This window comes from Lactuca serriola, chromosome 2 (genome assembly GCF_051521515.1).
Source record: "Lactuca serriola cultivar US96UC23 chromosome 2, Lser_US96UC23_V15, whole genome shotgun sequence".
Classification (NCBI taxonomy): domain Eukaryota; kingdom Viridiplantae; phylum Streptophyta; class Magnoliopsida; order Asterales; family Asteraceae; genus Lactuca; species Lactuca serriola.
The window spans coordinates 213,149,992-213,222,080 of NC_136409.1; the positions used below are offsets into that span (position 1 = coordinate 213,149,992).

A 72,089-nucleotide genomic window follows, 5' to 3' on the forward strand; every position below is an offset into this window, starting at 1 on the left:
ACTAGGAAAAAAAACACGATTACACAAATATCGACTAGACTACTCACGACTACTCGACTTCCTGGCTCCTACGTCCAAAATTCATTCGATGGGTGATGACTACTGTCGACATTCATTTACTCGTGACCTCACAATCCTTGGACCTTGACCGATTTCATTGTTGGATCGATCACAATCCTTGATCGATTTCAACAATAGTCAATCACTCAATCTCTTGAAGCGAGTATCGATCAACTTCTCTCTTCTTTCAATTTCTACTGTTTTGGTTAACAATTAACAAAATCCACTTCAAAGCCCCACACTACAATGAAGCAAGTAATTTTTACCAACTCATTTAGATATTTGAAATTGATATGTTTTTTTTGAAGTTATTGATTGACTTGGGTGAAATTGATTTGTTTTGTTGAAGTTATATTGTTTGCTTAGGTTATATTGCTATGTTTTTTTTTTGAATTGATTGTTTGATTAGGTGAAATTGATATGTTTTATTGAATTTATTGTTTGATTAGGTGAAAACAACTTGTTTTATTGAAGTCATTGTTTGATTAGGTGTAATTGTTATGTTTTTATTGAATTTATTGTTTGATTAGGTGAAAGCAACTTGTTTTATTGAAGTTATTGTTTGATTAGGTGTAATTGTTATGTTTTTATAGGTTAAACCAAGTGATTTTTTTTACCAAAAGACAAAGACCTAATCCTAATGAAAGTGGTGAAGAATGTTCAAAAATACCAATCACCAATCAATCAATCCCTTCCGTTTCTAATCCTAATGCAACTCCACAAACACCAATCACCAATCAATCAATCCCTTCCGTTTCTAATCCTAATGCAACTCCACAAACACCAATCACCAATCAATCAATCCCTTCCGTTTCTAATGTAACTCCACAAACACCATGCTCTAACCAACCTAATGATAATGTTGACTTGAAAGATCTTCCAAAGGACCCGACGGATAGGCCATTGATTACAAGTTACAAATCAAATATAAAGGATGATGTAAGAAGAGCATATTTGCTTCAAGGACCGTGTCAAGTAAGGGCATATAAGTTTCCTATAGGTGATAGATTTAGAAGATTCGTTCCTTTATGGTTTGATGACTTTGATTGGTTGGAATATAGTGTGAAAAATAATAGTGCATATTGTTTATATTGTTATTTGTGTGGGGACCTCATGGGACAAAAGGGAGGGAGAGATGCATTTGTTTCCCAGGGTTTTGATACTTGGAATAAAAAAGATGCATTTCAGACTCATGTGGGTGGTGTTGATAGTTTTCACAACAAAGCAAGGGAAAAATGTGAGTTTTTAATGAGGGAAAAACAAGCAATTAATGTAGTCTTGAGGAGGCAAACCGAAGCAGAGGACCATAAATATAAAGCTCGATTACGTGTTTCTTTTATTGTTGTTAGACTTTTATTGAAAACCGGTTTTTTTTTACCAAAAGACAAAGACCTAATCCTAATGAAAGTGGTGAAGAATGTTCAAAAATACCAATCACCAATCAATCAATCCCTTCCGTTTCTAATCCTAATGCAACTCCACAAACACCAATCACCAATCAATCAATCCCTTCCGTTTCTAATCCTAATGCAACTCCACAAACACCAATCACCAATCAATCAATCCCTTCCGTTTCTAATGTAACTCCACAAACACCATGCTCTAACCAACCTAATGATAATGTTGACTTGAAAGATCTTCCAAAGGACCCGACGGATAGGCCATTGATTACAAGTTACAAATCAAATATAAAGGATGATGTAAGAAGAGCATATTTGCTTCAAGGACCGTGTCAAGTAAGGGCATATAAGTTTCCTATAGGTGATAGATTTAGAAGATTCGTTCCTTTATGGTTTGATGACTTTGATTGGTTGGAATATAGTGTGAAAAATAATAGTGCATATTGTTTATATTGTTATTTGTGTGGGGACCTCATGGGACAAAAGGGAGGGAGAGATGCATTTGTTTCCCAGGGTTTTGATACTTGGAATAAAAAAGATGCATTTCAGACTCATGTGGGTGGTGTTGATAGTTTTCACAACAAAGCAAGGGAAAAATGTGAGTTTTTAATGAGGGAAAAACAAGCAATTAATGTAGTCTTGAGGAGGCAAACCGAAGCAGAGGACCATAAATATAAAGCTCGATTACGTGTTTCTTTTATTGTTGTTAGACTTTTATTGAAAACCGGTTTACCGTTTCATGGTCATGACGAGTCGGGTAACTCGGAAAATAAAGGGCTTTACATTGAAGTGTTAAAAGCCATTCGAGAGACTAGTGAAGATATTTTCAACAATACTTTTGAAAATGCTCCTAAAAACAATCAACTAATTTCCCCTAAAATTCAAAAAGAACTTGTGCAATGTTTTGCACAAGAAGTACTTTTGAGTATTCATGAAGAGATTGGTCAAGATGTTTTGCTTTACTAGTTGATGAATCTAGTGATGTTTCAAAAAAGAAACAAATGGCTATTGTTTTGCGTTATATCGATAGTCTTGGCTTTGTGAAACAAAGATTCACAGGACTAGTGCACGTGAAGGATACATCTTCTTTGACCCTCAAAAACGCCATAAATGAAGTACTTACAAGTAATAAGTTGAGTTTTAGTCAGGTAATTTATTCTTACTTTTTTGTTATTTCAATTTAATATATATATATATATATATATATATATATATATATATATATATATATTGTTTTAAATTTTAATAGATAAGAGGACAAGGTTACAATAGGGCTAGTAATATGCGAGGGGAATTCAATGGTTTGAAAGCTTTGATATTACAAGAGAGTGACACGACTTTTTATGTACATTGTTTTGCACATCAACTTCAATTAGTAGTTGTGGCTGTAGCAAAGAAGCATGATGGTGTTAGTGACTTTTTTGAGCACATTTCGTTGGTGGTTAATGTTGTTTGTGCCTCGTGTAAAAGAATAGACTTACTACGAGAGCAAGCAAGAGAAAGGGTGCAAAAAAGCTTGTGTAGTGGTGAACTTGAAACCGGAAGAGGGTTAAATCAAGAGACTACACTTGTTCGAGTGGGAGAAACAAGATAGGGTTCACATTTTAACACACTTACAAGTTTGATGAAGTTGTTTACGGATGTTCTTGTAATTTTAGATTTTGTGAAAGACGAGGGAGGGTCATTGGCAAACTGTCAACAAGCATCTGGAATCTTAACATATTTTAAATCATATGAGTTCGTGTTTTACTTACATATGATGTATGACATTTTACACCTCACGGGTACATTGTCAAAGCAACTTCAAAGAAAAGTTCTAGACATTTTGGAAGCGGCTTCGATGGTTAGAGGGACAATGTAGGCATTGCAATCTTTTAGAAACATAGGGTTTGCTAGCTTTTTGCCAAAAGTATCCTCTTTTTTGTCAAACACACGAAATTGATACTTTAGATATGGAAGAGTTGTATATTGGTGCGAGAAACCATAGGACTACAAAGATTAATAGGTTTCATTTTGAGGTTGAAATCTTCAACACGGTGGTAGATATGCAACTTACAGAATATCGGGATCGATTTAGTGAAACAAGCACCTAATTACTAGAATACATGGGTGCTTTGAGGCCTTGTGATTCATTTGCACAATTTGACAAATTAAAGTTATTGAAGTTGGGTAAGTTATACAAGTATGACTTTGATGATTCAGATATGATAAACCTCGAAGGACAACTTGAGATATTTTATCACTCTTGCATCAAAGATGAGCGCTTCACTAGTTTGAAAGGAATTTCCGACCTTTCTCGTTTGATGGTTAGTACGGGGAAGCATCGGTCTTATCCTTTGGTTTATAAGTTTTTAAAGTTGACTTTGATATTACCCGTAGCGACCGCAAGTGTAGAAAAATATTTTTCAAAGATGAAGCTCTTGAAGACCGACTTACGTAACAAAATTGACGATGAATTTTTGAACGACGCATTGCTTTGTATTGTCGAGACGGAAGCACTTGCAAAAGTTGAGAATGAAAAAGTAATGGAGCGGTTTCAAAAGATGTCTACACGAAGAGATAAATTTAAATTATAATAGATTTATGTTATATTATGTTTAACCAGAAAAAAAAATTGTATTAGATGTTTTATATTATGTTTGACCGGATTTTTTTTTAATGTTCTATATTATGTTTGACCGGAAATTTTTTTTGTGGTAACCCCTACTACTAATTTCTACGTTCGTCCTTGCTTGTACAGTGTACACCATCCGACCTAATAACCTATTAACTAATTTGCATCTTAACTGCTAATTTGGTTCTATCTGAGCGTCGTTGTATATATTATATATATAAAAATGATATTACTATATAAATAGAAAAATAAACGTTATTATAAAGATAAGTAATTAGCCTTCCATTGTTTAGTTTTTTCATGATTTGTTTAGTTGAGTATTCAAGGTTGTGGTCGACAGAGATATTCCTTAACTGTTTATCACTATTTAAGTAACATTAAATTAATGTTAAGGAAAGGCACATAGATCTAAATATGGCAATTTGCAATACAATTAAGATAATTAAAATTGATAAGCAATATATAATAAATAATTCATAACTTTACAAATAGTATAGTACAAACCCAGCAATTTTTTTCTCCACCTTTCTGTCGGTCGCTTAAAGAATTGTCCAAACAGTGAAGTTGAAGGTAGATTTTCACTGATAAACATGCAAGCAAACTGAAACTGTCATCTTAATAAATGTTCTTTATTTTAGTAATATCCATAAATAATACATAATATTTAAATGGATTAAATAAATATTTATATAATAGCTTTTTAGTTTTTATATTAATTTATAAAGTAAATCATTTTATTATATCATTTATGTAACAACCGCGATTACTATAGCTTAGTGACAATTGTTTGAGAATTAAACATTACCATAGGGGAGTCCTCTCATATTCGAATATCATATTTTCAGTGTTGGATGGTCTTGTTTTAATTTAAAGAATCTTAATAATTTGCTGTTAAGTAAACGGAATATAGATAATTTTGGATCAATGAAAGTTGTGAAACACTTTCAGATTAAAACATTTCGAAGGTACACTCAAAATCTCTAATCGGATGAAACTCACTGTTTTTCTAGAATGGAAAATGAAGAAGATGTTATGAAAAATGTATCCAAAATGAACCCGAAATTGATCATATAATAGAAACTAACTTCCAGTCCTAAAACTGTCATATGGTAGTTACAGGAAAACAACTTCCTGTCCAAAAAACGGTCATATTACCTGTCAAAACTAACATAAAACCAAGTCTATAAATAGACCCCAGTCAGGGGCTCTGGCCCTTGGACCCCGCTCCCAGGGGCGCTGCCCCCGGACCCCCGTTAGTTCAGGGGCTTTGACCCTAAATAGCAATATACTTTCAACAATGACAAAATCAAACAAATGTGCACTCCGCACCATACTAATTTGTTCGATAATTGTCAAAGTGACATTGATCAACAAATTAACCTCATTAAACTTAAATAATATTAGTGATATAAAATCACCAACATTTTCCACAATTTAGCAAAAAAAAGTTAAGATATTAGCCAAATAGTTATTGAAATCGCAGTCGGAGCATAATTGGCTGTGATGTTGTGTGTGTGTGTGTGTGTGTATATATATATATATATATATATATATATATATATATATATATATATATATATATATATAAATTGAAAATTGTTAGGAGAAATCACAAATGATTTAGGGCAAAAACCCATATGCTTTCAGAAAAAATATCGGTTTTACCTATGACGTCTTTTGAGGTTAATAAAGCACCGAGGTTTTGTTTAATGGATTCATTTATTACATCTATCAGGTTTAATTTACTCATTATTGTCGGTAACCCTCACCTAAGTTGGTAAGTTGGATCCTACGTGGCCTCATACATGGAAGTCAACGTGATATATAACCCTTTTATAACAATTTCATCATCGCAAAGCAATCGACATTTCTCTCCCACGAAAGAATGCAACATCCTCTTCAAAATAAGCTCGAATGGGATTTCACGAGGCAAAAACAAAGGAAAAATAAAATGCGGATGTGGTGATGTTTTCCATGTCCATGCTTCACGCACACCAGGCACTTCAGGATAGAAATTTTGGGAACAATGAATTTGATTTATTTCATCATCCTAAGTTTTTCATGTAATTAGGGTTGCATTAACCTTATCATGTAGGTACAAGGAGGTTGTGGGTTATCCAAATGGGTTGGCGATCAAGATACAAAAGACTCAAATGAGTTTATAGAGTAGAGACAGATGATGACATTGATGTAGATGGTTGTTGTTTTGTTTAGGGGTGTTCGTTTGGATGGATCGGTTTAATCCGATCCGATCAAGTGAATCCAAAATAATTTCGATTTTCAAAACGTAGATCCAAATAGTCCAAACTAAATTAAAATCCGATCTGATCCAACCAAATTATAATTCGGTTGGATCGGTTTTTTACAATTCGGTTTTCAAGAATCAAGACATTTCAACAAATATATAACTTTAGTATTAACTTACTCTATAATATAAACTAAAAAATATTGTTTAATTAGTTGTGAATTGAAACTTATAAATAATTATCAAGAAAAATATATTATATATTACTAATTTATAGACAATTTTTTTTTTGATAAGAAGTAGATATTAAAGTATTATAAATGATGAAAATTTTTAATATACTAAAAGAATAACTTAGTAAATTTGTAAATTATTATATATATATATATATATATATATATATATATATATATATATATATATATATATATATATATATATATATATAAGAAAAACAAAATAATAAATTGTAATTCGGTTTTTTTGGACTATTCGGTTTTATAATGTAAACCAAAACCAATCCGAAATCCAAAATAATAATTCGGTTTTGCTAAAAACCAATCCAAATATCCAAATATCCAAACCAAATAGTCCGATCAAAATTGTCCAATTTAACAATTCGGTTTTATCCAAATAGTGAACAGCCCTAGTTTTGTTAGTAGTTGTATTGTTCATGTTTGTTTCAGTAGTGTACAAGATTTCGTGGAATTTGGTTATTTTGATAGCGGTTGTTATGACAGTTTTCACACCTTCGGCCGACGGCGAAAACGTCAGACTATGTGACGTTGTGTTGATGGATCACAAATATTGAACATATATTGAACAATACAATACAATATATAACATAAATATCACTTCCATTATGGATTAACATTACATCAAAATATGTTTTATAGTGTTGGGAGTTTAAATACAAATGATGCTTTGATCATTAGGCATAACAATACACGATAAGAATAATAAGCTTACAGTGGTTCCATCGATCAACAATTGCTTCAGGGAGAAGAAGTTTTCATCTCTTGGTTTCTTAGAAATACATGTGGTTTTTAAAAATTCAACATAATGTTGGTGAACTCACATGTTTGAAATAACTTGAAAATACTTTTTATATATAACTATATTTAGCTATATAAGTATTATTAATTTCGATGTTGAGGTACCTTTAATTTATAAGTAGTATTCTACTATTTACAAGTACTATAATTTTCACACTTCATTTGTTGTTTGTAGTATAAATAATGTATATGTACTACTATTTCTTTTAGGCGTCCCCTATTAACTGTTGTAATCATTATGTTTATTACTTATCTTTTTGAAGGTGTTTCCCCTTTCAAAGGATTGTAATATATATATATATATATATATATATATATATATATATATATATATATATATATACTATTTTCTTGGGTGTTTCCCCTATTAGTTGTTCGTAGTATAATTAACATATAATTGTACATACAACTTATCCTCTTTAAATCTTCTAGAGAACGTTACAATGAATTCTTATAATCGAGCTATTGGCTAGGAATTTACCCCGCACGACACTTCGTCATAAAATTTAGACAGTTATCCATTTTGTGACTTGACTTCCATGATTGTAGCTAGCAACCGCAGGTGGGGGTGTCAACCTCGTATATATCTATACATAACTCGCTTGCTCACTTAAGATTAACGATTATAGGTCAGTTTTTTAGCTAAAAACTAATTAGCTAAGATAAGTGGATCGATCTCATTTAACACTTGTTTTGTTTATCTTTAAAGTATAAAAGAATTCCAATGTTGCGTTGTATGATTATAATTATAATTAAAATAGTTATTAGCAAAACCAAACAAGTAGAGTAACGGCGTATCATATAACTGTTATCTATTTGAAATGAACAGAATAACGACTTAATATAAATGCTATTCTTTTGAAATGAGCAGAGTAACGATATAATATACAAATTTTATCCATTTCAAATGGGCAGAGTAACAGATTAATAAATGAATATTACCCAATTAACACGGACAGAGTAACAACCTAATATACAATTTTTATCTATTTGAAACGGCCAAGGTAACGGCTTAATATATGAATGTTACCAAATTAAAACGGGCAGAGTAAACATAATATATATATATATATATATATATATATATATATATATATATATATATATATATATATATATATATATATATATATATATAATCCAATTGAGAGGGGCAGAGTACGACTCAATATATGAATATCATCATTTTAAACGGACAAAATACAAAGTAACGATAGTGTATAAATATATTTTTAAAATAACAATATTCATAATGCAACTATAATAACGATAAATAATGAATTATAAATTAACATGTATTCCCATCCTTAAATTGAGAAAAAAAAAATAAAAACGAGGTCGTGAACTCACTATTGTAGCGTGCTTTAAACGATACCCACTCTTGCCAAAAAGTAGTCAGAGGTTCGGGATTTATCGGGATCGAGAAAGGAAGTTCCAAAGAAAACAATAATAAAAATAGAAAAAATAAATAAATAAAAAAGGTAGGAGGAATCACATTTGACGGAATATGATCCGAGCGATTTAGAAATTATGGGCATTGCTATTTATAGGCGGCCAAATTGAAAGCGCGCAACGGCTAAGACAAAAGCATTTTGCGTTTTGGCGCGCTTGTAACACCCCAAATCACTAATAAAAAAAATCTTTTTTTAAGTATCAAATTCATACAATATTTGTTTCAAAATCAATCATAGTAAAATTTATCACAGTCATCATAGTAAAATAACAATCATCAATACGAAAAATTATCAAGGGATGTTGTGCAATCAAGCCAGACTTTTCCTTTTGGAATTGGAAGTACCTAAAAATGTTTAAACCACAAAACCATAAACACAAAGCTTAATGAATACAACATACCATCCATATCAGTGGGCCCATCCCTACGTATGTAGACACTATCATCCAACCAGTCTTACAATCACTCCAAGATTACAACCCATCCGTAACCTTTCTACTATGATCCAACCATGGTCTTCTATGCAACTTATAAAGATAAACAAGTGTTGTGATCCAACCACAATCTTTCATACAAATGATGTGACCCAACCATAGTCTTTCATACATGTCACTATACTCGGTTACAAAGGCACACTAGCCCACACCTAAATTCTCATAAGCGCTATAAACAAAAATTTCTAGACCCTCACCCTAGGAATCTCCTCGACACACTACCGTACTACTAGACGTCTCTTCCAATTCTGTTGATCACCTTGTATTTGCTATCCGTACATGATACATTGATACGATATCAAATAGACGGTCAAATGAATAAATCTACCCTAAGTATACAACCAAACAAGGAATAGGAAATCAGGCTAAATCAAACATTCTAGGGCTATACAATCCTAACCATATAAAACTATTGTGCATACATTTAGCAATTAATAACATCATTCAATTCCAAGCAACACATAACAACCAACCCCTAGGCTACAATGCATCACATATGTCAGACAAATTCTAACATGCAATTCCTAAGGGGAACCTATATATATGTATGTATGTATATATATATATATATATATATATATATATATATATATATATATATATATATATATAGTTCTAACTATTCATAGACATAAATAACAAGTATGGATATTCCAAAAATTAAGGTAAAATTTTCATATTTCCAAAACTAATCAAAACCATAAATATTTACAAAACATAGTTTCCAAAATGTCAAAATCACAAATTGTAACGCCCGGGTTTCAGGGCTAAGCATTTTTGTCAATGTAATAGTCTAGGTCAACTCTTGTAACTCTTTTTGAAGTAATAAAGATGAAATATTTGAGTATTATGGGAATTATATGTGTTTATTATTTAATTATAAATGTATAATTAATAAAGAATAAAAATGAGCGTCAAAATTAAAGTGTGAGATAATCCCGATATCTCTACATAAAGTTGTAGAATATGTCTCAAGGTTTCCGTGCATATAAGGAACGCCGAAATCCGAGTTATAACGAAGAAGTTATGACCCGTCGAAGTTTCACGACAGAACCGGCACGATACCGGGAAGCGTGAATAGTGAATTTATGATAGAGCGAGATTTAGCCTTAGTGATCTAAACGAAAGTCGTAGAATATGTTAAACTAAGAACATCGATAAAAAGAACGCCCAAATCTGACTTCGTATGAAGAAGTTATGAGATTTTAAACAGACCAATCCTGTCCCGGCTTGTTAAAAATATAACTTTAAAAATAAAGTCAAAATTAGCCGAGGAAGTCTAAACGAAAGTTGTAGAGTACGTCTTCACCTACACGTGGATATAAAGAACGTCAAAAACGGAGTTCGTATGAACGAGTTACAAATTATAATAGCATATTTACGTATTAAAATAAAGTATAAATCATGTATACGTACACATATATATACATATGTATATATCATTAGAAAGGTATCGACGATGCGGTCATTATAAGACTAATGTTGAGTTCTTTCGACATTAGTTTAGTACAACTATCATTAAATCCATTTATAATAGTATTATAGAGGGGTGTTTAGTTGTTTATATAACTAAAAGGTCATTAAGTAATTATGGAGGGTAGTTTTTGAAAATTCAATTAGTATAAATAAGAGCCTTGGGCTCTCATATTTCTTGCACCATTCTCTTGATTCAAGAGTATTTCTCTCCTTATCCCCCGAGCATTTCGGTCCCTCGTGATTCGACTTCTCTTTCTGTAGCTTAGTATAGTAAGGTGAGCGCTGAAGCGCAGCACGAATCTTTCTTAGAAAGATTCAGCGACGAAGTTCTGCCCCTGCAGAGCCCGACTCCTAGCTAAAACCCCCTTGTAAGTAAGTTATGCTTACCTTATTTTAATGTAGCTTATATTTAAAATTAGTATTGTTATTATGAACTTATAATAAATATTTGAGCTATTATTATAACTTATATATATAAGTGTCGTTATAATATTTTTTTTAACTACTCGCGGTACGGGGAATCTGGTTTAAAGGGCCGCATAGGGTTGTTGGATTTCAGAAGTGCTATATGCCAAAATGGTCCTGCCCTTCGGTGTTTTATGTCTGGCCCCTGTCTGTACATAGTGGTTGGAAAATATTGTTTAACGCTTATATAATAATAATAATACTAAGACTAATAGTTGGTCACGGTAAATATTAGACTAAAATTTAGCGATAATAATGCTAGGTTTCGTCGAAGGAAAATAGAATCGTTAGAAGCAAGCGCTGCCCGATTTTGGAATCATCACCTTAACAAGTGAGTGCATAGTTACTTTCAACTTACACATAGATATGAAGTATTTTATATAAATTACGTGCTATGTGTGCATATTATCTGAATACTTGCTATCTATGCTAGATGAACGTTGTTATACATGTTTTCAATGATTTAAACTGTATATGTATTTTATATCTACGAAAATGTTGGGGTAAAACATGGGTAGATGCAATAGGTGATGTGTGATAAAATGATGAGAGGCCTCGATGTTGATGTTGTTGATTCTGTCATCTAGCGGAGTATGGATGACGACCACGGACTCTTCTAGATAGTCCAGTGGAACACTAGCAGACTCGCAACCTGTAGGTGTTTGTGAACGATATGTTCACCGGTGTACTCCATCCCCCACATGGTTGCCTTTAGGACATTTATTGCTGAGGAATCCCCTTAGCAGTAGTGTCCGTCCCGATGATGATCCTTAGGCTAGGTCCCTTATGATAGGTGTTTAGGGACGTAAAGTGAGGATAACGGGAACGGGTAATCGGGTTATTGTTGATCGATGAAATTAATAAACTTATTTATTGTGGGTTGAAAACCCTATGTGCTCACCAGGCTCCCAAGCCTGACCCACTCAGTTTTATGTATTACAGGTAGTGACGCATGAGCATAGGTGTGATGTTTTGGACGAGGGATTACGGATATAGGCCTGTAGATATGAAATAATGTAGTAAGGCTTATATTGTACTGTTTATGCTTTTGATCTGTACGAACATGACATCCCGAGTCTTTTAATGAAATACATTTCTATGGAAATGCTTTTGATAAATCTTTATCATATTTTTGTTTTGGGACAAATTCCGCAACACTTTCATTTAAAATGTAACTCTGATTTTTAAACAAAGCATAAACAAACCGGTCTTTTCTGGCCGTGATTTTGGGGATGTCACACAAATCAGAGTATACTAAGAATAAATCACATAGAATCGAGAGGATATGCACGGTTAAGCTTTTGCCTTGCCCCGATCATCAGAAGTACCTGAAACATAAAACTTAAATTGTAAGCCAAAACTTAGTGATTTCCCCCAAAGTACCCCCAAAGTACCCCCAAAGTACCACATACGTAGGGTTGGGTCCACAACCTCCCGGTTGGATTACCCTGACCCACAAACTCCCGGTTGGATTGCCATACATGTTACATACTAGGTCCACAACCTCCCGGTTGGATTGCTACTCTGGCCCACAATCTCCCGATTGGATTACCTCAGGTTTGTTGTCTTACAACACAAAGCAGTACTGTAACGCCCGTAGATCTGGGCTAGTCAATTTAGAGACGATAAGCATCAAAAATGAATTTTTGATGGAAGATTATTTAGAAGGATTAATATTAACTAAGTTATAGTATATGTTACAAGGATTCCGTACATATAAAGAACGCCAAACTTCGAGTTATAACGAAGAAGTTATGACCTGTCGAAGTTTCGCGAAAGAACCGGCACGACGCAGCGCGACGTAAATAGTGAATTTATGTTAGATAGATATTTAGCCGAAACAATCTAAATGAGAATTGAAGATCTCATCGATAGTAGTGCAACGACGGAAAGACAGACGAAAATGGACGTCAGACGAATGAGTTATGAGTTTATAACGGAGTTTTCCCATCCCAGCCTACTAGAGATAATGTATAAGTAATATATTTATAATATATTAAAAATAAAGTCAAAACTAGCCAATGGAGTCTAAACGAGAGTTGTAGAGCATAATCTCACCTACGCGTTGATATAAAGAACGTCGAAAACGGAGTTCGTATGCGAAAGTTATGAATTTATGAAGTTCGGGGCGCGAAACCCCAAAACTGTCAGATACCACGACGTGGCAAGCAGTGCCACGACGTGGCCAGTCTTCTGACACCTCCGGGAGTCCCCCGGATGCAACTTGCGATGACGCATGTAGTGACGACCAAGCCCACGACGTGGAAAAAGGTGCCACGACGTGGCAAAGGCAGATTTTGCCCTATAAATAGATTTGAAGGGCCAGCCGAGTTTGGTTGCTCATTCTCTCATCTCTCACCCATATTACCTCGATTTATTTGCAAAGAAGTACCCCCGAAGCCCCGGTATCATCTCGAGACCCAAAGCGAGTCCCGACGCCCGAAGATCCCGAGAAGTGCAATTCCCGAGCCGAAGCTCTGCTCGCCAGGAGCCTAGTTTTTGTGAAGACCTTCCAGATCTACCGAAGAATACTACTTTTACAAACCGTAGTGCTGTCCGAGCATCATCTAATCAAGTGAGTGTATAGTCACTTTCATCTTACACATAGATATGAAGTATTTTATAAAATACGTGCTATGTGTATATATATTGTTGTTTATATGAGTGAGTGTATAGTCACTTTCATCTTACAAATAGATATGAAGTATTTTATAAAATACGTGCTATGTGTATATATATTGTTGTTTATATGAGTGAGTGTGTGATTACTTTCTTCTAACACATAAATATAAAGTATTAGCTATGAAATATGTGTTATGTGTTATATATTATTTGTCTATTTGGGATGAGCTTGAAATTGATGTTTTTATACGGGTGTTAGATGATTTAAACCATATATGTATTTTTTATATCTACAAATATGTTGGGTAGAACATGGGTAGATGAAATATAGTGGCGACTATGAAACTTAGTGCCTATTGAGTAAGCTTTGGTGACGATGCAACTTCGTGCCTATTTGATAAACCTTGGTGACGATGTGACTTTATGCCTATTTAAAACTGTCTACATATTCCACACTCCATCGTGTAATTTTTTTTTTCTTTTTAATTTGTTATTAATATTTTTTATATGATTAAAATATCTTTTTAAATATTTTATGATTTTAAAATACAAATAAAAGAACCTTTGGATTTGACTTTAAATCTTACACGGTGGAGTGTGGAGTGTAATATTGGAGACAGTTTTGGAGGTAATAAAAGCAAGCTATTGAAAGAAGCTGTGCAGATCATTCCCAGCTGCCACCCATAAGCCCTCTTTAATCCTCATCTCTTATCTACATGTGGGTGTGTTACTCCCTACCCCCACCCCTACCCCCACTCCACCCCACCCCACCCCACCCCACAAAAACCTCTGCAACTTGTAACCAGGTATATGTTTTCTGCCACCTAAAACTTCTCTTTTAGTGTCTCTCCTTTCTCCTCCCTCGACAATGTCCGAAAGGTATTCTCAATCTTGGCTTCCCCCTTTGTATAATTATTGATCTTCACTTGTTATGAACACCACAAACAATGATCCATTCAAAAAAATTCATTCTGTATAGCTTTTTATGTTCCCTTCATCTCCAATTTGTGATTTGTTCTTCAAATACTCGTCATGTCGACAGTTTCTTGATTAGTTGTGGGGAAGCTAAACCAGTTGAACTGGAAGACGGTAGGGTTTTTGAATCTGATTTAGGGAATAATACCCATGTCAATATTTCACCAATTTCTCACACCATTGTTTCTAATTCCGATATGGGTGTCCCCAAAATCCTGTCTTCTGCTAGGGTTTTCACTAGCAGTTCAATCTACACATTTAATACCCAGAAAATTGGTAGGCATTGGCTAAGATTGCACTTCTACCCTGTCGAGAACACCGAGTTTGACCTAAATTCCGCTGTTTTTTCTGTGGAAGCAAATGGGATCACATTGATTCATGAATTTTCATTCTTTAGAGGAAATCACAGTTTCCCTCTTTTTAAAGAATATCTTATTCAAATTACTAGCTCAAATTCAGGAAAATTAGTTCTGGGATTGTTGCCTTGGGATAACTCCATTGCTTTCATCAACGGAATCGAGATCCTTTCTGTTCCCAATAAGCAATTTAGCTCGAAAGTGATTCCGATTCCATTAGCGTTTGCTCAGGAGCTCCCAACTCATGTCGGTTTTGAGACAATTTATAGGCTTAACATGGGTGGTCCCAGTTTGTCACCCAAGAACGATTCTTTATGGAGGAAATGGGAATCAGATACACCTTTTCTCATCAATCCAGCCGCTGTTCGTAACGTTTCCATAAACCCTAGTTTGATTCAATACCACAATGGGGTTTCACACGAAATCGCTCCAAATTTTGTTTACGCCACTGCTCAAGAAATGGCGGATGCCAGAGTTAATAACCAGAGGTTCAATATCTCATGGCTATTTCAAGTCGAAGAAGGGTTTGGTTACTTCATAAGGTTTCATTTTTGTGATATCGTCGGGTCAAAATTACACGATTTGGTGTTCAATGTTTACATAAACAATCAATCCGCCATTGAATCTTTTGATGTTTCACGTCAAGCAAAAGGTCTATCTTCTGCATATTTCATTGATTTTTTCACCAATTTGTCAATCGGATCCGATAAGATCTTAGTTCAAATCGGTCCTTCTCATTTAGAAGGCTATCTACCAACTGCCCTTTTGAACGGATTAGAGATCATGAAAATGAGCAATCCGAGTGATAGTCTTGATGGAAGACTCGCTGATTATCTTGAATCAAACGACATTGACAAAAGCAAGAAAACGCGGATGACGATTGTGATCTATTCATGCTTAGGTGGCGGTTTTCTTCTCCTTCTACTTGTATTAACATCATTCGTGTTTCTCTTATGTATTCGCCACAAAAAGAAGCTGAAAAAGAAGGATTCAGTAACATGGTCGCCTCTACCAACATACGTTGGCAATTCAGGAACAAAATTCTCATCAAACACCTTCGGTTCCACCACAGCTTCACATAGTTTAGGTCAAATGATATCATTCTCAGAAGTCCGAGAAGCCACAAAGAATTTTGATAAGAAGTTGCTGTTAGGATCCGGTGGATTCGGGAAAGTCTACAAAGGGGTTCTTGAAAACGGGTTGGTGGTTGCGGTCAAACGGGGCAACCCGCGGTCTCAACAAGGTTTAATCGAATTCAAGACCGAAATCGAGATGCTATCGAAGCTTCGACACCGACATTTGGTGTCCTTAATCGGATACTGTGAAGAACTGAATGAAATGATTCTTGTTTACGAGTTTATGGCGGGTGGGCCCCTTAGAAGACATTTATACGGGTCAAACCTCCCTCCTTTGACTTGGAAACAACGGGTTGAAATATGCGTTGGTGCTGCAAAAGGGTTGCATTATCTTCATACGGGTGTAGCGGAAACGATCATACACCGGGATGTGAAAACAACCAACATTTTGTTGGATGAGAATCTTGAAGCTAAAGTTGCTGATTTTGGATTGTCTAAATTTGGTCCGAGTTTGAATCAAACGCATGTTAGTACAGCTGTGAAGGGTAGTTTCGGGTATTTGGATCCGGAATATTTTCGGAGGCAACAATTAACGGAAAAATCGGATGTTTATTCGTTTGGGGTGGTGATGTTGGAGGTTTTATGTGCAAGGCCAGCTATAAACCCTACTTTACCAAGAGAGCAAGTGAACATAGCAGAATGGGGTATGAACTGGCAAAAGAGAGGTGAATTGGAGAAGATTATGGATGAAAATTTAATGGGTAGTGTGAATCTTGAATCTTTAAGGAAGTTTGGTGAAACTGCTCAGAAATGTTTGAGTGAAAATGGGAATGAAAGGCCATCAATGGGGGATGTGTTGTGGAATTTGGAGTATGCTCTTCAGTTGCAGGAGGTTTGTAATGAAAGTGGTGGTGGCGATGGAATCTCCGACATTCCGGATCGGATTCCCGATGTTGAAAGAGTTGAGGAAATCGATGTCAGTGATCTGGAATCGAATGGCACCATGAGGGATTAAGCTTTTGGTTTGAACTTTGAAGTGAAGGTGATGATGGTGTAAGTATTATAGGCTTGATTGGTTATTATGTGTTATATAACGGTTTTGTATGTTGAGTTGTTATTCATATATAGTTAAAACGTTGTTATTCATATATAGTTAAAACTCATAAATTCTTTTCTTTTGTGAGTCGAATATAGATATATTACTTTAATTCAATCTGTGTGTTATCGGTTATATTTGATAATAATAAATGGAGATATTATTGCAATAAAGGGATAATCCAGGATGAATTTGTCATAGTCATGATTGAACATTAATCGAGCACAAAGAACACTTATTTGATGGGAATGACAGATTTGTTGGTGTTGGTGTTGATTATATCTATAATTCTCTCACTTTTACTCCATTGGACAGAAAAATAACACATACATTGGTTGTTTTGTTTATATAAAAGTGGAGGGATTGAAAAATCATCATTTTACTTATTATAAAACTCTACATTCCATGTCTCAAAATTATAGTTCATTTTTCTTTTTTCGTTTGTCCTAAAATAATAGTCTACTTCTAAAAATAAATAACGTTTTACCAAAATACTCCCTCATTATTACTTAACCAATTAAGCACTCTAATGAAACATTAAATGCAAAGTAAAGACAAAAGTGTCATTTTATTAAATAAAGTTAGTGTAATTAATGTTTTTGTTAATCTGTGTGTTTTTTGTCTGTGAACAATAATATTGGGACGGAGAGAGTATTAATTTTCCTACAATGCATTGAACTCAATAAACTTCAATGAAATATATATTTAATAGTTAAAATGTTTTATAGTTCAGTGACCATTGAACTTTATATCATTTGAATGACAACATGAAATCTCACAATAATAAAGTTTAATTATTGAATACCAACTAGGCATGTCACTTCATTCAACTTTTCCATTAAACTATACATTATGGATGCTCTTAGTAGCAACAACAATGTCATTATGCTTTTTAAAACGTGTTAACAAAAATGCAATAGTTTCACGCTTTGATAGACATACTAGTTGTACGACCCATGTAATACATGAGTTAATTTAAAAAGAAAAAGTTAACTATAAAAGTCAAAATATTTAAAAACTTTAAATTTATAAGAAAATTAATAAAATTATTATAATTGAAATGTTTTTTATCTTTTAAATTTAAACAAATAATTTAAATAAATAAACAAAAGAAACTAATAAGCTTTAATTTGGTAATTTTGAAATTAAAAGGTAAGTTTATTAATAAAATTGATATCTATTTATTATTATATTTATTGCAATTATTACATTAAAATATTATGTTGAATTTAATAAAATAGAAAAAAGCTCATAAAATGACATGTGGAAAAAATTTAATTCAAAATAACCACAAAGTAACATTTAACAAATTAGATGAGAATGCGATATGTGGCGAAAAAAAAAACTTCATTTATTAGAGTAGACTTTACAAAAAACCGATGAGCATTCGATAACTATCATATACAAATACTAGTGTTTACAAAGTCAAGAAACTATCAAAGAAAAGGATTCCAAAACAATCCCTTAATTGATATAATGGATGCATTTATTTTCATCAACATACAATATTCATATAATATTGTCTATTACAAAATGTGATAACATATATTTTGTTACGATCATATTACATGTACACAATTTTTTACTAATGAAATGCTTTTATAAGATTATATACTCAGTAAAACATTTAGTTTCAAAAAACTAAACGTATGTATTATTCAATTGGTCATATATCATAACAATTAAAATATTTACAAAAAAGGATTGATGGAATGAAATGATTTTAATGTTGTGGCTCAAAAAATAATCATAAAATAACCAAGAGCAAAATGTAACCTGCAAAAGTTTGAACTTTTAATTTTATGTGTGGAATTTTACATTCCACCCATTAAATTTCCAAAAACATATAATTTTCATATTTTATATTATTATAACATGTTTTTAATTCAATTTTACTTTTATTAATAAATTGCACTTTTAAGTATACGTGATATATTATTCTAAATCTTTATAGATAGTAAATGAGTAAACTACAGAAAAGTTAATATATATATATATATATATATATATATATATATATATATATATATATATATATATATTGACATTAGTTTTTTTTTTTTTTTTTTTTTTTTTTTTTTTTTTTTAATTTTTAAATTAAGATAATGAATTTTTCTAATTATTTTTATCTTTATAACTTTATCATTCGGTTGCGAATTGGCTTGATACATTTTGATGACGAGACATGTTGGCATGTTAGTATTTGGTAACATCTCGTTATGTGTGTCAAAATAAAAAAAACTAACATGTAGTAACTTTTACTATATCTAAAGTATAGTTATTTTTTTGCAATTATGTCTCATCATAAAAATAATTAAAATTCCAACAAAAGAAATCATCAATGTCACTTTTAATGTTAGGCAATATAAACATTGTCTAAACTAGGGTCTTTCTATATGTAGTTTGTTGATTGTGAACAATGGCTAACTAATCGTTATGTATAGGGATGAGCAACGGGCTAGATCCGGACCGGACCGGCCCGAAGACAGAAAACCTGAAGACCGAAAATCGTGAATTACGTTACCCTGCCGGCCATCGGTAATCCTTAAAGTGGTGGGCGTAGGCGCCACCACTGCTCCCCCAGTCAATCTCGGACAATCGGCTTTTTTTTTGGCTGGTCTAGTTGTAGTGAAAATAAATCAAGGCCTTCTTGGGGCAGTTCTTGCTCATGTGTCCTGCTTGACTACAACCGAAACAACCGGAGCCCACATATCGACAAGCTCCACCGTGTGGCTTGCCGCACTTGCCACATCATCCCCGACCCGGTTGGACTCTGCTGTGAACATCGGAGGTCTTAGGCTTCTTAGCCTGACCCACTGCTGTCTGAACCTTCTCTGGCTTCCACTTCGTCCGTAGCTCCAACTTAATTTCCCGCTCACGGTTTTTCTCAATCATATCATTCAGGGTCTTGCACCCTGAAAAACTCACGAACTCCCAGATATCATCCCTTACCATAGCATGATATCTCGGCTTCCTCATTTCCTCATCCGCGGCGTACTACAGAACTAGTAGTGCCCTCTCCCTGAACTTGGCGGTGGTCTCCGCAACAGTCTTTGTAGTCTAGTGAAGGTCTTGGAACTCCCTCACCAGCTGCTGCACCTCAATGGACGATGCAAACACTCGATCAAATCTCCACATAAACTCCTCCCATTTTATCACTGTCATACCCGTCATCCTTACTACCTCATGAGTAACCTCCTCCCACAGTCCCGCGCTCGGTCCCTCAACATACAGGACGTGAATCCCACCTTTGCCGCCTCAGGGCCTAAGCTCATGCACCGAGCATTCTCCATGTCAGGGATCTAGCAACAACTAGAGATGGGGTCCTTTGCCCTAAAGAACTTAGGCGATCCACACGCCTTGAACTCCGGAAATGAGAGAGTTCGAGTCCTAATCTGAACCACGACAATCTCGACTCGAAATGATCTGATTCGCTCCTCCATGATCTCCATAACCCCCTCCTGTCAATGATGTCGCACGTAACCTCGGCTGCAATAAGCTCGCGCAACCTCTCATCAATCGGCTCCGCACCGGAACCGTAACCTGAACCAGAACCTGATCCTAAACCTGAACCTCCAAGTGTAGCCATCACCATCTTCAAACTGAAAATACAACATGAAAATAATCGATAAGGAAATTCGAAGGGATTCCTCCCTACCGGATTCCTTATAGTTTTCCAAGTCTGCTCTTGTCTTTGGTACATGTCATGTGCTTTCGGTAGTACGGGACCAATACTACCTTCCACACCGACCTATAACTTCTTCAAGATCATACCTGATACCTCTACTTCACCCATCTATACTCAGAAACATAACTTATATAATGCAACACATAAATATCCCAAACTCATCTAGGATTTCTCAATCCTCACATAACCAGAAACCTCAATCAACACAGCTGGTTGCCTTATGCATGCAAGTTGTACACAAAATAGGATCGCATAGACTGTCGAATGAAGATTCTACCCTAAGTCCATATCCAAACAAGGAAAAGGAAATGAAGCCAAACCGATCATTCTAGGCTATAAAATCCTAAGCATATACAACTTTAAAAGCATACACATACCAATAAATGAGTCGATATCAATTCCAAGTAATCCATAACATCCAATATCCCTAGGTTATAAGGCATCACACAGATCAGACAATTCTATGATTCCTGATGGTATCCTTAGCCCTACTCTAACATGCAATTCACTTATCAATCATTGTAATAATTAAGTACAGATAACTTTGGGAAACATTTACTTTAGCTCGGCCGATCGCATGCATTACACTCTCCCCTGTTACTTAAGAAAACCTTTTTTAGAAAATTCAGTTCTTTTTTATTTTTAATTTTCATTCCCAAGTTTGATTTCTGACACACAAGATAGTGTGTCCGAATTCCTCAAACCAAGGCTTTGATACCAACTTGTAACACCCAAAAACTAAGAGAAAATTTTTCATTTTTAATAAAGGTTTACAATCATAAGTTTGATACCAAAATCCATTACATAATCATCATCATATAAAATCATCAAGGTGTCAGTAACAATGAATGCGAAAAATGGTGGAGAGTGAATGTTGCACCATCAAGTTGGGTCCTTCCCCTTAGAACCAGAAGTACCTGAAATCATAATACAAGCTGTAATCTAACGCTTAGTGAGTTTTGCCAAAATATCACATACCAATCATACAAATGGACCCGACCCTGGGGTTCATTCCAACCTAAAAAGCAAGTATGGGCCCCGCCTTGGGGCCTAGCCCCGTGGTATATTCCAACCCAAACATATCACAGTGGTCCCCGCCTTTAGGTATATTTCAACCCGTCATGCCATATTGGGCCCCACCTTGGGGTGTGTTTCAACCCGATCACAACATGTATCACACAACAACTAGCATACTACATAACCAGATAATAGGCCGGCCTTAGTGCCTTCGATCCATAATACCGAGAAAAGGCTCATCTCAGTCTATTGAAAAATAATAATTGCTCGGCTACCGATTTGGAAATCTCACACTACTATATATATATATATATATATATATATATATATAGGGAAAACTGCAATAAAGTCCCTACATATTGGCCTCATAATCGATTTAGTCCCTATATATTTTTTTTATTCAATTAAGTCCCAAATACCGGTAATCGTATTCAATTTAACCCTTTGACCCGGTCAACAGGTCATCTAACTTTCAAAAATTACATTTTTGGCCCAGATTTCAAAATTTATTACAAATTTGATCCAAAATTTACACTTTTGGCCCAAATTTTAAATTTTGTTACAAATTTGGTCCACACTTTACCTTTTTTGCCCAAATTTTAGAATTTTATTATGAATTCATCATAACTTTAGTTTTTTTACAACTTTTTTTCTCAAAGAATTGTTTGAAATATGTTTTTTCTTTATAACATCATATTTATACAAAAAAAAAAAACGTATTTTCACATAAAAATCTTATATTTTATATATAAAAACTTTCTTCAAAAACTTTTCTGTATATGAAATATTTCGTTATAAAAATAAGTATTTATTAAGTATATAAATATATAGAAATCCGTTTTTATAAAAAAATGTATACAAAAACGTATTTTGCAAAAAAAATGTATACAAACACCTATTTTATCTATATTTTTTTTATAAAATCATGTTTGTTTATATTTTTTTTTTATAAAAACGTGTTTGAATATTTTTTATATAATACGTGTTTGTATACATTTTATAAAATGTATACAAACACGATTTTATAAAATATATACAAACATGTATTATATAAAAACTTATTCAAACACGTTTTTATAAAATGTATACGAACATGTATTATATAAAAAATTATTCAAACACGTTTTTATAAAAAAATATAAACAAACACGATTTTATAAAAAAATATAGTTACACACCTATTTGTGTGCACACACATATATATATATAAAGGTGATAGGTGTTTGTATACATTTAAAAAAAAAACGAATTTATATATATTTATATACTAAATAAATACATATTTTTATAACTAGATATTTCATATACAAAAAAGTTTTAAAAAAAAAGTTTTTATATAGAAAATATAAGATTTTTATGTGAAAATACATTTTTTTTTGTATAAATATGATTTTATAAAGAAAAAACATATAAGAAACAATTTTTTGAAAAAAAAGTTGTAAAAAAAACTAAAATTAGGATGAATTCATAATAAAATTCTAAAATTTGGGCAAAAAAGGTAAAGTTTGGACCAAATTTGTAAAAAAATTGAAAATCTGGGCCAAAAGTGTAAATCTTGGACCAAATTTGTAATAAATTTTGAAATCTGGGCCAAAAATATAATTTTTGAAAGTTGGATGACCTGTTGACCGGGTCAAAGGGTTAAATTGAATACGATTATTGGTATTTGGGACTTAATTGAATAAAAAAATATATAGGAACTAAATCGATTATGAGACCAATATATAGGGACTTTATTGTAGTTTTTCCATATATATATATATATATATATATATATATATATATATATATATATATATATATATATATATATATATATATAACTCCCCTAATTAGAATTATGACACAATCACATCATGAGCCCAAAATCCCTAAGTTCAATTAATTTCGATACCTAAAATGCGATGTCACCAAATAATGAATACGCTGACATGCCACGTTATACCTGATGCCATAGCATAAAAATATATGTAAGACTTTTTTGCAATTTACCTGTAACAAATTAAAAAATAAACAATTATATTTGAATATTTATATTATTTGCTTTATGATATTTGGAAAGGTGTTCCCTATTTGATGATGTATCTTTATACGTTATCATACAATTGATAGAATGTATGTATTTATTTCTGCAATATACATTATTCATATGATATTGTATATTGTATATTACAGTAATGTAATGTATATATTTTGTTATTATTATTATTATATTAAACGCATACAATCTATTACTCATAAAATGCTATTTTAAGATTACAAATTTAGTGAAACATATGGTTTTATATAACTAAACGTATATATATTATTCAGTTGGTCCATACATCATTATAGTTAAAATATTTTCACGATGTTTTTGAAGGGCAAATAAAATGATTGATGGAATGAGATGATTTTCTAATTTTCTAGCTCAAAAAATAATCATTAGTTAGAAAGTAAATCAATTACAGTATTTTTTTTTATAAATACCGTAAAGTAACAAAGAGCTAAATTGTAGAAATAGAAATATAATTTTAATTACATCTGTATATAATATAATTTGTAACATCGTATCCAACTTTTTTTTATCAAATGATAAATTTTTCAAAATATAATATAATATAAAAAATAAAAAATTGAATGGTATAATTTATAAATAAATAAAAATATATTTTATGTTTTTACTTTTAACTCGACAAATAATTTCAATATAAAGAGTAAATTGGTCAATAAATGCGAAACCGTTACACAAAAACAAAAGAATATATGTTCAATGTTGGATATATATATTTATTTATTTATTTATTAAAAGGAATATCGACTTGAGGATAATAAATGATATTTATTTTGTAAAAAGAGTTGGATGTCTAATTTGTTAGAGCATTAAACTCTTAGTATGAGTCGGTCTTATAACACCACAAAATTGTTATTTTATATGTCACATCACACTATTAATATCATAAATAAAAATGATGATGGTGTTGAAATGTTATAACATGTTAAGAGGCAAAGAAAGAAAAAAATGGTGATTAGTTGATTTCTCCCATTGACGTATGTTGTCGTTACCATATCTTATAACATAACATTTTTTTTAACATGAAAGGGTGATGTTCTGCATGTCATAACTAGCTTAAAAGGTGTCATCTCATCCATAACATCGTTGTCCATACCTAATTCTCATATAAGTCGATGTTATAACACCATTTCACATGTCACCTCAACCTTAATACCATATAGGAAATGGTGTTCCTATGTTATAACATATTATACAATGGAGAGAGAGAGAGAGAGAGAGAGAGAGAGAGATTAAATATCCTCAAAGGCCCATAACAAACTAAAAAAAAAGACATTTATCTTTATTATAAGTTTTTATTTTTAAATAAAAATATATAGAATATATAACAAAAAAAATTAACCTATGCAACTGCCCACTTTGACACCCCCCCTCCCTAATGAGAGAGAGAAAAAAAAAACGATGATTGATTGATTTCTTCCATTAAGACATAATTACCATATTTTATACCATAACACCACTTGGGGGTGGTGTTCATGACATTATAACGTTGTTATGGTGTGCCAATTCAGCCATCACGGCTTGTAACGCGACCCATACCGCATGCTCTTTATATATATATATATATATATATATATATATATATATATATATATATATATATATATATATATATATATATATATATCCTTGGTTCATTATCTTTCTAAAAGTATCATTTGACAAAACTTAAAAAGATAATTCTTTTATTCAAAACAAAGTTATTAGTTTCAAATAATGATCAGGAATAGTTGAAAAATTAGAGAAAATCTTTAAAATGAGCGTAGTTCTCAACAAATGACATATGGTCCTTTCAGCAGAATAATTACATACATCATTGCAAAATCACTTACATATTGGAAAATGAATTTTTGAATGATCTACATCACAGATAAATTAAGATAGATTGGCCTTTTGGTATGTTTGTAATTTTTTGAAATAAGTTAAGATTCAAATGTTACTAAAAGATTTCATATATGTAAAACAGCCTAAACTCTAAAGTAAAAAAATAAAAATAAAATAAAACTAAATTACTTTATATTATATAAAGCAAAATATATAAGTTGGATTATTTCATTGTCCCCTCCTAATAAATGTTTCAATTTGCCAAATAGGAGTTACTAGGTAGCAAGATTGTCAGAATGCGGAAACACAATGTTTTTAGAACTTGATACTTGTATATATATAGATATTCGGTGTTGTTGAATTTCAAGTTTATTGTGTCAAAACAAAACACCATTGCATGCTCTCTCCAAATTCATTAACCAAAACCCATTTTTCCCTACTTTCTTCTTCGATTCCCACCCCCTTCGTCTTCACAGACCTGTTTTGACTTTCCCTTAAAAAAATCAACTTGTGTTCTTGACTTTTTCTGTTCTTGATACTTTAATGGGGCCCATCAGAAGGTCCAAATCAAAAAAGAAGGCTGAGCAGCCTACCACCTCTCTCGTCACTCCGCCGCTTCCTCAGCCTCAACTTTCCGATTGGTGGCATGATTTCTCCAAAAGGTTTCATGGTATGGTGTACCTTCATATGTTCGTGTTCTTGCGTGTGGTTTACCTGATGTTCTTGAAGTTTTTTGGTTTAATCGTATATAATCCTTATAATCTTTGTCGGTATGATTTAGTGTTTCTTTTTTATGTGTTTATCTGATTATTCTTGTTGATATGCGTAGAATGTGATTGAAGGGATTATCCATATGGTGTTTTTAGGGGATTTTCGTGTTTGTTGTGTTAAATATGCTTGATTTCTGGATGTTTTTACTTTTTTATGTCGAATCAGTCAATCTTTAAATCATGGTGTTGCTCCTTTGCTGCATAGAATACGCTTGAAGATTCTGCTATCTGTTGTTCAACATTAATTTATATGTTCTTCGTGTTTGTTTAACATTAAACTCTTCAATAAATTGTCAAAGTTCTAACCTATTAATTTTCAGAATCAAAATTCATCCAAATCATTTGTTTTATAAACCCCTAAATAATTTCAGTTCTACAATTTTTTTACAATGGTTTAATGTTACAGTGACAAATTTCCATCAACTTTGACTTAAAAAGCAATTCATTTGAATCTAAAAAGTCAAACATTGACTCTTTCACATAGATTTTAGGTGAATTTTGGAGGCTTTATAAACCAAATAAAAGATCAATTCTGGTGCACCAGAGCTCCATGTTGGCTAGGGTTTTGGTAGCATTTGTGCAAGTAAACTGCCTCAATGACTCAAAACCGTTGACCCCACTAGATTCGATAGTAGTCCCGGATCTTAAATTTCATAAAGATTTGTTTTTGAGTGTGTCAATAACGTTTCTTCGTGTCACATTAGCAAGAACTCATTAAGAACTTAACATCAATGATGATTCTCTAAGTAATTCTTAAGACTTCATCAATGCAAACCGTTAAAACTCATTAAGAACTTGCTTCAATGGTAGTATCATGCCATTTTTGGGTCCTTTATAATTACTAATTACTCAAAAGTTCAATGTTTCATGTTTTTAACCATAAAGTTTCCAACTTTATTCATTAACATTATCTTGAATCTTTGAAACCAAAGCTTAACTATTTACAACCGTTCTATAAAGCCACGATATGGTAAGATCTCCATTATGCAAAAAGAAATATGTATATGATCTTACCATTTTCTGCTATTATCATTAAAAGGTTCACATTTTCTTGATTTTCAGGGAGTTTATCCAAATCAACGGATTCACAAACCTTCGAATCCATGTTCAAGATGTCAATGAAAACGTTTGACTACATCTCCTCACTCGTTAAAGAAGACATAATTGCAAAAACTCCAAACTTCATGGACCTCAATGGCATCCCTTTGTGCCTATATGATGTGGTTGCTACAGCATTAAGACGTTTAGGATCCGGTGACTCTTTAGCCATAGTTGGAACTTCACTTAACCTAAACCAAACCACGGTTGCTCAGATAACCAAACTGTTTGTTGACACCTTGGAATTCCGGGGAATCTGCCACATTCGATGGCCGGAATCGGAATCCGAGATGGAGGCCGTGAAATCCAAACTGGAAAAGATCGCCGGACTCCCAAACTGTTGTGGTGCAATCGACACCTCCCATGTCATGATGTGTCTTTCGACTGCTGACCGGTCAACCCAATTATGGTGTGACCGCGAGAAAAACCAAACGGTTACATTCCAGGTAATCGCGGATGCCGACTTGCGATTCCGGGATCTTGTCGGTGGCTGGCCAGGGTGTATGACCGATGAGCGTATCCATAAAAAGTCAACTTTTTTTAAGTTTTGTAAAAATGGGGAGAGATTGAATGGGAAACGAAAGGTGTTTTCGGAAGGAAACGAGATTGAGGAGTATATAGTCGGGAATTCGGGATTCCGGTTGCTGCCATGGCTGATGACTCCATATCGAGGGAACAAGCTTTGTGATTCCGAAGTTAGATTTAATCAAATGGTGATGAAGACACAAATGGTGGCACAGAAGGCGTTAGGGAAGCTGAAACAGAATTGGAAGATTATTCAAGGAGTGATGTGGAGGCCTGATAAAGATAGACTACCGGTGATTATTCTTGCTTGTTGCATTCTGCATAATATACTTATTGATATGGAAGATGAAGTTCAAGAGAAGCTTGTGTTTTCACATCGTCATGATTTGGATTATCGTCCAGCTGTTTGTCATTCAGATGATGATAAGAAAGGTGTCGCTTTGAGGGAGAAGATTACTCTTCATTTGTCTGGAGGATCGAAGCCATAAATGTTGTGGTTGATATGAGTTTTTTTTTTTTTTTTTTTTTTTTTTTTTTTTTTTTTTTTCTGGTTTTTATATCTTTTCTTTTAAAATATAAACTACACATGAGATGAAAGTTTCATGAAACTGTGAAATCTTAAGACTTGCTTTCTATAGATTTTGTTTAAGCTCGAGGATTATGATAGAGTTATTACAGTTTGATTCTCGCTTAATATGACTCTATATCTTAAACTATTATACTTGCCACCTCGTTACCAAACAATCATTAGACTTGTCATAGGTAAAAATAAACATTTTGATGTTTGCAGTTTTTTAATAGAATATATAAGATGGTTGGCTTGTAATAAAGTGACGCATTTGTTCCTTGAAAATGCAAGATTTTAAAATCTGAAATTTGGTTTTCTATTTTCACGTATGATAGTTGTTTTGCATTGAAATGATAGGCGTAATGCTTCAAAACTATGTTCATTCTGACATATAATGGTACGATTTTGTATGAAACTAGAATACCTTGAGTCATTGATACAAAAAGAGTGTACCCAATCAGGCTTTATCCGTTGATGTTACCAAAATTGCTCTATTGTGTCTCGTGTTAACCTTGACCGAGAACCATCTTTCAAACCCAACGACACTCAAGAATTGGCTAAATTCATTGTTTCTTTTCCTTGATTGTATTTTCACATAAAACTTGAAAGTTGTTTTGCAATGAAAAACAAGAAAATCAGTTTAAAATTTTGTTCAATGTTATTGTTTTGCATGATACCAGGATACCTTACTTAGGTAATTGATAGGGAAAAAATAAGCATTCGACCTTTATTGGTTAACGTTACACCAAGTTACACCATTGTGTCTTATGGATCTAGAACGTATTATTTTTAAACAAGAATTGTCTCTTGAACTTGTTGACACTCAATAAATCATTAGAGTAACCCTAGGAAATTTGCTCTGTGAATTTTAGTTATGTTTGGGCACCTTTTAAAGCAACTTAATCGATGTTTTTGACCTCATTCAACATTTGCTAGCGTCTTGTAGATTATGGTCGGGTTGGATTGATTTTTTTTCTTTAAACCAACTTACTTTGTATATGGTAATGTAATCGTTTTATATTCAATAATGGGATTTCGTCAACGATGACCGGAGTTGTGGTTCTATATGTTTATGTCAGTTAATAAATATCTTAATTTGATAGTTTCTAGCTTCTATTAGTTCCGTAAATTCGTAAAATGTATAATAAAGCGACAATATTGTACAAAAATTACATATTATTAAAAATAAGTCAATATTATATCTTGTAGGTCGTATACATATAACTTGTAAGTTTCTATACATATGGAATTGATTAACCTCTCTTAGGTATGTGTAGAAGTGTAGGGAAATAATTGTTGTAAGCTTTTGCAATGTATAAAATCTTATAAAAGCTTCTAAAAAAGTTCTCAAAAGTTATTAAAGTAGCATTTGAATTAAAAATTGTTTTAAGGTTTGAAGTGAAAATTAGCAAAACCTTAGGGTCTCTTGTGTACTTTATCCCGACATGAAACCTACGAACAAAATTGCAAGGAAGGATCTGGCGATTTGCCACAGGTGCTCTGGAAAAAGTTCCGAGATTAGGGTTTAGGGTTTATAATCGGGGGAAATGGGAACTCGAGATTTTGATGTGAAGAAGCTCTTAAACGACAAGAAATTCTGGCTCGCTTCTTTTCTCATCGGTTGGGCTGCTGCTCTTCAGGTATCGATTTCAACCAACTCCCTCGATCGTATGAAACGCGGTGAATCGATGTTGTTTATTTTGAAGATGCTGTAAAATTGTAGTTATGGTTGTAGGGGCATATGATGTGGTTACAGAGGCAAGATTCCTTCAAGCAGAAGTTTGGAACCCTAGACGATCAAATCACTGACGATCGACAGGATTCAACTCACGCTTCATAACCAATTGGGAACTACTGCAATCAATTCGACTACTCATAGTAATCTTTCTTTCTCATCTCGAATTAAGGGGCTAACACTATGACATGATTTTCTTTATTCACTTACTGCTTTTTTGTTGTATTTTGATGCTTTTAATTTTGTGAATAAAAATAATGTTTGGGTTTCAGTTCGTTAAGCCTTAAATTCTGGACATATTTGAAACCATGTGTAAAACCACAACCATAATCAGAATCAGAACTAATGTAATAGTCGAATATGATTTTTTTTGGTAATGTTGAGATGTTTATGCCAAATTGCCAATTGTATTCCTGAGAATACTTTTCGTTGATGATCAAGTGGTATGAAGTTTGAACAAGAAAAAAAAAAAAGGAAAAGTTGCAGTGGAAGGTTCCCCCCACCTTAATAGAGTTTGATTCAAGAAAACTTGATCAGCTTTTCTGATTCTGTTCCCACCATAAACTTTGACCCTTACTCCTTATTGTAAGCGGAAATGGAATTAGATTTTTTATTTGCAAACATGTTTGTATACTGTGGACCAGTGGTATTGGTTTTGAATCCATAACAGTTGAGTTTTACAATATTTAGTTGGTATTGGTTGGCTCAAAGATCACTGGTAACGGCGATTATACATCTAGTTCTTGTGGGGTGAGTGTTATGAATCAATTTCCGTATAGATTCAATATCTTACACTTGAGTAGCATTAAAATGGATGTTCCAAGTCTTTTGGATATATTACTTTAGCATTGTTAGTTTTATTCATTTCCATGATAAAGATGTCTCCGACGCAACTCTCCCGGCAATCAAAACTTTATCTATTTATTTGTTTTTTGGCGGGTTCGGTCAGGAACTTAAGGGATAGGAATGTACTTTGAGTTCTCAATTCTATTGCATTAGAAAGTGGGGAATTCAATGACCCAATCTATCTATGGCAACCACCCCTACTTTTAGTAGATGGAGATGCGCACCTAGGAAAGCGCGGAATAGACCTACGTGTCGGCCAGTGCCGGGGCAGATTGCATTTCATTCATATAGGGAGCTCCCCTTGGAACTTGGTATCTTTGACGCCGGCATAGAAGAAGAAGAAAATAAGCACTACGCCTAGGAAAAAACAACCCTTTATCCTCTCGACGAGTGTCAGCTCAACCAATTGGGAGAGAATCAATAGATTCCTTTTGCCTTCGACATTACAGTTGATGGGTATTTATATATACCAATACCTAAGAGTTAATATCTAATACAAAAGATGGTAAAATAGAATGTTTCTTAATATAATGACTAATTATAATAAAAGTTTTGACTTAAATAACCATGCAACTCTCGATTTCTAGCCACTAAATATCTAATCACGCTAAATTAGACATTGAAATATGAAATTTTGTTCGTTTTGCCCCATTGTGACCTCATGCACTTGGTTAGCCGTTTCCCTCCCTACGTGGCATCTTACATGGCCTAAATGGGGGGTAAAATGATGTTCTTTAAGTGGGGGCAAAACGAACAAAATTTTGTTTCCCAAGTGCTCATTAGTAGTCATGCACCTTATATCACTGTCCATCACCTGCCCCACACCTTCACACCATCCAACACCCGATGGCCTCACCATCTTTCACCCCTTTCATCACCTTCTTCAAACAATCCCCACCATGTTACCAACATTTCACCCCTTTCATCACCTTCTTCAAACAATCCCCACCATGTTACCAACATCCCACCATTGTCCCTTGACATTTACCTTCAACAAAAGTCGCACTTACACCTTCATCATGAGTTCTTGGTGATATGGAAACCACAATATCAATCCAACTATCATCATCCAAGCCACTATTTTGACCATCAGATACCAATGCCACCACATATCACTATCTCCATCCATGTACCCTTTTCACCATCTGGCAGTCAGACAACCACCAAACGACACCACTATCTTCGTTACCGTTCACCTTAATCACTATCAATCCCCAACAATTTAATTGCCGGTACAACCACAAAACATCCTCCCCTTCATCTCGTGAAAACAACTATCATCGAACCATCACCAATATACCCATAATCACTATTGAGCCTCCAAACCACCAGTATCTTCACTCTTGTCACTCACATCTCCGTATACCAATAATCACTGTTGAGGAAGAAAGAAAGAGGGACATGAGCACGTGGGAAACAAAATGACATGTTTTACCCTACTTAGGCCACATAAGATGCCACGTAGGTAGGGGAACTGAGTAACAGGGTGCAGGAGGTCGTAATGGGTAAAACGAACAAAATTTTAGAATTTATTATCTAATTTAGCCTAGATGATTAGTGGTTAAATCGAGTCGGAATCGAGAGTTGCAAGGTCATTTAAGTCGGAACTCCATAATAATAATAAGAATGCCTTGTAGTATGTGTGGGACGAGATAAAAAAACTAAGGTGCTGTCTATTTTTTAGAAAAAAATGTGTGACCTCTTATGTGTGCAGCGGGCAAACATTAAAGCAAAAGACTGTTTGTTTTTTGAAAGACTACATAAACAAAAAGGTCTATGTGACCTCTTATTCCAAAAGATAAAAAAAAACTAGTTTCTGATTTTGGATGCCATTTTCTAAGTTTTAACCCCATTCTAATGTTTCTTTTTTCACAACCATCGCCAAGCTATCACCTCAGTTGATACCACCACCACCTCCGCTGCTACCGCCATTACCACCTCTGCCACACCCACCTTAGCCCCCTCCATTTCTGCCTCCACCACTACCTTCGTTGCTACCACCACCCTCTCTGCTACCTCTACACCTCTACACCTCCACCACCAATTCGGATACACCTCATCCCATTTCATTCACTAAACCCCTTCTTGCTATTAGGCCACCCGGTGCAAAAGGACTCGTTTCGTAATCCCTTACCCGGACCCACCCTCTATCCAAATCCGATTGGTAGATCTGTTATGATTACCTGTGCTTTGCTGATTATTGTTTATCTATTTGCATACGTCAACATATTGTGGTTGGGTTGAGGCAGTCCTTTCTTTGTGTTGTAGGCCAAGTTACTGGGGCGGTCCAGTCGGATTGTAGGCCCTAGGGAGCGGTCTAGCTATAGGTGGTTTAGTTAGATTGTAGGCTTGGTAGAGCGGTCTAGGCAGACTGTAGGCTCATGTGTTCATGCATTGTATGTGTATCACTGTGTGGGGATATTTTTGGGGGAAATCACTAAGCTTTGGCTTACATTTGTAGATTTAAATGTTTTAGGTACTTCGATGATCGTGGCAAGGTGAAGGCGTGATCGTACACATCCTCCTGCTGATTTATGTTTTGAGAGATGATATTGACACTTTGATTTCTATGGTTTTGTTTTGAAACAATGATTGATTACCTTATGGATTTTATGACAATGTCATTTTAAATTGAAAATATTTTTACTATGGTTTTTGGAACGTTACATCTTCCAATATGTGTGACTTTTCTTTGAAAATAGAAATCCTAAGTCGCTCTACATGCATTATATAACTTTTGTTGTCACTTCCATTAATTGAGTCAACCCATTGGTCAACTCACTTTGCTAACTTGACATTTTTCTCTTTTTAACTTTAAAAAGTTATTATTTTCACTTCTAACTTTCTAATCGCCAATTCAACTAATGATATAATCATTTCTTGATGATTTAATTCTATAAATAATATTTCCTTCATTTACTTTATTAATTTAAGAACCTAGTCTTAAATTTTAGGATGTTACAAGTATGACATCAAATAATTATGGCTTTAGCTTGAAGAAGTTAAAGGCTCAAGAAGAAGATTTCGAACCCAACAAATGTTCGATCCAACATTGGCAACACCCTAGTATTCAACCTCCTCATTCGAGCAATAGCAATAAATGGTATTCTACCTCTTGGATGATTGGATGGCCATGAGATGAGGTTGTCTCTTAAGAAGACACAACATCCTGAAGTAGAGTGCCTTGTATTTGGGTAGTCAACCCGGTCTACATCGCTGAAAGTTGTAAGGATAACGGACTGAGATGGGAAACTAATGAAATTGATTTCGATTATACCACAAATATACCTAATACTACGCTAGAGAGCCAAAAATGAGAGGCACATGCATGTGTAAGCAAACCAAGAGTGCATAAGAGATATGGGGTCCGGTGAATGTGATATATTGAAGAGCTCTAATAAGAATGTGATATAGAGTGGTAGTGTCGTATAATGGTTCACTTGTGACACTTGTTTTTCCATTTGTATCAATAAGAGTGGCTGAGTGGGGGTGATTTTATCATGTCACACCATATATTCGATTAATTTTATAGCATATTCTCTTTGGGAAAATTGGATGTCATAAAATTGAATGGTTGGTGCTTGTATCGTTTCTTTAATGTAAGAAAGTGTTTTGGATCTACTACATCATGATGTAGTAAAACTAGTAAAAATTATTATTTCTTTCTTTTACTATAATCCAAAATATATTCCTGAAACATTACCAACTTAAATCTTTAAAGGAAAATTTAAATTGTTCGATAAAAAGTGCAATCAATTTGATTTTAACTTAAACCTTTAAAGGAAAATTTAAACTATTCGATAAAAAGTGCAATCAATTTGATTTTAACTTAAACCTTTAAAGGAAAATTTGAACTTATTCGATAAAAAATGCAATCAATCTGATTTTAATGTTATTACAAGTAAACTACTCATGCTTTTTTGCAGTCATTTATAAAAATGCTATTCTTTTTCTTTTTATTTGTATATTTATATGTCATTTTTTCATTATGGTTAAAAAAATATGATTTTATAATTCTTAAACCATAAAATATTTATTTTGAACCATATTAACATGATTATTTTAATGCAGTAATCTTTTTAATTATTCTAAAATTATAATGCTAACTTGTCGATTTGCAACCTAAAATATTTAATTTATTAATTTAAATATAAGTTTAAATATGTTGTTGGATGCAAGGTTTTAAACAATGTGGCCGTGATATGGACATATTAGACGAAACATCATTTACTAGTCATGACTTTTTTGAAGATGTTACTTAAGACGATAATTTTTTTGTAAACATATAAAACATATAATTATAATTTTTTATCAAATATATCAAATCTTAGAATATTTATATAAACAAATAAGAACATATTTTTTTAAACAAAACTCAATGACTTTATGTGCGGACATAAAAATAAAAGAAAAAAGAAACGTGTTTTGTAAAAAACTCACGTAATAATGCATGATAGTGTGTTTTTCTAAACCCTGGTTGGATGTAAAACATTATCATTATAATGCCACAAGTTTTAAATATAAAACTTAAATTAAAATACAAAATTATCTGCTAACTTGTAAACTTTCAACTAAGGATGACAAGAATGCATGAACACGACGAGAAAAACAAATCCTAGAACTTTTGACTAGGTGTTACGTCCTAAAAATTAAGACCAAAAATTTTGATTTTTATATTAATAAAACCATTATCCATAACAATATCATAAAACCATGATGAAATCATAGTATATCAAATAACATCCAAGTACAATCAGAGTCATATAAAATGCGGAACAACGTGGTGGGTACACTGCAATCATCCCGAGTTTTTCCCATTCGAACAAGAAGTACCTAAAATATAAATTAAAATCGTAATCACAAAGCTTAAGGAGTTCCCCAAAATACCACATACCATATATATCAAACATATATCGGGCCCTGCTCAAAATAGATCTATCAGTTATCCGGCCCTGCCCAGTATACATACAAACACATGAACACATGCAAGAATCACAAAGATAAATAGCATACAATATAATCATCAGGCCTTGCCCCGCATCGGGCCCTGCCCGATATACATATAAACATATAACAAATGTAAGAGTCACGCAGACAACTAGCCTCCTAATCATAACAAACCATGGATCGGCATTGGTGCCTTCGACCCGCTAAACACAATAAGGAAGCTCACCTCAAGCTGTTGAATCTCTCAGATAAAATCTCAGGCTACTGATCCGGAAAAGCCTCGTGCTAACATCATCAAATAATATTCAATTAATAATTGGATCTTAACCCATAATCAAGAATCTAAATTACTTGTCCAACATCTAGGGTAAAAGATTATTTTACCATTTTCTTACTTGGCCCAAAACCAAGGCCGAACCCATTTTCTCAAAAGGCCCAAATTCCTAAATGGCATCCCAAGGCCCAATATGGCCCAAATTCCTAATTGGGCCCAAAAAAATCATCATGGACCTAATTCAAAGAAAGACCATAGTTTATCCATGGCCCAAAATCATAAGTCTATTGGCCCAACAAAGCTTAAACCCTAAAAGTCCAAAATATGGCCCAAACCCGTCAAAGTCAACCGTTGGTCAAACTGTTGAGTACGATGGGCGTACTCAGACTTACGCTTAGCGTACTCCTTCTAGGTCCAGTACAAGCTGGGTATGCCCCACGTACACCGTAGACAACCAAATAAATCAATTAATCACTTAATTGGTAAAGCCATCAAGCAAATCTCTCTGATCTAATCCTAAATGGTGACTTAACGCGTAAAGTTGGCAACTTTACTCCCATGAATGACTTAATGGGACCCAAAACTCAAAAAGAACCATATTAAGAATCCTAAAACATGCATGGACAAAAAGAACTCATAAAGGTTGCATTTTTATGGACAAGGGACCTCAAATGTGCTAAGATTTAACATCCATGGCTTTTGGAGTAGACCATAATCTCAAATATGGCTTAAAAGGCCCAAAAGACCACAATTAACACCTTAAGTTGGATCTAGCCTAAAGAACCATCAAGATGAGAGATTTTTACCTCAAATGGCTTGCTAAGATGATGATGACTCTGGATCTACAAGCTCAAGCTACTCCCAAGAAACCTCCAAGTCTACTTCTTCTTCTTCTCCTGCACCAGAAACACCACCAAAACTCACTTTCAAGCTCAAATCTCACAAATGACAACTTGGTTTCAATCTTAGGGTATAGAGTGATGGGGGTTGTTCAATAGAAGGTCCAAGGGTGTCTTAAGGTATTTAAATAGGGCACAAACCCTAAAAATCAGGGTTTGCCCTGCATTATGTAAGCCGTGTGTACTCCCACGTACTCCCAACGTACGTGGGTGAACCCGCGATCCATCGATGAGCTAGTACGCTTAGCGTACTAGCTAGGGACTAAAAAGATTGATATTTTACATAATGTTTAGAAAGAACAGACCCATAATCTCGAATGTTACAATTCTCCCCCACTTGAATCAGACTTCGTTCTCGAAGTCCGCTGCCTCAAATAACTATGGGTAGTGCTCCCTCATCTCGTCCTCTAGCTCCCACGTCCATTCTGAGCCTTTGCGGTGATGTCACTGAACTTTCACCAACTCAATAACCCTATTCCTCAAGGTTTTCTTCCTTCTATCAAGAATCTATAACGACCCAAAAATCAATGGTAAAAAATTTATTCTTATTATAGTCAAAACACATATATCTTCTAAATCCAAACATTCCAAAAACAAGATTAATTAAAAACATTTATTAGAGTTCGTCCCAAAATCATATATAACGGAAACACGGGTGTGTGTGTGTTGCGATCAAGTCGGGCCCTTCTTTTCCAAACCGATGGTACCTGAAACCATAAACACAATTGTAAGCACAAAGCTTAGTGAGTTCCTCAGAGCATACTCCACATAATCACATAAAACATATCGGCCATATAAGCTACATAAGCCACATCAATCACATAAGCCATATCAATCACATAAGCCTTGCGTATGAGTAGATAAGGATGCCATGGAAACCCTCCAAGGTGTTACACACATAATCACATAAACTGTATCAACTACACAAGTCATGCATATAAATATATAGGGATGTCGTGGGCTCCTCCCAGGGTCTTAATCCAGGATTCCATGGGCACCCCACATGGTCTTACACCTAAGTGCCATGGGTTCCCCCATGGTCTTTAATAGGAAAGTAATGGGCTCCCCACATGGTCTTACATCCAAGTGTCATGGGATCCCCCATGGTCTTTAATAGGAAAGCCATGGGCTCTACACATGGTCTTACATCCAAGTGCCATGGACTTCCCGATGGTCTTTAATAGGAAAGCCATGGGCTCTCCACATGGTCTTACATCTAAGTGCCATGGGCTCCCCTATGGTCTTTAGTAGGAAAGTTATGGGCTCTCCACATAGTCTGACATCTATGTGTCATGGGCTCCCTCATGGTCTTTCATACAAGTATACCACATATACAACTAGCATACCTCCTAACATATAACCAACTAACATGCCACATAACACTACATCAACTAGTGTACCACATATCATAAAATCGCCCGGCCTTGGTGCCTTCGACCCATTGGTATGATGAGGAGACTCACCTCACACTGCTAAAGTCTTGTGGGTAAAACTCTAGCTGTTGGTTTATAGATTCCCGAACTGTCAACACCAAAACAACACCCAATTAATAATTGGATTCCAATTAGGGATGCAAGCGGATCGGGGATTCCCCTTTACCCGTGGGGACCCGACCCGAACGGATCGGGGATGGAGATTTGATTTCTTACCCGAAGCGGGGACGGGGCGGGTACGGGTATACTACTATCCGCTCCATTTAAGTGTACCACATATCATAAAATCGCCCGGCCTTGGTGCCTTCGACCCATTGGTATGATGAGGAGACTCACCTCACACTGCTAAAGTCTCGTGGGTAAAACTCTAGCTGTTGGTTTATAGATTCCCGAACTGTCAACACCAAAACAACACCCAATTAATAATTGGATTCCAATTAGGGATGCAAGCGGATCGGGGATTCCCCTTTACCCGTGGGGACCCGACCCGAACGGATCGGGGATGGAGATTTGATTTCTTACCCGAAGCGGGGACGGGGCGGGTACGGGTATACTACTATCCGCTCCATTTAAGACCCGAACGGATCGGGGATGGAGATTTGATTTCTTACCCGAAGCGGGGACGGGGCGGGTACGGGTATACTACTATCCGCTCCATTTAAGACCCGATATATATATATACTATCCGCTCAAAATTTAATTTTAGTAAATGTTTCCTTAAGTTACCGAGGCATAGCCGCATGGGGTATTGAACAGTTTAGGGTATTGTATAGTTTAGCAATTAGCATGCGTGGTTTTGGTGTGTGACGCCTCGATTAAGTTGCAATTTGAAAGAAAAACGCAGACCTTCATATAGCAAAACTACAAGACCGTTGGTGTGACCATATTTAGAACCTTTCATTCAAAAAACTCTAACTTCTCTATTCGAATCATAGGACTTCAAGTGGTGTCGTTGTGGGCATTTGGATTTGAAATCAATTCTGATGGAGGTTCCATCACAAAATGCCATTAGGTGCATTTATTTGTAATTTGATTTTATTGTTATTTGATTTGAGACCGGTTTAACACGTTGAATGGTTGATTTGAATTTTTTTTTTCTATTTCTACTCAAAAGCAACCGATTTTGAGTAATCTATTTTTTAAAATACGTTTTAACTAATCGCTTTCATGTACTACTCTTTGCAATAACCGATTTGATTTTCTTAACTCAACTTGTTCTTTGCAATAATCCATCCATTGTTGTGGTTTACTGGAATCTACAGAATTATTGGCTTGTTCCTGGACATTGCTCTTATTTTGATTGAAAAGATCCAATTGAAAGAAATAGAAGCATTGAAGGCATTATTTTTCTGGGAGTGATCGATAACCATTGTTGTGGTTTACTGGAATCAACAAAATTTTGTCATTTTCAGATTGTTTCGATCCATTTTATGGTTTATTAGAATAAAAAAATTACTACCTTACTGCTACATAAAAGTTTGACTCCACCTTCCATAGCTTTTTTTTAATTTTTGTCCACTAGTTGACAATGTCAAGGGTTGTTTAAAATAAGAAAATTACATGCATGTTGGTTGGTTTGATTTTGACCGTTCCTTCCACTATAAGTGAATATCATCTAATATTTAATTGATTTAATTTCTATTTAATGCATTGTAATTCTTATTTTGTGTAATTATAGTTATTTAAACTTGTTTTTTTTGTAGTTACAATCAAGATCAACAACCACCACAACCAAAAAAAAAGATTGAGTTATGCCATTTGGAATCATTTTAAAAAGCAAAATATCAATGGATTTGATAGGTCCGTTTGCAACTATTGTAAGAAATAATTAAGCGAAAAAGCTACAATGGAATCACACACTTACATAATCATCTACAACTATGTGGATCCAAGCCTTCAAGATTTTGATACTTAGATTATGAAGATTTGTTGGAGATGAAGATCAAAGATGATTTTTAGAACAAAATCTTAAGAGTGAAATTTATAGTTGTTGTTTTTATTTTAGCTTCTCGACGGACAAGAAAATGTCGTGAATTTTAGTACTTTATCATGTATGAGAATGAAATATGAACTTTTCAAAATTTTAGTTGCCATGTTTATTGTTTATGATTTTTCATATTTTATAGATTTACAAAAGCAATCAGACTTTTTTATACTAAACGGGTATCCATCGGAGATTTTTTCACCCGAACCCGTCGGAGATTTGGCGGGATGGGTGCGGGGATGGTATGGGGTTTGGAGGTCGGGTACAGGGAGGGGGTTTGCAATCCCTGTCAATATCCACCCCCGTTTGCATCCCTAATTCCAATACATAACCATAAGTCCATGCTTGGGTTAAAAAGACTATTTTACCCTTAACCTAACTTGGTCCAAAACCAAGGTCCAAACACACACTCCGAAAGCCCAAAAAAAATTAATGAACCAAGGCCCAACCTATGGCCTAATTTTCCAAATTGGGCCCAAACCTCTACATGGACTTATCTTATGGCCCAACCGTTTATCCTAGTCTAAACATTTGGCATTCCGATGGTCCAATATCTCATAATCATCAATACCCAATTATGGCCCACCTATGACCTAATTTTCCAAATTGGGCCTTATCCTAAAGCACAATCCAAATATTCTAGTCCATATACTTGTTCTTGGATGGCCCATCAATAACCCAATCACCAAAGCCCAATAGAAAGGCCCAACTCAAGGCGCAAGCAAAAATAGGGTTTTCACATAAAGTGATGATTAGGGTTAGGTGCTCCTACTTAACCCATTAAGGACTTAATCCATTAAGGACGTATTTCATTAAGTCCATCACTCCACTAGATCAAACATACAATGTGGTCGGGCGTAATTCAAAATTCCAAATCCAATGGTCCAAACGCAGGTCCCAAAAAATCCAAAACTCACATTCCCAAAATTAGGGTTTCTAACCAAATTAAAAACCAATTAATCCAATAGTTAAGTTTTTACATTAATTAAATTCTAACAGGTCGGGTACCACCCACTACCACCTCAAGCAGTGGTGGTTGGCGGTGGTTCACGGCGGCAGCTACCACCTCGCGGTGGTGGTAGTTATGATCTTAGGCCAAAGCAGCACTAAAAGCACTCCTAACATCAATCCAAATGCATTTGAAAGCCCACAGCCACCAGAGATGGTGGCTAGTAGTGGCAGAACGACAAAAGTAGGTGGTGGTGATGAGTTTCCTTCATTTTCCTGGCCAAGAGAAAATCATAGAGCATTAGGCTCATGAGCTACTTTCCTACACACACTAATTCATGCACATAGCCACCTCATCACAGTGGTTGGTGGCGACAAAAGAAGATGATATGGCGGCAACCACCATGGTTGGCAGCCATGGTGGTTTTTCTCGAGTTTTTCTGGCCAAAGAAGCACCCAGAACCACTTCACGGTTCTACAACAACAACTATCTAGTCAAGAAACGAAACCACAACTCCCAACCACTGACTAGGCAGCTGAGGACGTTGGAATAAGCGGAACGGTGACCAGAGGGCCACCGACGACAGCAACCGACGTACCCGACGTCAACTCACCGAGAAGAGCGAAGGAGAGGATAGAGGGAGGTAGTAGAATGCCTTACCCGAGGCTTCCGTTCATTCATGACCATATAACAACGATTATGGTCGGTTTATTGGCCTCCGACGGTCATCTGAGATGCTCACAGCGTCTCCGGTAGTGGCGGTGTTCATCAGGAAAGCAACGGCGGATGAGGGTGTTCCAAAGGTAGTGGTGGCTGGGAAAATGACGCTCTTGGGTTAGGGTTTATGACGCTAAATCTTGAAGCGGTAAGGGAAGGGTGGTCCGGATCTAAGCCGTGCTCTTTTCAAACATCCATCCATTTTTACAAGTTTGGCCTCTCCTTCGCCAGAACTTTTCAACATAACCCCAATATTTACCATTTAGCCCCTTAGCCTCCAAATCTTATTCAATACAGGTCCAATATTTTACCAAACACCCCCTGACTTCGTAAAATCTTCACAAAATAAATCCCGGAATTACACTTTAACCCCCGAAAGTCTAAATTATATCATTTGGCTCCCCGAAACCAACACCCTGCAAAATATCATGGATTTTAGGGCCATTATAAAATAATATAAAATATAATTTTACATCTTGGATTTATGAGTTTATTATTTAATTACTCTATTTCAAACAGGATGTTACAACTCTCCCCACTTAAATTAGATTTCGTCGTCGAAATCATTCCTTACCAACCCCGACATGCCAAACACCTGAGCTACATGGCCACAGTCCCGAGCATACCATAGCCTTTCCAAGGCAGAGCATACCATAGCCTTTCAAAGGCAACCAAAACCAACCCCGCAGGGTTGTAAAACGCGAAGATGAAATGAATTCCTTACAACATGATCACATTTACTCAATCTGAAACCTGAAGCCTCATGATGGTCTGTCTCCCTGACAGATAGCCACACCAAATCATTCTCGAGTTCACTGCACTTATCTCCCAACTAGCTACTCAACTTCTGATAGCTTAAGGTTCCTAATAGAAAACAGAGTCACAGACCAAATACCCCTACCGAACACTTATACTTGACAGAAGCTCGGCTAATCCTTCAAGTAGGAGACTTATCCATGCAACGGTTAGAATCAAACGAGAGCTACGCAACGGGGTCAAATCAACCACTCTGAGATTATTTAACCCAACTGCGAACAACTTAGCGTATACCCCAAATATGATCAACTCCACACAAGAATCCCAAGTCACTGAACCCACTTCAACTCTTCTTCCTACCACTTGCTGCTTTTCGAAAGAAACCGAGACCTCTCTGATCTCACCTTATCTGTCAACTACTCGAAACATCCGACACATAACAGATTGTTGGGCGAAAAACACACGTAGCAGTCCCACGCGACCTCCAAAGGATACATCGTCTAATAATAACCGCCCTATCTATACCGCCACTCATGGCTCCTTCAATCCATTTGATCCATCCAATCATGATAGGATGACAACCTGTCGCCACTTAATCCAATGCAAAAAGGTGAATGCTACCAAAATATTTGTAGTCTTACATCATACTCGGTCTCCTTCGACCTACCATTTTTTGACTTCATTTGTGTTGTGACCTACTCACAGCCTTGCTAACTGGCCCACCTTGGCCTAAGGCATCTAAAGGAATCCATGAATTCCACGGCTACCCTGTAGTCTTTCTGCACTTCCCACACTATCTGGCCGCTTGTGAATGCTACGGCTCCCTCGCAGTCGTACAACACTTTCCACACTATCTGTCTACTAGTGAATGCTACGGCTTCCCGTTAGTCTTACAACACTTTCACCATAACTGACCATTAGTGAATACTACGACTCCCCCATAGTCTTACAACACTTTCACCCTAACCGACCATTAGTGAATGCTACGGATCCCCCGTAGTCTTACAACACTTCCACCCTAACTGCCCATTAGTGAATGCTACGGCTCCCCCGTAGTCTTACAACACTTTCACCCTAACTGTCCATTAGTGAATGCTATGGCTCCCCCGTAGTCTTACAAGAATTTCACCTCACCACAATCGCAGTCCTATGCCTTTTCTCCAATCTTTCAATTCGGAACGCACACAAATTCGATCACGCACTCGACCAAACACCCAACTGAACTCACTTCATGAATGGAACCCCAACCTACTTCCCCAAATTCTGCTATCAAGCACTAAGAAGAAGCGATTCACATGTTGGGAATTTTACCGAACTCCAAACTCGCACAACCCTTAAACCAAACAACCACTTGTGCTGCCATTTTCCTCGATGGGGATGAGAAACTCATCCCGGTCTCATACCTGCTCCTGTCCTTAACACCTGCACGATTCTCCCCCACTTAGATTCAACTAAGTCTTCATAATACATGAGAGTTGAAGCATTCCCAATCCTTCTTACTCTTAAATAACCAAACTGCGCACAATATGTGCTTACCTGTGGTAGTGTTCTATTACTGGCCTAAACCCCAAAGACCACACAACTCCTAAAGATTAGCCGAACACTTCCCGAATCCTAGCGAAACTAATAATCTCAGACGCCTTGAAATGATGCCACACTTATATCTTGAAATCCAAATAACTGATGCCCATACCAAATCCTCCGTAATAGACCGCTTCCCCTGGTGCTTCCAAAAGCCGACCCAAGCACAATGGTTGAGTCACCAATCCTGACCGTAGACCTTCCGCATCACGTCCCTAAACTGATCTCGACCATAGACCCGGATAAAATTGGACGCTCCAGACCAGCAAATAGGGAAACAACCTTTCACTAACCACCCCATAACTCATGGTATACAAATGGTATATGATAATGTCTGAAGGTATAACCTAAATGCAAGTAGGAAAACAAACCTAGAGGTAAACTTACCCAACCTTTGGAACAAAAACTCCATCGTGCAGTTTATCGCAAGTGTTGCATTGAATCCGACCCTGCTGGCCTCTCAAAAGCTGATCCGAACTCTTGGATCTCTTCCCGAGATTGTGACATCCCCATTTTCACGGCCAGAAAAGACCGATGTTGTTTATGCTTTATAAAAATCAGAGTACTTCATTTTATAAAAATGTTGCGGAATTTGTTCCCAGAAAAACATGGTAAATACGTTATTAAAACATTTTCTAAGAAACGTATTTATTTCATTTTAAAACGTTTGGGATGTCATCGTGAATACAGAAACATAAGCATAAACATAACTTACAATTATTTACACTAGTGATCTACATCTCTTTAAATCTCTCAGTGTAATGTCACTTCATATCAACGCCTGTGATATAAATAAACTGAGTGGGTCAGGTTGGGAAACCTGGTGAGTACATAGGGTTTTCAACCCACAATAATATAATTATTATGTTTAAACAATCAAACAATCAACCCAATTACCCATCCCCATTATCTTCTTTATTCTTAAGGATCTACCTTAAGAATCAGCTATTTCTCATTCATTCATTCCTAAGGATCATCCTAAGGAAACAACATGAAGTCCATTGTTGCCAATGACACATTGGTCAAGCGCAGCTGCTAATATTGTCACTTAGGCTCAGCTGCCAGAATTAGGACATTTTCTATGAGGCGCTTCTGCCGGTATTGACCTTTAAACACTACTGTCATGGTCATAAGGCTCCCTATTAGGCGCAGCTGCCGATACTATCCTTAGAGCGCAGCTGCTAGGATGTTTACCGTAGATCTAAATCATCTACGGGTTGTGGCGCAGCTGCCAATGCTCATCTATAGGGTACTAGGTCCACTGCTGCCAATGTATACCTATAGGGCACTAGGTCCGTACTACTAATGTTCCTCTATTTCAGCTTTTATCCATCATCATTCATCTACCCATGTTTTACCCATCATATTTTGTAGATATAAAATACTTTATACAGTTTACATCATTTAAAACATGTATAAAAATCTTTCACCGGCATAGACAAAAAGTATTCAGACAATATGCACACATAACACGTAATTTATATTAAAATACTTCATATCTATGTGTAAGATGAAAGAGACCATGCACTCACCTGATTAGGTGGTGATTCCGAACTCAGACAGCACTTCGTTATCTCAAAACAATTTTCCTCGACAAAACCTAGTATCAATACCACTAGGGTTTAGTTTTTAACGTTAACCACGACTAATTAATAGTCTAGCTATTATTACTATTATATAAGCGTTAAATAACACTCAATATAACTCATAATAATATCCCAAATAATTATTTTAAGGTCCTAATAATGTTACTATAATTAAATAAAATCTATATTAAATATAGTATAGGCGTAGCTCACTTACAGCGAATTTTTATTAAAAACCGGGCTTCGCTGGAGCAGCGTTTCCAAGCCGAAAGCTTTTCTTCTCGGAGCCGTCGGGCGCTCCGGGGCTTTCTTTTCGTACTAGGGAGGTTCCGTAGACTTGGGAGGGGTTTAGGGAGGCTAGAGAGAAGTTAGAGAGAGAAAGAGAGGCTTATGGTGTGAAGAAAATATGAGGAGTTCACCCTTGTATTTATAGGAGTTTTATAGTAAAGTAGTCTCTAAGCTTCGTCCGTAACTTTTGCATACGAGCTTCGTTTTTGTCTGTCTTTTTACTGTTGAGTTCCTATTAATGAGATCTTCAACTCTCATTTAGACCTCGTTGGCTAATTCTCATTATATCTCGTATTTACAAAACTGTATCGAATTCGCCGCGCTCGAAAAGTAGGGACTAAGCTTCGTCCATAACTTTTGCATACGAGCTCTATTATCGACGTTCTTTATATCCACGCGTTGGTATTTACGAGTACTACAACTTTCATTTAGATCCCGTCGGCTAAAAATCGACCGATCTAAAATTCAGATTTCGGGCTGTGCACTGTTATGCTAAATCTTAGAAAAATCATAACTTCCTCATACGAAGTCAGATTTGGGCGTTCTTTTTATCGATGTTCTTAGTTTAACATATTCTACAACTTTCGTTTAGATCACTAAGGCTAAATCTCGCTCTATCGTAAATTCACTATTTACGCTTCCCGGTATCGTGCCGGTTCCGTCGCGAAACTTCAACGGGTCATAACTTCTTCGTTATAACTCGGTTTTCGGCGTTCTTTATATGTACAAAAACCTTGTAACATACTCTACAACTTGGTTAAGATTATTTATTCTAAATAATCTTTTGTTGAAAAGTCGTTTTCGACCCCTATTGCCTCTAATTTGACTAGCCCAAATTTGCGGGCGTTACAATTATCTCCCCCTTAGGATGATTACGTCCCGGAATCATCAACGAAACAGGGTCGTATAATGACTCCATACGTCATCTCTTCATCCTAGGTAATAATTATAACTTCTACATTCCTTCGATTCTGTCTCTTAAACTCATTGACTGTAAGAGTACTCGATCGTGCACCTGCTCTCTACCTCAGGTTAGACTCCAAATTATGACCTTCAAGTCACAATCTCGATCCTTGCTGGATACGGACTTGAGATAAGTTCTTTTATTACTACTATAGATCGATGTGTCATATTCTAATGACCTATCATCGTATGTTGCAACACTTAGACTTAGGTCTCTTAGAGTTAAATTCTAAAACAGACTATGCCTTCCTTCATGTTCTAATGTGATATAATCACACTTTAACATTAGGCATTTCTGGCCACCAACTTCTTTAACAACGAGTGAGATACTTCTATTGATCGCTTTGATTTCAACCGTTTGGTTTAAGTCAGACGCTACATCAAACTTGGTTCTCTGAACCACACAACATGCTCATCGTAGTCGGACTCGATTCGATATGACCACTAGGTTCGGAATATCAACAATCTTCTTAGTCATTACCGAAACGATGGTAACAACACACTTGAATAAAACGAAATCAATTACTAGCTTCTTGGTAACCTTGTGACTTTCCCTGAGCCAAGTGTGAGTCCTGTGCTTCTGGTAGTATAGGCCTCTACTACCATTCACACCTACTCATACTCGTCTCAGGTATTGTCCCGCAGTTTTCCAAGTCACCACACAATAAAATCATATAACAGCTTAACACATCAAATATCAAAACGAAGGTTTTTATTATTCCTTGAAACTATTACATAGGTGTTCAAGTTCACCCTAGACTATGCCTCTAACAGGCTACATCATACGATTCTATGGCTACTTCATAACTCGATCTTTGGATGTCAAGCCGTCACTCCTGAATCCTCGCATTGTCATCTGCTTCGTCAAGGATCATTTGAAATGCTCTCGCCTTTGGCTTTGGCGGCACATTTGGCTTTGTAGCCCCCTCTCTCTTTGGGCAATCTTGCTTGAAGTGCCCTTCCTCATTACATTCGTAACACACCCTTTTGTTGAATTTACACTCGTTGGCATAATGCCCATGCTTCCCACACTTGAAACAAGTCAACTCCTCACCACATTTTCCAGAGTGTTTCTTTTTGCACTTCTCGCACCATCTTTCTTAGCTCCCTCCTCTAAACTTCCTGGTACTGGTCTTGCTTCTCTCATCGGGCTTTGCAGACCCCTCAAACTTCCTCTTTTCACCAACATCAATCTTGTTGGCAGCTCTTCCCTTAATCATATCTTCCACAGACTTGGCAGCCTAGATAGCTGCCTCCAGAGTAGGTGCCTGACGCACTGGCACCGCATACTCCCATGGAAGTCCTTTTGCGTACTTGTCCATTTTCGTCAGCTCATCCGGAACAAGGCGCAAGGCAAAATCCATCTTCTCTGTGAAGTTGTTGGTATATTCATCAATTGACATGCTTCCCTTCTTCAGGGTTAGAAACTGGTTCTCTAGCTCGAGCAGGTTTTGAGCTGAGCAGTACTTTCGTTTGAATTGTACCAGAAATTCTGCCCATGTCAGTTGCAGGGGCTTGTTGGGGCTTAAAGTCTTCCCCAAGGTATTCCACCAAAGTACAACGCCTCCTCGAAACTGACGCACTGCAAACGTGGTCTGTAGCTTCCCTTTGCAACCGCATGTCATGAAAGCTAACTCCATCTCCGAGATCCAATCCATGACCCCGATCGGATCCTCCTTTCCAGTGAAATTCGATGGCTTGCAAGTCAGAAAATCCTTGTACTTGCATCCATTCCTCTCGACTTCATCATCTTGGTTGTTTTGTTGAACTATTGGTGGGTTGACTTGACCAACAGTTCCACTGTAGTCTCCTTCCTCAGTCTGCCCTTCGTTCAACTCGGGCTGTTCGATCTGAATAGTGGCTTCCTCTCGATTTTGCTGGAGCAAACGTCTAGTTTCCTCCATTTGACGATCAAACATCGCTTGGATCATCGCTTGCACTCCGGCCATCGTGACTGGCTCAACAGTGGCTTCCATCACCGGTATTTGCTCAATCGCTGGGGGTTGATCTCGGTTCCTATTTGCATTCACGTTTCCGCTACGGGTTCTTTCCATCTTGATCTATACACCGAATAAGGTGAATTAGACCTTTACTTAGGATTGACGTTTAAATCATTCTTATCACTCCGAAACGTTTATATGCTAGTTCTAATATCGTAGTTAAACGCTTAGAATCCTAAACACATAAGGTTTCCAGATCCGGTCGGCAACAGACCATAGATCCGAACAAATAACAGCATATCAGGCACAAGCATTTAGCACATAAAAGCATTTTAGGCACAATTCCTAAAATAATCTAGCGCTCACACCTCACAATCATCGCTTAGCATTCAAAGTTTAAGTCTAGAAATAAATCCATATTCCTAGTTCGCTTAAACTAATGCTCTGATACCAACTGTGACATCCCCATTTTCACGGCCAGAAAAGACCGATGTTGTTTATGCTTTATAAAAATCAGAGTACTTCATTTTATAAAAATGTTGCGGAATTTGTTCCCAGAAAAACATGGTAAATACGTTATTAAAACATTTTCTAAGAAACGTATTTATTTCATTTTAAAACGTTTGGGATGTCATCGTGAATACAGAAACATAAGCATAAACATAACTTACAATTATTTACACTAGTGATCTACATCTCTTTAAATCTCTCAGTGTAATGTCACTTCATATCAACGCCTGTGATATAAATAAACTGAGTGGGTCAGGTTGGGAAACCTGGTGAGTACATAGGGTTTTCAACCCACAATAATATAATTATTATGTTTAAACAATCAAACAATCAACCCAATTACCCATCCCCATTATCTTCTTTATTCTTAAGGATCTACCTTAAGAATCAGCTATTTCTCATTCATTCATTCCTAAGGATCATCCTAAGGAAACAACATGAAGTCCATTGTTGCCAATGACACATTGGTCAAGCGCAGCTGCTAATATTGTCACTTAGGCTCAGCTGCCAGAATTAGGACATTTTCTATGAGGCGCTTCTGCCGGTATTGACCTTTAAACACTACTGTCATGGTCATAAGGCTCCCTATTAGGCGCAGCTGCCGATACTATCCTTAGAGCGCAGCTGCTAGGACGTTTACCGTAGATCTAAATCATCTACGGGTTGTGGCGCAGCTGCCAATGCTCATCTATAGGGTACTAGGTCCACTGCTGCCAATGTATACCTATAGGGCACTAGGTCCGTACTACTAATGTTCCTCTATTTCAGCTTTTATCCATCATCATTCATCTACCCATGTTTTACCCATCATATTTTGTAGATATAAAATACTTTATACAGTTTACATCATTTAAAACATGTATAAAAATCTTTCACCGGCATAGACAAAAAGTATTCAGACAATATGCACACATAACACGTAATTTATATTAAAATACTTCATATCTATGTGTAAGATGAAAGAGACCATGCACTCACCTGATTAGGTGGTGATTCCGAACTCAGACAGCACTTCGTTATCTCAAAACAATTTTCCTCGACAAAACCTAGTATCAATACCACTAGGGTTTAGTTTTTAACGTTAACCACGACTAATTAATAGTCTAGCTATTATTACTATTATATAAGCGTTAAATAACACTCAATATAACTCATAATAATATCCCAAGTAATTATTTTAAGGTCCTAATAATGTTACTATAATTAAATAAAATCTATATTAAATATAGTATAGGCGTAGCTCACTTACAGCGAATTTTTATTAAAAACCGGGCTTCGCTGGAGCAGCGTTTCCAAGCCGAAAGCTTTTCTTCTCGGAGCCGTCGGGCGCTCCGGGGCTTTCTTTTCGTACTAGGGAGGTTCCGTAGACTTGGGAGGGGTTTAGGGAGGCTAGAGAGAAGTTAGAGAGAGAAAGAGAGGCTTATGGTGTGAAGAAAATATGAGGAGTTCACCCTTGTATTTATAGGAGTTTTATAGTAAAGTAGTCTCTAAGCTTCGTCCGTAACTTTTGCATACGAGCTTCGTTTTTGTCTGTCTTTTTACTGTTGAGTTCCTATTAATGAGATCTTCAACTCTCATTTAGACCTCGTTGGCTAATTCTCATTATATCTCGTATTTACAAAACTGTATCGAATTCGCCGCGCTCGAAAAGTAGGGACTAAGCTTCGTCCATAACTTTTGCATACGAGCTCTATTATCGACGTTCTTTATATCCACGCGTTGGTATTTACGAGTACTACAACTTTCATTTAGATCCCGTCGGCTAAAAATCGACCGATCTAAAATTCAGATTTCGGGCTGTGCACTGTTATGCTAAATCTTAGAAAAATCATAACTTCCTCATACGAAGTCAGATTTGGGCGTTCTTTTTATCGATGTTCTTAGTTTAACATATTCTACAACTTTCGTTTAGATCACTAAGGCTAAATCTCGCTCTATCGTAAATTCACTATTTACGCTTCCCGGTATCGTGCCGGTTCCGTCGCGAAACTTCAACGGGTCATAACTTCTTCGTTATAACTCGGTTTTCGGCGTTCTTTATATGTACAAAAACCTTGTAACATACTCTACAACTTGGTTAAGATTATTTATTCTAAATAATCTTTTGTTGAAAAGTCGTTTTCGACCCCTATTGCCTCTAATTTGACTAGCCCAAATTTGCGGGCGTTACAATTATCTCCCCCTTAGGATGATTACGTCCCGGAATCATCAACGAAACAGGGTCGTATAATGACTCCATACGTCATCTCTTCATCCTAGGTAATAATTATAACTTCTACATTCCTTCGATTCTGTCTCTTAAACTCATTGACTGTAAGAGTACTCGATCGTGCACCTGCTCTCTACCTCAGGTTAGACTCCAAATTATGACCTTCAAGTCACAATCTCGATCCTTGCTGGATACGGACTTGAGATAAGTTCTTTTATTACTACTATAGATCGATGTGTCATATTCTAATGACCTATCATCGTATGTTGCAACACTTAGACTTAGGTCTCTTAGAGTTAAATTCTAAAACAGACTATGCCTTCCTTCATGTTCTAATGTGATATAATCACACTTTAACATTAGGCATTTCTGGCCACCAACTTCTTTAACAACGAGTGAGATACTTCTATTGATCGCTTTGATTTCAACCGTTTGGTTTAAGTCAGACGCTACATCAAACTTGGTTCTCTGAACCACACAACATGCTCATCGTAGTCGGACTCGATTCGATATGACCACTAGGTTCGGAATATCAACAATCTTCTTAGTCATTACCGAAACGATGGTAACAACACACTTGAATAAAACGAAATCAATTACTAGCTTCTTGGTAACCTTGTGACTTTCCCTGAGCCAAGTGTGAGTCCTGTGCTTCTGGTAGTATAGGCCTCTACTACCATTCACACCTACTCATAATCGTCTCAGGTATTGTCCCGCAGTTTTCCAAGTCACCACACAATAAAATCATATAACAGCTTAACACATCAAATATCAAAACGAAGGTTTTTATTATTCCTTGAAACTATTACATAGGTGTTCAAGTTCACCCTAGACTATGCCTCTAACAGGCTACATCATACGATTCTATGGCTACTTCATAACTCGATCTTTGGATGTCAAGCCGTCACTCCTGAATCCTCGCATTGTCATCTGCTTCGTCAAGGATCATTTGAAATGCTCTCGCCTTTGGCTTTGGCGGCACATTTGGCTTTGTAGCCCCCTCTCTCTTTGGGCAATCTTGCTTGAAGTGCCCTTCCTCATTACATTCGTAACACACCCTTTTGTTGAATTTACACTCGTTGGCATAATGCCCATGCTTCCCACACTTGAAACAAGTCAACTCCTCACCACATTTTCCAGAGTGTTTCTTTTTGCACTTCTCGCACCATCTTTCTTAGCTCCCTCCTCTAAACTTCCTGGTACTGGTCTTGCTTCTCTCATCGGGCTTTGCAGACCCCTCAAACTTCCTCTTTTCACCAACATCAATCTTGTTGGCAGCTCTTCCCTTAATCATATCTTCCACAGACTTGGCAGCCTAGATAGCTGCCTCCAGAGTAGGTGCCTGACGCACTGGCACCGCATACTCCCATGGAAGTCCTTTTGCGTACTTGTCCATTTTCGTCAGCTCATCCGGAACAAGGCGCAAGGCAAAATCCATCTTCTCTGTGAAGTTGTTGGTATATTCATCAATTGACATGCTTCCCTTCTTCAGGGTTAGAAACTGGTTCTCTAGCTCGAGCAGGTTTTGAGCTGAGCAGTACTTTCGTTTGAATTGTACCAGAAATTCTGCCCATGTCAGTTGCAGGGGCTTGTTGGGGCTTAAAGTCTTCCCCAAGGTATTCCACCAAAGTACAACGCCTCCTCGAAACTGACGCACTGCAAACGTGGTCTGTAGCTTCCCTTTGCAACCGCATGTCATGAAAGCTAACTCCATCTCCGAGATCCAATCCATGACCCCGATCGGATCCTCCTTTCCAGTGAAATTCGATGGCTTGCAAGTCAGAAAATCCTTGTACTTGCATCCATTCCTCTCGACTTCATCATCTTGGTTGTTTTGTTGAACTATTGGTGGGTTGACTTGACCAACAGTTCCACTGTAGTCTCCTTCCTCAGTCTGCCCTTCGTTCAACTCGGGCTGTTCGATCTGAATAGTGGCTTCCTCTCGATTTTGCTGGAGCAAACGTCTAGTTTCCTCCATTTGACGATCAAACATCGCTTGGATCATCGCTTGCACTCCGGCCATCGTGACTGGCTCAACAGTGGCTTCCATCACCGGTATTTGCTCAATCGCTGGGGGTTGATCTCGGTTCCTATTTGCATTCACGTTTCCGCTACGGGTTCTTTCCATCTTGATCTATACACCGAATAAGGTGAATTAGACCTTTACTTAGGATTGACGTTTAAATCATTCTTATCACTCCGAAACGTTTATATGCTAGTTCTAATATCGTAGTTAAACGCTTAGAATCCTAAACACATAAGGTTTCCAGATCCGGTCGGCAACAGACCATAGATCCGAACAAATAACAGCATATCAGGCACAAGCATTTAGCACATAAAAGCATTTTAGGCACAATTCCTAAAATAATCTAGCGCTCACACCTCACAATCATCGCTTAGCATTCTAAGTTTAAGTCTAGAAATAAATCCATATTCCTAGTTCGCTTAAACTAATGCTCTGATACCAACTGTGACATCCCCATTTTCACGGCCAGAAAAGACCGATGTTGTTTATGCTTTATAAAAATCAGAGTACTTCATTTTATAAAAATGTTGCGGAATTTGTTCCCAGAAAAACATGGTAAATACGTTATTAAAACATTTTCTAAGAAACGTATTTATTTCATTTTAAAACGTTTGGGATGTCATCGTGAATACAGAAACATAAGCATAAACATAACTTACAATTATTTACACTAGTGATCTACATCTCTTTAAATCTCTCAGTGTAATGTCACTTCATATCAACGCCTGTGATATAAATAAACTGAGTGGGTCAGGTTGGGAAACCTGGTGAGTACATAGGGTTTTCAACCCACAATAATATAATTATTATGTTTAAACAATCAAACAATCAACCCAATTACCCATCCCCATTATCTTCTTTATTCTTAAGGATCTACCTTAAGAATCAGCTATTTCTCATTCATTCATTCCTAAGGATCATCCTAAGGAAACAACATGAAGTCCATTGTTGCCAATGACACATTGGTCAAGCGCAGCTGCTAATATTGTCACTTAGGCTCAGCTGCCAGAATTAGGACATTTTCTATGAGGCGCTTCTGCCGGTATTGACCTTTAAACACTACTGTCATGGTCATAAGGCTCCCTATTAGGCGCAGCTGCCGATACTATCCTTAGAGCGCAGCTGCTAGGACGTTTACCGTAGATCTAAATCATCTACGGGTTGTGGCGCAGCTGCCAATGCTCATCTATAGGGTACTAGGTCCACTGCTGCCAATGTATACCTATAGGGCACTAGGTCCGTACTACTAATGTTCCTCTATTTCAGCTTTTATCCATCATCATTCATCTACCCATGTTTTACCCATCATATTTTGTAGATATAAAATACTTTATACAGTTTACATCATTTAAAACATGTATAAAAATCTTTCACCGGCATAGACAAAAAGTATTCAGACAATATGCACACATAACACGTAATTTATATTAAAATACTTCATATCTATGTGTAAGATGAAAGAGACCATGCACTCACCTGATTAGGTGGTGATTCCGAACTCAGACAGCACTTCGTTATCTCAAAACAATTTTCCTCGACAAAACCTAGTATCAATACCACTAGGGTTTAGTTTTTAACGTTAACCACGACTAATTAATAGTCTAGCTATTATTACTATTATATAAGCGTTAAATAACACTCAATATAACTCATAATAATATCCCAAATAATTATTTTAAGGTCCTAATAATGTTACTATAATTAAATAAAATCTATATTAAATATAGTATAGGCGTAGCTCACTTACAGCGAATTTTTATTAAAAACCGGGCTTCGCTGGAGCAGCGTTTCCAAGCCGAAAGCTTTTCTTCTCGGAGCCGTCGGGCGCTCCGGGGCTTTCTTTTCGTACTAGGGAGGTTCCGTAGACTTGGGAGGGGTTTAGGGAGGCTAGAGAGAAGTTAGAGAGAGAAAGAGAGGCTTATGGTGTGAAGAAAATATGAGGAGTTCACCCTTGTATTTATAGGAGTTTTATAGTAAAGTAGTCTCTAAGCTTCGTCCGTAACTTTTGCATACGAGCTTCGTTTTTGTCTGTCTTTTTACTGTTGAGTTCCTATTAATGAGATCTTCAACTCTCATTTAGACCTCGTTGGCTAATTCTCATTATATCTCGTATTTACAAAACTGTATCGAATTCGCCGCGCTCGAAAAGTAGGGACTAAGCTTCGTCCATAACTTTTGCATACGAGCTCTATTATCGACGTTCTTTATATCCACGCATTGGTATTTACGAGTACTACAACTTTCATTTAGATCCCGTCGGCTAAAAATCGACCGATCTAAAATTCAGATTTCGGGCTGTGCACTGTTATGCTAAATCTTAGAAAAATCATAACTTCCTCATACGAAGTCAGATTTGGGCGTTCTTTTTATCGATGTTCTTAGTTTAACATATTCTACAACTTTCGTTTAGATCACTAAGGCTAAATCTCGCTCTATCGTAAATTCACTATTTACGCTTCCCGGTATCGTGCCGGTTCCGTCGCGAAACTTCAACGGGTCATAACTTCTTCGTTATAACTCGGTTTTCGGCGTTCTTTATATGTACAAAAACCTTGTAACATACTCTACAACTTGGTTAAGATTATTTATTCTAAATAATCTTTTGTTGAAAAGTCGTTTTCGACCCCTATTGCCTCTAATTTGACTAGCCCAAATTTGCGGGCGTTACAATTATCTCCCCCTTAGGATGATTACGTCCCGGAATCATCAACGAAACAGGGTCGTATAATGACTCCATACGTCATCTCTTCATCCTAGGTAATAATTATAACTTCTACATTCCTTCGATTCTGTCTCTTAAACTCATTGACTGTAAGAGTACTCGATCGTGCACCTGCTCTCTACCTCAGGTTAGACTCCAAATTATGACCTTCAAGTCACAATCTCGATCCTTGCTGGATACGGACTTGAGATAAGTTCTTTTATTACTACTATAGATCGATGTGTCATATTCTAATGACCTATCATCGTATGTTGCAACACTTAGACTTAGGTCTCTTAGAGTTAAATTCTAAAACAGACTATGCCTTCCTTCATGTTCTAATGTGATATAATCACACTTTAACATTAGGCATTTCTGGCCACCAACTTCTTTAACAACGAGTGAGATACTTCTATTGATCGCTTTGATTTCAACCGTTTGGTTTAAGTCAGACGCTACATCAAACTTGGTTCTCTGAACCACACAACATGCTCATCGTAGTCGGACTCGATTCGATATGACCACTAGGTTCGGAATATCAACAATCTTCTTAGTCATTACCGAAACGATGGTAACAACACACTTGAATAAAACGAAATCAATTACTAGCTTCTTGGTAACCTTGTGACTTTCCCTGAGCCAAGTGTGAGTCCTGTGCTTCTGGTAGTATAGGCCTCTACTACCATTCACACCTACTCATACTCGTCTCAGGTATTGTCCCGCAGTTTTCCAAGTCACCACACAATAAAATCATATAACAGCTTAACACATCAAATATCAAAACGAAGGTTTTTATTATTCCTTGAAACTATTACATAGGTGTTCAAGTTCACCCTAGACTATGCCTCTAACAGGCTACATCATACGATTCTATGGCTACTTCATAACTCGATCTTTGGATGTCAAGCCGTCACTCCTGAATCCTCGCATTGTCATCTGCTTCGTCAAGGATCATTTGAAATGCTCTCGCCTTTGGCTTTGGCGGCACATTTGGCTTTGTAGCCCCCTCTCTCTTTGGGCAATCTTGCTTGAAGTGCCCTTCCTCATTACATTCGTAACACACCCTTTTGTTGAATTTACACTCGTTGGCATAATGCCCATGCTTCCCACACTTGAAACAAGTCAACTCCTCACCACATTTTCCAGAGTGTTTCTTTTTGCACTTCTCGCACCATCTTTCTTAGCTCCCTCCTCTAAACTTCCTGGTACTGGTCTTGCTTCTCTCATCGGGCTTTGCAGACCCCTCAAACTTCCTCTTTTCACCAACATCAATCTTGTTGGCAGCTCTTCCCTTAATCATATCTTCCACAGACTTGGCAGCCTAGATAGCTGCCTCCAGAGTAGGTGCCTGACGCACTGGCACCGCATACTCCCATGGAAGTCCTTTTGCGTACTTGTCCATTTTCGTCAGCTCATCCGGAACAAGGCGCAAGGCAAAATCCATCTTCTCTGTGAAGTTGTTGGTATATTCATCAATTGACATGCTTCCCTTCTTCAGGGTTAGAAACTGGTTCTCTAGCTCGAGCAGGTTTTGAGCTGAGCAGTACTTTCGTTTGAATTGTACCAGAAATTCTGCCCATGTCAGTTGCAGGGGCTTGTTGGGGCTTAAAGTCTTCCCCAAGGTATTCCACCAAAGTACAACGCCTCCTCGAAACTGACGCACTGCAAACGTGGTCTGTAGCTTCCCTTTGCAACCGCATGTCATGAAAGCTAACTCCATCTCCGAGATCCAATCCATGACCCCGATCGGATCCTCCTTTCCAGTGAAATTCGATGGCTTGCAAGTCAGAAAATCCTTGTACTTGCATCCATTCCTCTCGACTTCATCATCTTGGTTGTTTTGTTGAACTATTGGTGGGTTGACTTGACCAACAGTTCCACTGTAGTCTCCTTCCTCAGTCTGCCCTTCGTTCAACTCGGGCTGTTCGATCTGAATAGTGGCTTCCTCTCGATTTTGCTGGAGCAAACGTCTAGTTTCCTCCATTTGACGATCAAACATCGCTTGGATCATCGCTTGCACTCCGGCCATCGTGACTGGCTCAACAGTGGCTTCCATCACCGGTATTTGCTCAATCGCTGGGGGTTGATCTCGGTTCCTATTTGCATTCACGTTTCCGCTACGGGTTCTTTCCATCTTGATCTATACACCGAATAAGGTGAATTAGACCTTTACTTAGGATTGACGTTTAAATCATTCTTATCACTCCGAAACGTTTATATGCTAGTTCTAATATCGTAGTTAAACGCTTAGAATCCTAAACACATAAGGTTTCCAGATCCGGTCGGCAACAGACCATAGATCCGAACAAATAACAGCATATCAGGCACAAGCATTTAGCACATAAAAGCATTTTAGGCACAATTCCTAAAATAATCTAGCGCTCACACCTCACAATCATCGCTTAGCATTCTAAGTTTAAGTCTAGAAATAAATCCATATTCCTAGTTCGCTTAAACTAATGCTCTGATACCAACTGTGACATCCCCATTTTCACGGCCAGAAAAGACCGATGTTGTTTATGCTTTATAAAACTCAGAGTACTTCATTTTATAAAAATGTTGCGGAATTTGTTCCCAGAAAAACATGGTAAATACGTTATTAAAACATTTTCTAAGAAACGTATTTATTTCATTTTAAAACGTTTGGGATGTCATCGTGAATACAGAAACATAAGCATAAACATAACTTACAATTATTTACACTAGTGATCTACATCTCTTTAAATCTCTCAGTGTAATGTCACTTCATATCAACGCCTGTGATATAAATAAACTGAGTGGGTCAGGTTGGGAAACCTGGTGAGTACATAGGGTTTTCAACCCACAATAATATAATTATTATGTTTAAACAATCAAACAATCAACCCAATTACCCATCCCCATTATCTTCTTTATTCTTAAGGATCTACCTTAAGAATCAGCTATTTCTCATTCATTCATTCCTAAGGATCATCCTAAGGAAACAACATGAAGTCCATTGTTGCCAATGACACATTGGTCAAGCGCAGCTGCTAATATTGTCACTTAGGCTCAGCTGCCAGAATTAGGACATTTTCTATGAGGCGCTTCTGCCGGTATTGACCTTTAAACACTACTGTCATGGTCATAAGGCTCCCTATTAGGCGCAGCTGCCGATACTATCCTTAGAGCGCAGCTGCTAGGACGTTTACCGTAGATCTAAATCATCTACGGGTTGTGGCGCAGCTGCCAATGCTCATCTATAGGGTACTAGGTCCACTGCTGCCAATGTATACCTATAGGGCACTAGGTCCGTACTACTAATGTTCCTCTATTTCAGCTTTTATCCATCATCATTCATCTACCCATGTTTTACCCATCATATTTTGTAGATATAAAATACTTTATACAGTTTACATCATTTAAAACATGTATAAAAATCTTTCACCGGCATAGACAAAAAGTATTCAGACAATATGCACACATAACACGTAATTTATATTAAAATACTTCATATCTATGTGTAAGATGAAAGAGACCATGCACTCACCTGATTAGGTGGTGATTCCGAACTCAGACAGCACTTCGTTATCTCAAAACAATTTTCCTCGACAAAACCTAGTATCAATACCACTAGGGTTTAGTTTTTAACGTTAACCACGACTAATTAATAGTCTAGCTATTATTACTATTATATAAGCGTTAAATAACACTCAATATAACTCATAATAATATCCCAAATAATTATTTTAAGGTCCTAATAATGTTACTATAATTAAATAAAATCTATATTAAATATAGTATAGGCGTAGCTCACTTACAGCGAATTTTTATTAAAAACCGGGCTTCGCTGGAGCAGCGTTTCCAAGCCGAAAGCTTTTCTTCTCGGAGCCGTCGGGCGCTCCGGGGCTTTCTTTTCGTACTAGGGAGGTTCCGTAGACTTGGGAGGGGTTTAGGGAGGCTAGAGAGAAGTTAGAGAGAGAAAGAGAGGCTTATGGTGTGAAGAAAATATGAGGAGTTCACCCTTGTATTTATAGGAGTTTTATAGTAAAGTAGTCTCTAAGCTTCGTCCGTAACTTTTGCATACGAGCTTCGTTTTTGTCTGTCTTTTTACTGTTGAGTTCCTATTAATGAGATCTTCAACTCTCATTTAGACCTCGTTGGCTAATTCTCATTATATCTCGTATTTACAAAACTGTATCGAATTCGCCGCGCTCGAAAAGTAGGGACTAAGCTTCGTCCATAACTTTTGCATACGAGCTCTATTATCGACGTTCTTTATATCCACGCGTTGGTATTTACGAGTACTACAACTTTCATTTAGATCCCGTCGGCTAAAAATCGACCGATCTAAAATTCAGATTTCGGGCTGTGCACTGTTATGCTAAATCTTAGAAAAATCATAACTTCCTCATACGAAGTCAGATTTGGGCGTTCTTTTTATCGATGTTCTTAGTTTAACATATTCTACAACTTTCGTTTAGATCACTAAGGCTAAATCTCGCTCTATCGTAAATTCACTATTTACGCTTCCCGGTATCGTGCCGGTTCCGTCGCGAAACTTCAACGGGTCATAACTTCTTCGTTATAACTCGGTTTTCGGCGTTCTTTATATGTACAAAAACCTTGTAACATACTCTACAACTTGGTTAAGATTATTTATTCTAAATAATCTTTTGTCGAAAAGTCGTTTTCGACCCCTATTGCCTCTAATTTGACTAGCCCAAATTTGCGGGCGTTACAGAGATCCTCCATTAAATTCACATGACCTGAACCTCTCTTATCGAGGTACTCCAATTTGATCGTCCTCCCTTCGGCTCTGGGACCAATATCATTCAGGGTCTCGTACCCTAACCCACTCACCAGCTCAATCGTCAATGACTGAACTGTAATAGCTGGAGCAACCTCTACTCTAAACTGGGCTACCTACTACCCCTAAGACATAGTCTCAAATCATGAAAGTGCAATAGATAGCACAATCAATCCTTATCATATGATACAAGAGATCCAAGGCGAACTCAAAACCCTGACAATCCTTCCACTAATTCGCTTACCACCAAAGTTGGGACCAAACCCTGGTCCTTCCTCATGTGTACATACTCATCTTAGCAAAGTAGCTATCCCCACTATCGGAGCATAGCCAAGAATTCCCCTTCCCATAAGCTTCTCAGATTCTCCAAGACTCTCACTAATAGCTTATTTTATTTCCTTATTTGTATTAGTTTATTTTAGTATTTCAGCTCTTTTTATCATTATTGCATTTTATTTTATTTATTTTCTTTATTATGGATCATACCGGGGACTTTTTATGTTGCAGGAGGTATTTTGCAGGGGTTTGGAGCTTGTTGCGGTTATAGTTTAGCTTGGAAATGGGCTTTGTGGGCTTCCGATGCATTATTGGGCTTTGCGGATCCATTAAAAGAGATTTGGGCTTAAAAGGCTAAAGACTTGGATGAAGTCGGCTTGTGAAGATGGATCATGGATTGTTAATTTGGGCTTGGAGCATCCATTTTTGAAGCTAGAAGATGATTGGTTAATTTGAATCATGTGGGATATGGAGGGGACCAAGGGAATCTTTGGTAGTGGAATGGTTAGTGTGACGGGTTTTGAGCATTCTAACACTTCCTAAGTGTACATGCAACCCTAAATACCTTGGATCTATGTTTTCTCTATTATACATGCAAATAAGAACTTCCAAGGTATTATCCTAATCTAGCATACATAACAATGACTATAGCAAGATAGAATACATACCTCTTTGGTGTAGAATGTCTTCATGAAGTTTGAGTGCCTAGTGCCCCAAGTGTGACACCTCAAATGGAATCACAATCATCAAAACACTTAGAATGACTTGAGAGAATTCTACACTCACCAAAATCGGCTAGCCCTTTCTTGAATACTACTAGTGGCCAATTTTTCCTCAATAATAAGATGCTTATATAGTTACACAATTAGGGTAAACTCTTAATTGTCATGGCTTTCCATTTCCTTGGATCCATGGGTACAAATACACCATGGAGCATCCATGGACCATCCTATGGGTTTTAGCCCAACTTGATTATCCATGGAGCATTAGCCCACTATACAAGTATGGATGATTTACACTATCAACCCATATATTTAATTAGTCTTCTTTTGATCACTTAATTAATCCTAGATTAATTCTTGATCAATACTAATTAAATAATCTTATTATTCTTATTATTAATATACTAGAACTTATAATATATTAATAACCATAAGTGTCTTATTTCTCTCATTCAAGTGCATGATGGTATGCAACCCAAATGGACCATGCCGGGTCGGGTCAAGTCTTACCAAATATAGTTATGGACTTAGACATTAATCCAACAGTCTCCCACTTGGATAAGTCTAAAACTATTATTGCGTATGACTTCAGGAACCAACCGGCAATCGTAGCTCTCAAAAGCTTCTGTCGAACTCTGACCTTGTAGATGAACTCTGACCTTTGTCAGTGACTTGTCCATTAGATAAGGGATCATATATTCCTCCATTCTAGATATCATATGGACTGAGACATGGATTATAATCATTCTCTCTGTCCATTTGTTGTTTCCCGATTTCCGATTTATGACGACTGACTAATTGAACAAATCAAATCAGTCCTGGCCCGGCCGAGCACTTCCATTTGTCATCATCAAATCATCGAGGGGCCCACAGATATCGCTTTTATCCCGAAGGTAAAAGGAACGGATAAACTTCGACTCATATGGCTTGTTCTACTACTTGTTGAATCATACACAAAGGCACGTTTTATAGCATAGAGTTACCAAATGCGGTTTCGTGCAATCAATGTACTATCAACTCATAGTAACAACTCATATCTCTAGGTTTGAAGAATATAAGATATTATCGTCTCATGATCACTCGTGATAAAATCCATGAAGTGATTCCAATGAGCGCGGGTTGAATCCAATACTCAGAACTTATGAGCACTCATGATTGTTGTAGCCTTGTCCAACACCTTAGACCTCTACAACCCATCATGACAGTCTTAATTCATATCTACTTCCAAAATATGACCGACTGTGGATGGTTTGAATAACTTAGTCATTCCGGAAGAATAACCTAGTTTATTCGGGAAGTCAAAACATGCAAAGTGAAACACAATAATAATTGAATCTAATATGGTATCAACCCTTTGAACATAAATAAAACACCTTTTATTTATCACCATATGATTACACATTATTCATTGTATACTGTTTCAGCTATCAACTTTATTCTTGAATTTAAAACAATAGTTGTCCCATGCTCCAAGCATGTACACTATGTTTTCTTAAACACTAGTCATGCCACACACCAAGTATGCATACTATGTTTGTCTATGATCTTTACTTTGTGAACTAGATCAATTGAACATAACTTCAATGATTCTCTTTTCACACTCCCAAATCCTTACTGCAAATGCAAGAATTCCAAATTCATGCCATTTACTGAAATCTGTTAGATTCTAAACTTATATGCATTGATCCTCTTGTAATGATTATGCACAAAGTCAGAAAGACTTGACAACAATCACTACAGAGTATTCCAAAAGAGATCAGCTCCTTGGAAACTTCCTTCTTGCATTAAGTTTCTTAATCTTAAACAGATTGAAAATTCTAACTTTGAAACATTTCCAGATTCCATTTTGACTATCACTTCTGAACAAGAGTTGCCTCCTTACAGATTATGTCAATATGGTCCTTCTAGAATTATCACTATACTTCCAACTGTCCTTGAGCAACCAATCTTTGGTAAACCTTAGATTGTTCTCGACAATTGTTTAATCCTTTTAGTCATATCCAGTTCTAAACCTTTTTCCCTTCTTAATGCCCCAGGCATTTGGAAAATTTTAGAACGGATGAATATAGCACATGTAATCGATCCTATATCCGAAGCATATGGGACACGATTCATGATGTCTCACATAAAGACTAAACCAGTCTTTTGCTATAATATTTCCATTTCAATTTGCCAAGTTCTCATAATTCAGATTATGAAAAGGGATGTCGTAATCATAATCGAATTTTAGAACGCAAATAATGGACCCGTATACAGAATTTCCTTATGTTGAGCCATTCCAACATGAAATTCATATATATCCTTGACTAAATGATTAAAACCTCACGATCTAAGCTTATAGATTTGAAATGAAGCATAATTTCCTCTCCCTTAATTATAGCAAAACAACTTTTTCCCAATTGAAACTTTTGTTTTCTATAATTAACATTGCTAACTTGCAATACTTATCATAATTATCATGCTCCCACTAACATGATGATTATTAGCATAACACTTATGCTCCCACTAGCTTTGACATGTACTCAGAAATCAGCTGGACAGTCTGAAATTTAGATTCATACACCCTTTCCGTAGATAGCTCACCTGTGTGTCTAAGCAATTTCAAGAACCATGAAAAGGGATACCGTAATCATGGTCTCAATTGCTTAGGCATTTGCCATTTCTCACAAGTCCATGTTAGTGTGCCGGTTAACCACACGCGCTCCACTAACGACTTTTGAAAATGCAAATGACACAATTGATATCTTCGTAAAATCTACTTAGTGAAAGCGTTTCCTCACCATCATTTTCATGAATCGGAGAGAAACCTTATGACACTTAGATTTATATGGTGTATGAGTTCCTACCCATATGAATTTGTCAAACCATAATCACAAGACAAAGATAATGACAAATCCAAAACCATATGGATTGAACTCAATCTTAACTTCTTGCCACCTGGCAGCTCAAGGGCCTGCCATTGCTTCCAAGTTGTTGTGCAACAAACTGAGAACTCTAAGAACTCATATGCAAAGCCAACTTTAACTGGAATGGGCACAGATATGTCAACACAATAGGTTATAAACCTCAAGTCGTGTGCTAGTGAAGAACTTGAGGTTTTATTCTTGATTATTTCTTGAGACTTTCAAGACCTTTAAGACTCCCACTGTCCTCTTGACATATAAGACTCCCTTGTCAAACATCCAAGAGATAGTGCGGATTCTAATCAAGAAAAACACTTTACCCAATTGGCCTAAGTTGGTCTTTGTTTTATCCAAAACATCACAACTTACCAATTTCAAATGTACAAGAGTAGAAAACTTTTACTCTTACATTTGACAAGTGTTTTAAACCTTCTTTTGAGACATGTCACTCAAGTTACAATCTTGGAGTATGACTCTAAGACTTGTATTGGAACGAAGTATGACTCATCTTCTTGATTTAACCATTTCAACAATTCAAGTTCCTCTTCTTAGTCATAAGAATGCACTAAGATTTCCTTAGAGAACTAATTTTGATATGGTTTCTTAATCATTAAGATGATCACAAAACTGATACTAAAGTACTCTCCCATCTTTTCAGATTTGAGAAACTTTTATCCTTCTGCCTAATTTGATTCTTCTTATTCGCTCTGCCTTACTTTGGAACCTTTTTTCCAATGTCTCAGAGTTACACTTAAGCTTGTAAGTATAATCATATTTACTGAGCTTTAGTAAACTATGACGAATAGTCTTATCAAACTTTTGTGGTGGACTAAATCAGTGAACAAGACTATGTACTCGATCCCTTAGTCCATTACTTGACTCACACATCCATGTGAATAAGTAATTAATCTTAATTTTTCCAAAACTTGAATGTTCTCATTCATCATGCTATACAACTTGCATGATTCCAAGTTCCGGTCCACTTGAAACTTGGGTGATGAGAATCTTTCCTTATTTGGTAAATTTAGACATTACCACAAATGAAAGAATCAATTTCATATTTCCACTCTTGCTCTTAATGGAATCATATAAGCAACAATTTTTCCTCAAATGCCATTGTAAGGATATTTTAAAATAAATAAAATAAAAAATTTTCTTTTATTTTAAAACTTTGCGGAAAAACTTATCCTTACAATCCATATGAAAACTTGTTGTTATCTATTCCTTAAGCAATATCTCATAACTCCTAAGAAGTAGCTCAAGAATCCGATCTTCAAGCTACGCGATAGAAATCCATCTACGCCATCAGATTCAGCATATTCTTTCTTTAAGTTTCTTCACTTTTCTTTCATTCTTAAAACATCACCATGTAACCCAGTCACATCATGTATCAAGAATCTCAGAATAGAAACTTAACAGAGTTAGATAGTGGACTTTACCTGAAGTAGAGTCAAACTTATTGACTTTAACATCCTTAGGTAAATTTTGGCAGCTTCGCAACCAATGCCCCTTTCTTTGGCAATATAAACATATGGACCCTTTGATAAAGACACACAGGACTATCACAGACTTAGCTTTTCTCTTTACCATTTGGTCAACCGAATTGACTATGGCCGATCCCTTTCCATTGGGAAGAGAATGCTTTACTGGATTTCCTGTGTCACTATTGTCAATATCCATCAAGTATTAAGGAAGTTGATCTTAACAAATAGATAAGATCATTAAGGGTCTTGTCATAGTCTGTTTCATAGGTGTCCCAAAGGAACTCACTATGTGACTTAGAAAGTGATTGAACCACCAACTTTCTCAAGACTTTGACACCCAACTCTCCCGGCTTGTCAATATGTGACTACATCTCCAAGATGTGCTCACACCTAGACCTTGCCTTGCCAATAGGGCTTGAGTGACCTTAAACTTTTCAAGAACTTGTGGGTTAGGGAGAATAATTGGAGGAGGAGAAAGAAGTATGATATCCATGGGACATCATCTTCATTAGGAAACCTTGTTTCAAGAGATTTGGGAAGATCATAAGTGTCTAAACCAGACATCTTTTGGGAGATATTCAAGATAGTTGATCTTAAGTCCTTAATATGACACCCAATATGAAATATTAAGGCTAGGACCCAACAAACTATTTTATAACTTAGAAGAGGTATGCCGTAATCCAAGCTATAAAATATTTGAAGGTAGGTGAATGACGATTCACCAATTTCCACCAAGATAAACGAAATGTATCATTAGGTTTTTAATTGGTTTTGAAACTCCTAGATCTTTGAGATTCATTGAACTTTTCAAAGGCATGTTTCAATCTCGAGTGTGCCCTTCAGGTTTTGTGACTGGGATGCCGAGGATCACAAAACAAGGTGTGAAGTAACCATGCAAATCACTTGGTACCCTTAATAAATTACCCCTCAATCGATGTGCCGGTTAACCACACACGCTCCATCGATACTATGATAAATATTAAGTCACCCTTTACCTACCTTGTTAAGTCCAAGTTAGTGTGCCGGTTAACCACACACGCTCCACTAACGACTTAGACAAAGTGTAAAGTGTAATTTCATGGATTAGCACCTTATTCACATTTTTCCTAAGTAACTAAGATTGGGTATTATTAAAAGTTTAGTTACTTAGTATTTTCATTAATACTTTTAATGAAGGGAGAATTATAGTCCTGTCAAACCCGTTCGGCTAACGACCCTCCACCGGTCAAGCAAGCGGTGGGTGAGAGTGGACACCCATTAAGTTGCCATTTTATAGGCAACAACCTTATACCCACCTTATAGACCGGCTTCGTGAATGAGGCGTACTAGCGGTAAGACTGACTTTACTCTTATACATATATATATTATTAACTTATAATATTATAAAGTATAAGGGTTGAATTTTAACTTTTAAAATTCTAAGGGCTAACTTGGAATTAAAGTATTCATACTTGAAAACTTTTCAAATTCCAAAACTTGAGGGCAAGTTTTGAAACTATTCAAAACTAATTAATTCCATAACTTATGTGTTTAAAGTAGTTTTAATCCAAAAACTCTTCAAGTTCCATAACTTGAGGACAAGTTATGGAAGACTTTAAACTAATAAAAGAAGTAACTTTTCTTTATTTTATAACTTATGGAATTAATTAAGGTTACACTTTTTTTTTATTTTATTTTATTAAATGAAGAGACTCTTGGTCCTCCATAACTTGAGGACAAGTTATGGAGTCATAAAGCCATTTAATTAGAACTAGACTCTTCATTTTTGTAACCTTTGCCAACTTTTATGAGTTTTAAGATTCATAAATGTGACTTATAAGTTACATAAACACATTTTATGAACTTCTTTTAGATTAATTTGGATTAAAACCAACTATCACATAATTTTATTCATTAATCTAAATTCACTCATAAAATAAGGTAACACAAAAAACTTTTGGTGATCCATAACTTATTCTTAAGTTATGGAATCCTTTAAAACATTAACACCAAATTTTTTGTAACTCCATAAAACTTTGAATCAATTTTTTTTAAAAACCTTTTCATATCCATAACTTATGGAGGTTTCAAAAAAATAAAACTCTTTAGATCAAACTTTTAAAACTAATAAAATAATCATATTATTTTATCTTTTATTAAATTTGACCTAATTCAACTCATAAAGCAAATTATTCAAATTTTACAAATAATTAGTTTTTTCACAAGAACAAGTAATTATCTTAAAATTTGACAAACTTCATGTTTTTTTTCCAACTTTGAAAATAAAATATTTGCATCAATATAACAGAAAACAACCCGTGGCTCTGATACCACTGATGGGTTTTGAGCATTCTAACACTTCCTAAGTGTACATGCAACCCTAAATACCTTGGATCTATGTTTTCTCTATTATACATGCAAATAAGAACTTCCAAGGTATTATCCTAATCTAGCATACATAACAATGACTATAGCAAGATAGAATACATACCTCTTTGGTGTAGAATGTCTTCATGAAGTTTGAGTGCCTAGTGCCCCAAGTGTGACACCTCAAATGGAATCACAATCATCAAAACACTTAGAATGACTTGAGAGAATTCTACACTCACCAAAATCGGCTAGCCCTTTCTTGAATACTACTAGTGGCCAATTTTTCCTCAATAATAAGATGCTTATATAGTTACACAATTAGGGTAAACTCTTAATTGTCATGGCTTTCCATTTCCTTGGATCCATGGGTACAAATACACCATGGAGCATCCATGGACCATCCTATGGGTTTTAGCCCAACTTGATTATCCATGGAGCATTAGCCCACTATACAAGTATGGATGATTTACACTATCAACCCATATATTTAATTAGTCTTCTTTTGATCACTTAATTAATCCTAGATTAATTCTTGATCAATACTAATTAAATAATCTTATTATTCTTATTATTAATATACTAGAACTTATAATATATTAATAACCATAAGTGTCTTATTTCTCTCATTCAAGTGCATGATGGTATGCAACCCAAATGGACCATGCCGGGTCGGGTCAAGTCTTACCAAATATAGTTATGGACTTAGACATTAATCCAACAGTGGAGGAAAAATCAGCCAATAGCATTCCAACAACACTTACGCGGGTAGAATCTCTGTCGTACGGGTACCCGCACAACTGCCTAGTTTTGGGCATTTTGGTCATTTGGCACACCATTACCTTGGGGGATTGGATCTTTCAGTTATAACTTCGATTTTACACCATTGGAGATAGGAAGAAGGCGATTTTGGAGCTTGAGACTCATTTCTTTTTATATTTCCAAGTTATTGGTAGTTTCTTTATGCAATTAGACTTTTATGATTGTTATTCTATTGCCATGAGTGGCTAAATCCTCTATTTTGGTAGACCTTGGCTAAAACCTTGAATGTTTGTGGGTTTCAGTAGTACGGTCCCAAAACTACTTTCCACACCTATCTATACTTCCCTCAGCAATCCTCCTAAATCCTTTAAGTCACCTACTCCATTGTTGCACTAAATGTATACTAAACAGCAACATGGTATCCACCGAAGCACCTCCAAGGCTCCCCCTAGGTTCCCAACCTCACCGAACCGCCCCACTAAACTCACCAGAGCATATCCTAGGCTTTCCTAGGTTCCCAAACTCACCCTGCCATCAGCTGCTGAAGAACTCCTCATAATGCCAGCTATCCACCTCCTGAATATCATCATATTCACTTAGTAGCTGACTCCCATCATTCAAGAGTTCCACAAAGAACAAAGCAAGCAACATTCGTGTAGTAGCACTCCGATCCACAAACTATCATAGAACATTCAGCCCACATACCCTAAATCTTGCTATCCACATCCATCCTTACCGCCGGCTGCCTTATGCATGCAAATTATACACAAACAAGGAACTAATAGACTGTCGAATAATAGACTCTACCCTAGGACCACAACCAGACAAGGAACATGAAATAAGGCCAAATCAATTGTTCTAAGGCTATAAGATCCTAACCGTATACAATTTTAAAAGTATACACTTAGCAGTTACTAATACCAATAATTATTTTCATTCTAGCATGGCATCCAATATTCCAACGGCTACAAGCACCACATATCAGGCCAATCTATTGTTGACTACTCAGAACTAGCATGAAAGTCTACCAGCTCATACAGCATATAAAGGCATCTCTCCTAGCCCTAACTAGCATGTGATTCACAGATTCATAAGTCAAGTCATAACAGATAACATATATGGGTATTCAAGGGGAAACTTAATTGAGCTAGTTGGTTGCATGCACCACACCCTTTCTTGTCTTAGAAATTCTTTCCCTAAAAACATTTTTCTTTTGAAAACTTTACAGATCCTCAATTTGAGTTCAGACACACCCGAAAGTATGTCTGAATCCCTCAAACCAAGGCTCTGATACCAATTTGTAACACCCAAAAATCAAGGGTAAAAATTTTATTTTTATTATAGTCAAAACACAGATATCTTCTAAATCTAAACATTCCAAAAACATGATTAATTAAAAACATTTATCAGAGTTCGTCCCAAAATCATATATTGCGGAAACACGGGTGTGTGTGTGCTGCGATCAAGTCGGGCCCTTCTTTTCCAAACTGATGATACCTAAAACCATAAACAAAACTCTAAGCATGAAGCTTAGTAAGTTCCTCAGAGCATACC

The 72,089-nt window shown here is 36.2% G+C and overlaps 2 protein-coding genes and 1 pseudogene across 4 annotated transcripts; all 3 read left to right on the forward strand.

Annotated features, from left to right (window-relative positions):
- Window positions 1-3,565: 3,565 nt before the first annotated feature.
- LOC145090035 (uncharacterized) lies at window positions 3,566-4,036 on the forward strand. The gene has a single exon (XM_079028392.1). The coding sequence runs from the start codon at window positions 3,566-3,568 to the stop codon at window positions 4,034-4,036; it is 471 nt and encodes a 156-aa protein (XP_078884518.1).
- Window positions 4,037-14,644: 10,608 nt separating this feature from the next.
- On the forward strand, window positions 14,645-17,504 carry LOC145088429 (receptor-like protein kinase THESEUS 1 pseudogene; annotated as a pseudogene).
- A 12,873-nt stretch (window positions 17,505-30,377) lies between these two features.
- Window positions 30,378-34,237, forward strand: LOC145088430 (hexose transporter). 3 transcript variants are annotated; one of them, XM_079026788.1, is made up of 3 exons: window positions 30,378-30,570; window positions 30,666-30,808; window positions 31,107-31,348. In XM_079026788.1, the coding sequence occupies exons 1-2, from the start codon at window positions 30,478-30,480 to the stop codon at window positions 30,768-30,770; spliced, it is 198 nt and encodes a 65-aa protein (XP_078882914.1). In that variant the 5' UTR covers window positions 30,378-30,477; the 3' UTR covers window positions 30,771-30,808; window positions 31,107-31,348. The 3 variants fall into 3 exon arrangements, with proteins under 3 accessions (XP_078882914.1, XP_078882913.1, XP_078882912.1); XM_079026787.1 differs by lacking the exon at window positions 31,107-31,348 and adding an exon at window positions 33,988-34,237 and having other exon boundaries at window positions 30,379-30,570; XM_079026786.1 differs by lacking the exon at window positions 31,107-31,348 and having other exon boundaries at window positions 30,383-30,570; window positions 30,666-31,042.
- Window positions 34,238-72,089: the final 37,852 nt, after the last annotated feature.

Bases quoted from the DNA above. Each gene is read 5' to 3' on its own strand.
- LOC145090035 (XM_079028392.1), top strand. From the start codon at position 3,566: ATGGGTGCTTTGAGGCCTTGTGATTCATTTGCACAATTTGACAAATTA.
- LOC145088430 (XM_079026788.1), top strand. From the start codon at position 30,478: ATGGGAACTCGAGATTTTGATGTGAAGAAGCTCTTAAACGACAAGAAA. The intron at 30,571-30,665 runs GTATCGATTTCA...TTATGGTTGTAG, and splicing joins GTTGGGCTGCTGCTCTTCAG to GGGCATATGATGTGGTTACA.